Raw genomic sequence first — 71244 nt, forward strand, 5'->3', positions numbered from 1 at the left:
GAGAAATACTGTAAAACTGAACAAAAGGAACTCATCAAGTTACAGAATTGTGAACAGATTAGAACACTAATAAGAAAGAAACAATTACATGCCTATGATTTTCTAGCATTGCTATACTAGGGAAGTTAAATTTCATTTTGATGTAAAACAAACATAAACTGAATGCAAGTAAAAATCCAAGATGATTTTAACCAGTTGATCAGGATGGAGTACAAATGAATTATAATAAAGGTAACACCTCTCCTAGGAAGAAAGGCTGAGAGAATTGGGGTTGTTCAGCCTGGAGAAGAGAAGGCTCCAGGGAGACCTTACAGCAGCCTTCCAGTACTTAAACAGGGCTTGTAAGAAAGATGGGGACAAACTTTTTAGCAGGGCCTGTTGCGATAGGACAAGGGGTAATGGTTTTAAACTAAAAGAGGGTAGATTCAGACTAGATAGAAGGAAGAAATTTTTTACAGTGAGGGTGGTGAAACACTGGAGCAGGTTGCCCAGAGAGGTGGTAGATGCCCCATCCCTGGAAACATTCAAGGTCAGGTTGGATGGGGCTCTGAGCAACCTGCTCTGGTTGATGTCCCTGCTCATTGCAGGGAAGTTGGACTAGATGACCTTTAAAGGTCCCTTACAACCCAAACCATTCTATGATTCTATAATCAGAAGGAAAAAAAAATGAATTAAATGCTTCCATATCTTTTTCCAAAACAAGGAAGGAAAAAGTACCAATTTAAAAAAAAATGTGGTTACAAGCAAGCCCCTTGAGTAATTTGAATTGCCTAAAGACTAGGAAAGTGCTATAGATAGGGAGACTTAGATAGAATAGGGAAGATGTACAGGTAACGTATCTGAGTAGTAAGGCAAGTAGAATTTAAACGAAAGTGATATTTTAGTCATTTAATATGAAATAACCAAAATTAACTTGCTTCTTCTCTAAATATAAAATTCTAGACAAAGAAAAAGTAATGAAGACAAGCTAAACCAGCAATGCCAGGCAATCTTTCTTAATCCTGAGTTGCCTTGCTTTTCCATACTGCAGTGAACAATGCTATTGAAAAATTGAGAAGCAAAGTAGTAATGTAGGAATTAGAGTCACAAATAAGCTTGCACAGAATTTTTTTAAATGGTGCTAATTATTATCAGTCTTCTGTAAAACTATGGCAATAAGAACAACCTAAAGGACTCACAATGTAATAGCCACCTTCCCAAGCTCAGAGAGCAGGGAACACAGGAACCATTTTCAAGGTAGACAGACAGAGAAACAAGAAACAAAGCTAGGATATTAAGGAAAAAAAAAATAATAAAGCTTATGGAGGCCTGAAATGACAGCTGTGGAGAAGGCAATAGATGCAGGGAATCTTCTCCATTGTATTACAAGAAGTCTATCAGGAAGACCAATTAGACTCAGTCAGGCCCAACTGTTTCAATTGCCCTCTAATAGGTTTAAAGAGGGAATTAACTGAGCCCCTATTCACTATCTGCTCTCCCGCTTGCAAGACTACAGTATCTTTTTGCTGCTGGTGGTAAGCAAAAAGATGGTGGTAAACTTTAGAAACTAAAGCTTATAATCATTAATGCAGAAGACATACTGCATTGTTTTATAGAGTAATTACAACATAATTTTTCTTACCAGAACAAAAAATACTGATATTGTTTTCCACACTGAATTGAAATAAGTTTTATATTTCTTCAAGTTCAGAAAAAAACAGCTGTGGAACTAGAATAAATAGATTTGAAAATTCTTTTGACATAATAAATAAAATGGATATACATTTTACTGTAAATGGATTCCTCAGAGAGGGCAAAATTTCAAAGAGTGTGTGTGGAGACTTCATTAGCAAGACATTGTTTAGGTAAATGTCTGTACTGTGTCTGATGCTTGACATCTAACTAATAACTTAATAAATAGCAGCAATTAAAACTGGTTTATGATGTGGCAAAACATTATTTCCTTTCAAAGTCACATTAATCTCTATTCATATCTACAGCATTTTATAATCAGAACAAAATTCTGCTTGCATACTGGTGTAAATTCAGAATAGTTTTTCACAAATTACTGTACATCTACAAAGCAAATTTGGCCAAAAGGCTTCTGTGGGAGATGCAGTGGCACCACTGTATTCACCTTCTGGGAGTAATGCTGCCAGCAAGGTTAGCCCTGATGAGTACAGGGGATGTAACGAGGATCTTGGTCTTCAACAGTTAAGATTAGATTCTATAAAGTATTTCCTTCTGTAAGATTTCAGTGACAGGGTGTATGTTCCTGACTCAAAACCACAAGGTCTTGTTTAGTTTAAAATGGAAAAAAAATCTGCCCATTTTGGAGAAAAACCCTGGCCCTCTCTCCACTTGGTTTTGCTGATCCTTGAAGCTGCCTCAGCATTTAGTAACGTAATACTTTTACATCATTTACATTTTATGTTAATGATATGAGGGCTAGCATTTTGCCATAACTGCTTTCTATTAGCGTTGGTCTGAAAGGACACATTTAAACTTCTAAAATGATAATTATTATTAAAATCATGACACTGATACAACTTTAAGCCAATGAATTGGAAAATGGTATCTCCTCGTTAGTAAAATCAGTATTAGTGTCCATACAGGTTTAGTCAACAGATTAACAGGCAAATTAGTTCTTAAATTTAAATTAAGCTTGTGACAGTAAAGACTTTTGCAGAATAAGTATGTATAGAAACCAATAACAAGTAATACTCATCACTTAGACACAAAAATTTTAGTGGTTTTTTTTCACTTTGCACTATGAAAATTAGAGTAACTAAATATATATTTCATCATATCATTACTAACATTTTTCTGTTTGTTTCAAACCAACTTTTATTTTATTTATTATGTTCTGAAACAAGAACATTGTTTTTCCTTAGGTCTGTGAAGCCAAATAAGAAAGCTTTTTTTCCTTCTACCTCCACTATGTTACTTCTCAGAAAACCACCTGGCAAGTAATTCCATGAAGAACTTTGGAAAAATACTTAAATCTAAGTATTCAAAAACCTGAATGGCAAAAAATGGTTTCTAAGTAGTACGGTTTCTTCTTTAACTTCACTAATACATGCATGGTAAACTGAAAACCGATCCTAATCCTCACTTTGGCCGAGTTACGTACGTTAAGCCTCGTTCCGACAGTTCGATCCAGATAGATAGACAGCCTGCTCTATCAGCATTTACAGCCATCAGGGGCCCTTTGCAGATGTGTATTATCCATTTACAGTAACCCCAGGTTGGGAACTTCATAAAAGTACATGCTAATCGTTGGAAAAAAGAACATTTTGCGTTGTATGGGTGCAGCGCTTAACACGACCTTCATTTGTTTATACTTGAGGAAATATATGAGTACTATAGTGCTGGGATAACATCATGACTTGTATTGGAAATAGAATAAAACACCTGAATTATTATATCAGCTGTGGTATTATTACTTAGTATTTTGAAAGCATCCATGAATAGTGGACAAAGCTGGGAAGCTGTGCCTTCTGCGAGGTACCTCTTTCAAGTATAGGACCTGGCACAGGGCTCTGCAGGGATGGTTATACCCTGCCAACGCCTAAGTTGCCGAGAGGATAAGATGGAAGCCCAGCGTGCTAGTCTGAGATGCAAAACATGAGACTGGGCAGATCAGCTTTCCCCTCCCTCCAGCAGGTCCCCGCTCAAGGCCCTGATGATACACATGTTGTGTGTGTGCCAGTACCATTCAGAGGATGGCACTACTCTAGGGAACACCTCGTATTTAAATACCAGCCAGGGTAGAGATTTCTCAGCACCAGGAAGGCCCCAGAGCCTACTCTCCACAGTAATATGACTAACACAAACAAGATCACTCAGTGCCAAAGCTCCCCTTTTGACTTCCCTAATTTACTGCAGTTAATCTTTAGGCAAAACTAAGCACTACATTTTGTCTCTCTTGCAGACATTCTGACTAGTCAGCTTCTCTTCCAGTGTTACAATAAGTCAAGTACACTCTAATCATCATCATAAACACTTCTAACACTGCTGTTCCTCAATCTAGCTATACCTAAATATAGTTCAGCCTCAACCAGCTAGGCCGTGCTTAGATTTCTGGTTATCCAAACCAAAGCTTTATTCCTGAGCCATGTTTATTAATGAGAAAGCCTTGATTACCCAGATATATTTCTCTATCCCTCATGATGTTTAGAGAATGATGGTGGCTTTATTATCTCTTACAGACTAGTTATTCTACAGCAAGATACGTCCCCAGTAAACAGTTGGCATTACTGCAAACAATGAAATTGAAGTACACATAAAAATATCAACGGTGAGTGAAACCGTGTTATTAATGTTTGGCTTTCCATCAATTTTATCAAGAAAATGCCCTGGAGAACATAAGAAGTTACTGGAAGTCATTCAGCTGCATTACAAGCCGTTTCAGCAGAAGACAGTAGGCACAGCGGCAGGGAAAGCCTGGGTGGAGAAATGGTGACCTCTACAGGGTCCTCACTCCCATGGCCACGTCACCTCCCATGTTTATTTAGCAGGGGCAGCTTGGGTTGCTTTCATCTTTGAGAAATTAAAATAGAGAAAATTAAATGTATATTTGATGATGACATAGCAACATAAAATAAGCTAGAAAACACAGGCACGTGTTAATTTAAGAAATAAATGTTCATCTTGGAGAAGTCAGAAAACAATACTTCAAAGGACAAAAACTTCAAAGCACTCTATAACTTCAAAGCACTGCACCAACGTTAATAAACACTTAGGACATGTCTGTGAGGTAGAAAAAAATTTCCTTTTTTAATGCTTGTGTAAACAGGGCACAGAGATTAAGTGATTTGCCCAAGGACACAAGTTAGTAGCACAACTGAGACTGCATGTCAGAAATAACTGGCTCAAGCCTTCTTTCTCAGACCAGCTACGGCTAGGTTAAAACAGTGCGCAGATGCTCGCTATGTGGACACTTATTCAGCAGAGGCCAAAACAGAGATCTTTCCTACCAATAGAGTCGCCTGCCCTTTTTAAGGTCAGCTCTAAACTCTACCATGTTGTTTTCAGCTGATACCACCCCACAAAGTCAGTGCGGAGTGTACACAGACCTATCTGAATTAAGGTAATCTTACATATACACAGAGTCCTACTTCTGCGTTTCACAATGATATTAGACCTTAAGTGATCTATGTGAACATTTTCAGCATTTCTATGTCATGACAATCTACTCACTACAGGTTTCTTGACAACACACTGAATTACAATCCAATTGGCACACCTACAGCGTGAAGTTTGTCCAATGGCACTACTGAAGCTGAACCTGCACTAGTACCAATCAGAATTTTTTACTACATTCTTCTAGAGTAAAACATAGAATTTCATCAATGCATATAAGCTGATCTGCTATATATCCCTGCTATATACCCATACTGCTGAACACAAAGACCCTTAAGTGCTATCTGACAAAGAAGACAGAAGCAAGCCCCATCATTTTCTTTTCAAAATAACCTAATAAAGAACAGTTCTTGGATATGTGGAGCAAAAGAAGCCAGTAGAAATAAAAGTGGCCTGTGAAGTACTTAGCAAGAAAAAAAAAATCACCTTATGCTCCTCAGATAACAAATAAATGTAAAAGATAACAAAGAAGGCCAAAGATTTGCCTCGTCCTCTCTCCAACTTACTTATTTTCTTAGATCTTTAGTAATATTAAATTTTGCCATTCTTATTTTTAATGAAGAGCTTCCTGGTGATCCCACGCGTTTGTGGCCTCATGCACCTAATTAAAGGAGAAGAGGTGTGGAACCTTTGTATTTTTCCCTTCTCTAAAACATTTATATGTCAAATAAATAGAGTTAATAAGTTAGAAAGATATAAACAAAAAGCATGCTTCAAATAGCCAATTCTGAATCTCTTCTCAGCTATTTGTATTTTTGATCTTTTTGTGAAGTCATTGTTGGAACAAAGGCTTAATTCTAAAAGTAGTTAAAATACTAATTAGAAAATAAAGGCTTTTAAAACATAATTTCTAAAAATTAATCCATACAACAAGCTTCCAAAAGTTTCTTGTTAAATATGATTCTTGTTTATGACAGAATTTCCTCATAAGTCATATACTTATAATGAAGAAATTTTTTTCACAAATGCGTCATTATATTTTGAAGACTGTGATTTGCATCTAGTAGCAAGTAATTTTCTGCATATTATTTTCCCAAAATAAAGTCCCACAGTGGCTCTGAAAGAGATGCTGCCTGCATATATTGTTCAAATGTTCCTCCTCAAGGCCAGTTAGGGGTACTGCACCCTTTCATTTGTAGTGTTTACTAGTAAAATTTCTGTATTCAGCACACTAGGGAATTACTGCCATACTAATAGACTCTTAAAGAATATCACAATTTCTGTTTTTAAATTTTTCAGGAGTGCCAAAAATTCTTGTGCTGTCTATATTAAAGGTACTGCTCAGCACTCACATAACATTTTCCATTGCCAGAACTCCAAACTTCCCTGTGAAGGTAATCAAGTATTGCTATCTCTATTTTGCATGGGAACGATAATAATGATGACACAAAGATCCCATTTCACCAAACTTTAAGTAAGGACTATTAATTTACTCAAGACAGGGATAGATCTTCAATACTTTGTTAAGTCAAATCTGAAGACTAAATAATTTGCAGATCACAGACTGAGTCATTAGCAGATTTGGAAGACAATTCAGACCTCCTGACTCCCTACAATAAACCATAGTTTTCAGTGTTATGTGTTAACAATCATTAACTAGATGACAAAGGTTTTGCTATTCTTGGTGTAGTGCCCTTCTTTGCATTTCAGAGAAATTATTGAGCTCTTAAATTGGCTGTCAAATTTGCTGACTTGGTAATTGGCTGGCTTTCAAAATATATATTAAAAGTCTTGCCTTTCCCAGCTATTTCTTCAATAAATCTTTTTTTTTTAATAGAATAAGTTTTGTGATCTTACTTATAAAACTAAAGTCAACAGAAAAAAATTAAAAATCTTATCAGTCACATTGTACATACTATTAAAGAAAATACATGCAAAGGCAGCAGGACCCAACAGAAAGGGCACCGAACTAAGAAACAGATGGCAAAATTCCCCATTTGCTTAAATAAGATCAAGCTTTCAGCTTTTCAGCTCAATTTACTTCTAGCTATTACAGAACTCTGTAATCTCAATTTCTCTCTCAGTTGGTTTCAAAATGTGTAGATTATTATTATTTTATTTCATTCTCTCCATAAGGAATTTTAACACCAATAAGTTAAATTAATTACAGCTAGATTCAAAGGTCCTACACCCATATTGAAGACTATACATATTCACAGATTTGAAGCTCTATTTAATTATACTTTAAATGTTACATACTGAATCACACGCCTTGATCCACCTCATGTAAAAGAATGAAGTTCCAGACAGACTCCAGGTTACAGCAGGAATGACAAGCTAAATAGCCTCTAAGTTAAATATACCTCATAGACTGAAGTTGTAACTCATATTAGAAAGGCCGGATCACTTTTTATAACTAGCCGCTTATACAGTTTATTTTTATCTAGGTCTTTATGTTTTTATTTCATTACATTATAGGGCTTTCACCTACGTATCTGGCAATGTGTACTCTCTCATTTAAGATCATACAAGGTATGTAATCATGGCAACAGTAACTATGCCATGAATTTTCTTTTGTCATGTTTAATAGACTGGTCATTTAGGCACCTACAAAAAACAGCTTGGCCAGAGGAACAGAGGAACTCCATAAACAAATATATTCTATTCAAATATCAGGTTCACAAAACCTTTTTTTTTGTCCCTAATTATGCATTAAAAATCTGGAAGAAGCCTTCCAAGTGGAATACCTTTACATATCACAGGTTTTTGTTTTGTTACTAAACTTCACTTGTTGCTAAGGAAGAACAGAGAACATCAAAGGACTTCTAACAACTAGAAAACCAAAGGTGAGGGAGTTTTGATTTCTTTCTCATTCTTTAAAGATTTATCACTGAACTACAACGGTTGCTGGTTCATATTTCTATGAAAACAATGTGTGAAATGATGTGAGCCTGCTTTGCTATTTTATATTTAACTTCAAACATCAAACAATAGCTCAATTAACTTTCTGATTAGCAACATGATCATGCATTCAACTAGCCTGTTTACAAATCCATATGCAATTGAAGTCCTAAGGACTAAAAAACAAGAGCTAGTAGAAGGCATAAACGACCCAGACCATCTTCTGAACTGGCTGATAGACAATGGTATTTTTACCCCAGAAAAAAAGATGGTCATGAGTTTCTACAGGACACGAACAGAAAAGAACTCTCGAGTATTAGACATACTAATTTCTCAAGGCGAACGAGCCTGCAGGCTCTTTTTTTATCCATGTTTAAAGCAAGTGGAGCCAAAACTTTATAGCAAGATGAGAAAATATGTCAGTGAAGTAAATGAAAGCATTGGAGATGCTAGAAGACAATTGGTAGGATATTTACTAGAAAAAGACAAGGTTTGGTTTGAAAATAGCAGTGAATGGCACCAGGAAAAAAAAGACAGTCCTAGAAGAAAAAAGCAAGAATGGGCTAGTAAGAAGAAAGGAAAAGAAACTCAACTTTCAAGAGCAGCAAAACCTAGAAAAGATCATTCTGATGTTGGCATCTTTGATGCAGTTGCTAAAGGCTATCTTTCTGAGTTAGAGAAAACATTGGAAGATAATGATATTAATGCACTAAACTCTTCAAGTGAAACACTTCTGCACATTGCAGCCGCTAATGGACATCTAACGATAATGGAATATTTGATCAGCAAAGGTGCTAAGCCAGATGTGAAGGACAAGAAAGGAAGAACACCACTGCACAGGGCTGCTGAGAAAGGCCATGGTGATGCAGTGAAAGCGCTCCTCCGAGGTGGTGCTTATATGTACAGTTTGGATACAGAAGGCAAGACACCACTTCATTTGGCTGCACAGAATAACCACAGTCACATATTGAAGATGCTCCTGAAAGAAGAGGCAAGAAGCTACAGGAACCAGCACAACTATCTGCACATGGCAGCTCTTAAAGATGAGAGCAGTCTGGCAAAAATGCTTTTAAAAGCTGGTGCCTCCACTGATGGAAAGGATGAAAGAGGACAGACTGCTCTCAGTTATGCTGTTTCTCAGGGCTCTGAAAATACTGCAAAAGTACTGCTAGAAGCCGGAGCCAGTGTTGATTCCAACATGGCCGAAAGAGCCTTCAACAGCAACCACCCATCCATCTTCAAAATACTACTAGAATATTCTAAAGATTTGTCGTCTGACATAATGGAGTCCGCTCTTTTTAGAGCTGTACAGAAAAATCTGCATGGTACTGTGGCAGCTTTAATTGACAGAGGTACAGATGTAAACGCCTACAATGAAATGCAGTACACTCCTCTACTCCTGGCATGTGAAACAGGCAAAGCTGAATCAGCAGAAGTTCTAATCGAAAAGGGAGCGAACTTTGGAATAAAGACTCCTGCTTCAGACACAGCTTTGCATTTGGCAGTTCAAGCTGGGGCTGCTTCCATCGCAAATCTGCTTCTGCGCAAAGGGATGGAAGTTAGCCTTATGAACCAAGCCGATGAAACCCCACTCCATGTTGCTGCAGTTCATAATAAAGGAGCATTAGTTGGCCTTTTAGTTAATGCTGGGGCCAAAATTAATGCTGTCACTAAAGAGTTTGTTACTCCCCTGCATATTGCAAGTCAAAGAGGTAACACTGATGTTGCCCAACAGCTCTTGCACCACAAAGCCAATGTTAATGTTAAGGACAAGCAGTTAAAATCACCTTTACATTTTGCTGCTGAAAGGGGAGACAAAACAATGGTAGAGATGCTGCTGAACGCTAATGCTGACCCCAACACACAAGACAAGGAGAAAAAGACTCCCCTGCACACTGCAGCTGTGAGAGGACATCTCAGTATTGTGGAAGCCCTGCTAGCTAAAAAAGGAAGACTTGGAGCTAAGGACATGGATGGATGTACTCCGATGCACTATGCAGCCATCAAAGGAAACACAGAGATCGTAAAAGTTCTTCTGACATCAGGGAAAAACAAAAATATTGATGATAGAAACATTTGGAGAAAGACCGCACTGCATATTGCAGCGGAATATGGACACAGTGACTTGATAAATCTATTACTGAGCCACAGGGCAGCCATTAATGCCTTAGACAGCAGCAAGGATACCCCATTGCATTGTGCGTGCAAGGCTGGTCATTTTAATGCTGCAAATTCCCTCGTAAATTGGTCACAAGGAGAAAAAGCAAATTTACTAGCTGCTAATAGTCTCAGAAAGACCCCATTGCAAGTAGCAGAATTTAATAAAACAGAAAATCAGGCTCAAATTGTAACACTTTTGAAAAAGAAAATGTTAATAACAAAATGAAGATGTAAAGCAAAAACTTCTAAATTTAAATGCAGAATTCTCTTTTAATGTAATTTGGATAGTGCCGTTGCCCAGTATGATTGAGAATTACACTACAGCAGGCAGAATTAAGTTAGCAATCAAAGGTGGCCATAGAAAAAAGGAATCTTAAAGACACTGTTAAACTTCTAAGTATCGATTAGTCTTGCTTCTCTCACAAATCTCATACTTGGAACCTATTTAAAAAGCACAGGTCTTAAACACATTGTGTATGACGTCCTCTAGTATAAATCAAGACTTTAAAAAAAAAAGGTAGAAAATAACTTTTCATATATCTGTAAATATTAGCCTGTATGGATAGCTTAGTTAAGCATTGTTTGGTAAAATCACATTTTTAAAATTCATCTATTATGAATAAGGAGACTTCTGTATCCTCAAGGATATAGGGGATAGAGATGTCAGAGCAGATAACACTAGTTTTGTTTCGCTTAGGCAGACCTAACTGCAGAGTGCTGCCAAAAGAGATTGATCTGCCCCCCCTTTCAGTCCAGTCACGCATGCCTGATCTAGGTTGTATGTGTGAGCTGATCCAACTTATTCCACAGCTATAACTGAACAAAGGGGAGAAGCAGGGTAGCAAACAGCTGAACAGCACTGGCTCTCCTGAGGGTAATGTAGTATTGGCTTGGTTTATGCTGATTACAGTATCGCTCCCTGAGCTAACTGCAGATCAGAAGGCATTTCCCTGCCAATTTACTAGTGTGGGGTTGCTCTACTCTACATTTACTAGACCCACTCCCCATGCTAATAAATCCTATCAAGAGGCTTGGTATAAATCAACCAGAGGAGCAGTGTGTGCCCAAAACTTTGCTAACACAATGATGTTGCTTTCAGGACACTATTATGTGCTACACTGACATTCAATATTGAGCTGGACCCTCTTTAAACATTTCTATATTATACCCTATGACATGGCATTGACAGATGCTGAGACTGTAACAATTATTTTTCCTTCTAACTTCCATCATACCATTTGTCCAGACTTTGCATTTTTAAGTAGAGATAATGAAAACAATCATATTTGCTGTTTATAAATTTCACTTTCAAATCAATTCCAGCACAAAGATGAAATGGTCAGAATAAAAAGGTTGCAACAGAGTTTATTGGTTCAAAATACTTGTGTTGTCATCTCTTAAAACAGAAACACTTTCTTGAGTCGACGGAAGGTTCTCTGCAGTCATTTTCTATATAATGATAATCAACCCTCACGGTTCTTCACACTTGCCTTCAGTATATTAGATGCTCAATTACCATGAAGGGACAAATACTTCTTGTGAAACGAAAGACAGATTTAAGAACGTATGGGAATAAACCTGTGACTTTTATAGCCACGTTACAACACAACGCACACAACACCCTGCTGCTGGCATCTGCTAGACGAACGAAAAGACATGACCGCATGCTTGGAAGCACACAGACGGAGGCTAGCAAAACCGACATCTGCAGCACGATGCATCGAAATAGCGTCCCTCTTCGGTCAGCGCATCAACCTTCCACGGGCCCGGGCTCGCAAACCGCCGCTACCCCAGCGTGCTTCAGCAGCCGCAAGCGAGAACAGGCGAATGGCCAGGCAGGTTCCCGGCCGCCCCGCGGCCCTGAGGCACGGCTTCCCCCTCGGAGCGCTCCCACCCTACAGCGAGCGGGGCAGCCCGCGGGAGCTGCAGGCACCGGGGCGTGCGGCCTGGGCGGGCTCCCGCCTCCCTCTGTCGCGGCCCGCTCTTCCCCCTCATGCTAGCGCTTGCCGCTCAGCCCCCGTGCTCTCCCATCCCTGCCTGACATTCACCCCTTTCCCCTTCGCTCGTACCCTGGAAGTCGCCCCTCAGCGCCCGGCTCGCCCTCAGCTGCCCCCTGCGCGCCCCGCCTACCCCAGCGCCATCTCTCCGCCTCCGCCCCGGCTTCTCCTCAGGGCGCAGCTTCACTGAGGGCCGCTGCGCACGCGCTCCGCGCATGCCCAGTCACCGGGGCGGCGCAGTGTTCCCGCTCTTTCTCGCGAGATCGGCGGGCCGGCGTCATGGCGGCGTCGGAGGAGTTGGAGGTGGACATCGAAGGGGACTCGGCGGCCGTGCCCGGAGAGGCGGCGCCGGGGTGAGTGAGGGCCGTGCTGCGGGCTGGCAGCCCTGCCGCTCCGGGGAGCGCGTCCCTTTCCCCCGGCGAGCAGGGTTCATGCGGCCGCGGAGGCCGGGGTTTGCGTGAGGGGGCGGCGAGGGGGAGAGCGTCCCCGGAGCCCCGCGCCGTGCCGCCCCCGCGCTGCCGCTTGCTGAGAGGGCAGCCCGGGCAAGGCCGCGCTCGCCCTCGGCTCCGGCCTCCGCCGGTGCTTCCCGCCGCTGGGCACCTCAGGGGAGAGACCTTGGAGTCTCATTGAGGGCCGCTGCGGGCTTGGGGAGGGGGAGAGCGCCAATGCTGAGCATCATCGGGCAGGGCACTGAGAGTGGGGCCTGTGGAATCGTTAAAGTGAGGTGAACGCAGAACTGCTGTCATCGGATCCAACAGTATGTGAACTAGGGCCGCTTGGTGAGACTGCTAGGAGATTCCTTTAGAATGCATAGACAGAAGGTGCTGTGTTGCGTAACAGGTATCGACCTTGTGGAGGCAGATAGGTTCAGAAAATGAATATAGGGAGGGTCAGAAAACTGATTCAACGAATTCATGGGTACGGGATCTGTAAACAGATGCTGAAGTGAACGGGCAGCAATTCTAACACTACAAATCTAGCAATTGCAGATGCAGGGAGAGTATGAGAGGATTGTGTCAGAGGCAGTGGCTGGAGTCATGTGCTGTCCTAGAGTAGCATCTGCTGTTGCCGCTGTTGGAGACAGAATACTGGGCAAAGGGGACTATTCATCTGACCCATTTCTTGATATGCTCCAAAAGAAGCAGGAGTTATGTGGGTTTCTGGCTGTACATGAGGATTTATCCATATCTATGAAAAGATGTTTGGACTGCTGGCACAAAGCTGTTTGGAGTAGTAGGTGAATTTAATTTTAGTAGCATTGCAAAGGATATAGGGCTAATTAGGCTTTAGAAAAGTCTGAATGTTCTGGAAGCAAAGAATGAAAAAGAAATTACATTAATTACTAAGGAGATTTTATGCTGCATTAAAATAGAAGAAAGTTGATCAGTGATGTTAATCAGTGACAGATTTCTAAAAGTAATAAGTAGTTATTTACAGAAAAGATCAAGCATAATCTGGATGAAGTCCATAAGAGCACTAACAATTCTATAGGATAGGATTCTATTAAACCTTGTGTAAGTATGAGCTTTCCTCAGGAGGAAAACAGTTTTTTCTTTGTAAGGGGGTCTTTCTGACTTATTTGGGGAAAGATGGAGAAATGCTAAGTGGAGATAATACAACTCAATGATACTTTTAATATTAAAAATATAGTTCTTTATTTGTCCATAAAATTCTGGCTTCTTTCATTTGTGTATATTTTGCATGGTGCCTCCTGCTTTCAGTCTTTCTGGAAGAGAATTTTTACTGTTCAGGGTTTCACTGGTATCGCATGCAGTCTGCAATGAGATAGGTGAGGAGTTGCTACTGAGATTACTGAGAAAGATGACTTACTGAGGAGGATTTATGCTATGTCTAATGGAATATTATAAGTGAGTAACATTATGTAATAGTCTGCAATATAGGATTTTAATTTTAGTATCTAATTCTGTCATCTTCTGTTAATGTTTTTGTTATTTACTACACCATTATTTTAACTCTGACAGCATTCATTTTGTTTGAATGTGTTTGCATTGTTATGAACACTGGAATCTTTTCCAGAGATCATGAAAACACAGCTTCAAGCTTACTGCAGGATCACTATCTTGATTCGTCTTGGCGAACTGATAACGGTCTCGTAAGTATTTTTTAAATGAATGGTACTTCTAGCAAGGTTATCAGAACTTCTGTTTTCTCCATTCTCTTCCCTCTATGTACATGCTCTTTTAGGTTTTTAAGCAGTGCTTTTTGTTTACTTTTAGAAACTATTATATATTCTTGATACTCAAGTAACAGCGTGACAGAATTAAAATATTAAAACATATTTGTATTGTTTGCAGCCATGGACGTTGGACAGCAGCATTAGTGAAGAAAACAGGGCTGTCATTGAGAAAATGTTGCTGGAAGAAGAGTATCCTTTTGCTGATTTCCTTGTATGTTTTCTTGTATAAAAATAGAAAACTTCCTGTTTCCAAAGGAACTTGACAAATCTTTTCTTGTTAAGGTGACTGAAGCACTGTCATTTTGTAGGTAGATTGTAGAAATCAAGGAGGAGCCCTGAATTAATCCTCTAGCTACCTGCAGCTTCCTCTGATGCTTCTGATTCTTCAGAAAATTACTCCAAAGCTTGTCGGATTTAAGCTGGCACTGGCACCAAAAATAGCAATATTCATCCCCACTTCAGCTGCTTGTTCAGTGCCACTTCCAGCACTGTGCTGATGCAGCCATTTGCGTGGCTTCGTAGTGAACGTGATCAAACAGCTGATCTGGCTAAAAATAGCTACTTCTTGTTGCTGAATTGTTCTTCACTTGGAGTGGTTTACTGTCTGATTTTGTCTGGCTACATTCATTCTTCTGCCAGCATTCAAGATGAAAATGGGAAGGAAGAGCTGCTGCTTTTTTTTCTTCTTTTTTTTTTTTTTTTTAAGCAGTGTTGTCCTAAATAGTCTTATCAGTAGTAGCATTTCTGGCATAAGTTGACCTCACAGACTAGGTAGGTCATAGCAATAGTAATCACAGGCTAATTTATTTTCATGTTCTTCTTGTAATTGAGTGTAATAATAATACAGTAATAGAGGAACAAGAAAATAAAGAAATTAAAGTTTTCCTAATAGAATGAATTATTGAGGCTTAAGTTGAACATAGATAAGGTATCAGTACAATGAAAATTACTTTAGTATGTTTTTGAAGTAAAAAAAGAAAAATGCTGTTGTAGAAACAGGATACCTAGTTTGCTGCAAGTAAAGTGAGCATGGGGGTTCAGAAGTCAAATGTCACTTATGCATTAAACTAGTAGGAGCGTGTGAAATTGTATATTCCAATTTTGAAAGCAGTGCAGTATTTGCTTCTACAGCTGAATAATTTTGAACCAGTATAATTTATATGCGTATTAGAATTCGCATGTGTACAAATATCTCTGATGCTTCAAAAACTTACTTAGTAATTATTTCAGATATTATTTATCTAATAAATCACTTTCTGAAAAAATATGGCTCAATCAAAAGGAAGTGGAGAAAAGATCTATGAAAAGGTAAGCTGTGTTCTGGGAAAAATTCTCAGTTAGATGAGAAGAAATGAAAAGTCCTTCCAAAATACGGTTATTTACTGAGATATGCAACAGCATCACAATTATTAATTTTTATTTTCACTTTGTTTTTTATTTGCAGCCCACATAAGAGAACTGGAAAAGTCATGTACGTACATTTTAATGATTGAGTTGCATTTTTAAGTGTGGCGTCTTATTTTTGTTAAGTTACTGGACGCTGTTTAAAGAAAAAAAAAATACAGCTCCTTAGTTCCTTTTGTTTGTCTGTACAAAATGATTTAAGAGACCTTTCAATGCAAAGAAATACTGTTGTGTGTAATAACAGGCCTGTAGTAAACTAGTTTGGTTTTTGTAGCACAGTGGTCCTTATGAAAAAAACCCTTGTTAATTCTGGTTGGCTTTCTTGCCTGAACTTTTCTGTTTGCTGCTTCTATGTATTTCTGTACTGTTAGTTACTGATGAATGTCATGTTGCCTTGAATCTTCCTTTGTGATGGAGAAGCTGACGTGATTCTCGATATTTTATTTATCAGCCACATTCGTGGTTAAAACAATACCTTGATTTTTACAGAAGATGGGGAGTAGTCCTGTCAGAAGTTGCCTTCAGTTATTGGGATTTGAGAATATATATTTTAAAGAAAGCACTAACTTCTATTTCCTATTTTCCTAGGGTGCGATCACCTACAAAATCAGCTAGCTACTCATTAAAGTGGACATCGGAAGAAAAAGAACTGTTTGAACAAGGACTGGTAAGTTTGTTTATATATGTAATATTTTGAATAGAAGTCATTAGTTTGTCTTAAATAACAAAGTAATAATTAATATAAATAAGGATGCTATATTTATCTGCTTCTGCTTTTGTACTTCTAATGTGATAAAAAGAATTGCCATCTACTAAGAGTGTAACGATAAATCAGATTTATATTGATGAATCCCCCAAAATGGCTTTGTTTACCAGATTTTGTTCATGTGAGGCTGATTACAATTTGAGATCACAAAATATCTCAAATATACAGTTTTATGAATTGTACAATCATAATGCTATAGTTAACTACAGGAAGTATAGTGTGTGTTTAAGGCAAATCAGCTAATAAAGCAAAGTCCTTTAACTACCGTTGTAAAGTTTTTAGGGATTATATGGTTGTACAGTGCTGAACGTAATAGGGTTTGCTTCGCCAAGTACAAATTTATTTCAGTAGGATTCCTTGGGTTAGTAGGCAGCATAATTTACAGTGTGCCTGAATTGGGTGAAGAAGATCCTCTAGTTAAGAAGAATAGCAATAACTTACTGTTGGATGCCATTTTCTTCTTAGTACAATATCAGTAGTGAGGTTCTTTACCATAGGTTTGCTGAACTGTTTGTGCATTTGTAATGAATAACTGAGTTTTTAAACTCCTTTTGGGACATGAAGTGCAATGTCTGGAACGTTAGAGTTTGGGTAACTTCACTGTGCTTTGTTGTACTAGGTGAAATTTGGCCGCCGGTGGACGAAAATTGCCAAGTTGATTGGAAGTCGTACTGTTCTGCAAGTAAAGAGCTATGCTCGGCAGTATTTTAAGAACAAGGTAAACAGAGTATCTCTGTAGTTATCAAAAAGGCTGTTTGACGACTATGCTGTTGTACATGTAGCTTGACTTTAATCTGTCTTTTCAGGGTACTGCTGTTAAAGTACGTATGCTACTTATTCCTATATCCAGAAAAATGGAATATGCTTATTTGCAGATTTAAATACGAAGTCAGATCTGATTTCAAATTTCTAGAATGACTTCAGTATTTTTATTGCTGGTATAACTAAACAATAAATATAGTATAATTGTAGTCTCTTATACTGTTGGTTGTTAGTCTGAAAATACCTGTTTTCCACTATACAGCTGTTTCAGCTGTGTGTTGTAGTTTTAGCTTTAGCCTCATTTGAGACTTTGGGGGCATTTAAGAAGAAATTACTACTGTCTGTTTGGTTTTTTTTTTTTGAATGGAAATACTTATTAATTTACACTTAGGCTAGAAGTATACCTATAATGCTGTGTAAAAGTCAATTGCAAAGGATTAAAGTGTATTAAAAGGGTAAGATGAGGAAGAAACACTTCAGAATGTCTGCTGTTCCAGTAAAATAGTTCTGACTATTTGGGAGGCAGAGGCAATTGTTTTGTTTTTCCCTCCTAAAAGTATTTTATATTTTTCCTAAGGCAAAAAATGATGATTCTGAAAAAGAAGAACAAAGTCAGTGTGGTAGCAGTCTTCCCACTGAAGATGGGATAAGGGTAGAAGCGTGGTCGTCTGGAAACTTGAGAGGCCGTGCAGATCCCAATCTGAACGCAGTGAAAATTGAAAAGCTGTCAGATGATGAAGAAGTAGACATAACTGATGACATGGATGAACTACTTTCTCCCACCTTCCAGCAGGAAGCTGGAAAATCTGAATTATCTGTTACTTCAAAAAGTCCAGTTGAAGAAAGGAAAGGAATGGAACATGTTCTTTCATCTGTTGGACACAGTTCTGCAATTTCTGTACCTAAAGAAGATCCTCAACATACCAAGCAAGATACAGTGGATGCATTAGTGTTTCCAGGTGTTGCAGCAACATGTTCTCAGCACCTGAATGGTGATAAATCTGTGAACTTAGATTACCAGCAATACAATAATTTTATTGAGAAAGCTGAACAAGGCAGACTAGTAACATCTCGTGGTACTAGGCAAGTAACTGATCAGGAGCTTAACGAGGAACAGAGAGACCTGGGTGATCATGGATTGCTTTTTCCTTCTGCCTGCCAAGTGGATGAAGATCATCAAGAAGAAGCAGAGGAGCTTAAGCCACCTGATCAAGAAGTGGAGGTTGACAGAAGCATCATCCTGGAAGAAGAAAAGCAAGCTATTCCTGAATTTTTTGAAGGGCGCCAGGCCAAAACACCAGAGCGTTATTTGAAAATTAGGAATTATATTTTGGATCAATGGTAAGATGCATTAATTTCATTTACTGAAATAAATGATTAAGATGACTCATGTCCTGCTTTGTTGTAGTTAAAACACTACTTAGTACTAATAGCTTGCTTCTGAAAAGAGTAAAATTAATTTTATGGTAGCATTATAAAGATTGCCCATGAACGGCGCTGATTATTAATGCTTCTTTTGCATCTTGCCAGCTTTTTTCCTGGCATTCTGGAAGCTAAGCAGTGAAAATACTTTGAAGCATTATGAAAATGAGTGTCCTATATCAGAACAAGCTGCATCCATTTTGGTTACGTTATTTTCTTCCAATTTTTGTCATCCTATATGTAAGAATGCATATATGGTTTTAATAAATGGTTCCTCAAAATAACTGATTAAATTAATTCCATAATGAGGTCTGTAGCGTTGCAGTACTGCCTTTACAGAAGGGCAGATAGAATAAATAGTCTGTGCTAAAGCAAATAATGTTGACCAAAAAAATGCTTCAAATTAAGAATCAATTTGTAGTAGGGCTTTTACACTTGAATATTTCATATTCCATCTCCAAAGAATCAGTTTAAGGAACCGTAGTGATTTGTGGTAGCAGGCTCAATATACAGTTTGTTCTGTTAACAGTTTTGGTTTCTGTACTTGTTGTGTTGGTTAGCTTGCTTTTAAGTAGAAAGAATTGCTGAGTTTAACTCTGTTCTCATTCAGTTGTCTTGTGTATTGACAGCTTATTCTAGTTGCAGAGAAACTAAAATTCCATACCAGAGAAGTGTTGAACTGAAACGATTCAGTATCAGTTTAAAAGCAAGTAATAAGTGCGCAGAGAATGAAAACAGGCTTATTTATTACACCGAGGAAGCCTATGCTTATATGAGCTATTTGGACTAACCTAACGCAGACGTTCTTCTATCAGTTTAACAGTATTGTAGTACTTCTGAGTAGTTCACTGCTTCCTGGCGCCAGTCGTGTTGAAGAGTTTGTTTTAACACACGGAACATAAGTTTCATTCTGCATAAGTATGAATGTGTATGAATAACCCTAAAATAAATTGTATGTGTTTTGTGAAATTTATGTTTTTGCTGTGATTGCCCTGCATAGTGGTGTGTAGTGTGTGCATCACAGAGGCAAAAATCCACTTCAGTGGCTTGTCTTAACCTCTGCTTAAGTCACGCAGTTCCTTCCCCCCCCGCCATGATTTGTTTTCCTATTTGACATCATGCTATACTTTATTTTAGGGAGAGATGTAAACCCAAATACCTGAATAAGACTTCAGTACGTCCAGGCCTTAAGAACTGCGGTGATGTTAACTGCATTGGACGGATCCACACATACTTGGAATTAATAGGAGCAATTAACTTCGGCTGTGGTAAAGATATTTTTATTGGAATCAATCCAGAGCTTAAATTCTAATCAGTTCTTGCTGAACACATCTATTGTTGGCTGTCAGGTTTTTTATTAAAATGAATATTTTCATGTGAAGGGAAAACATTAAGGTTAGTAGATGTGTCTTTAAAAGAAAGGTTGTAAGTTCACTTCATTGAAGCGTGGATGACTGCACTTAATCGGAATCAAGCATCCATGTGGGTAATCTTCCAACTTCTCTGTCCTCTTAATGTCTTAAATAGTAATTGTTGTTACATTTAAGTTCTGTAGAAGAGAATCTTTGTTTGGACTGTATTTAGTATAGTCATGTTCCAACCTATATGGCTGTAGCCTATTTTGGTATTAATGTTGAAGGACTGCTTAATGTTAGGGCATACTGCTCACACAAGGATACACGTTAATCCTTACTAGGAAGGACCTTCTGAGCAGATTGTCTCTCATGACCTTTGAAAATCTAGAGGAGTTCGTGGCCTGCTTACAGGATTATGGATTTTTGGTTTTACACAAGACCTTTTCTTTTTTTTTTTTCTTCTTCTTCTTCTTTTTCTCCTCCCTCCCTCATGTTTACCGCACACTGGCTGGTGGGGTGTTTTTTTTGTTTTGTGATTTTCTGTGTGTCCAGTGTTGGGTTTCTTTCCTGATACCTGCTGTATCTGAAATTCTCCCCTCCCCTCCCCTTGTGTAAGACAGAATTCAAGTTTCTTTTCCCATACTGAATTATAACGATTTCCTAAATAAAAAACAATGTCTTAATCCTCAGGGCTAGTTTTTACAAGATTCAAATGTTAAAAATAGGTGATGTTAAAAGTATATATACACCTATAAGTTACTGTTGGTTTAGTCTCTCTGGATTGATTTTGGTCCAAAGCTGAATGACATTCACCTGGGAGAGGAGGAATGGCCTGCAAACACATTTTGTCTGAAATAAATGAACGATAAGGGAAGGAGGTTTTTCTGTCTTAAAAGTGCTGTGGTAGTGGGAGAGGGCTATATAATCAGTTAGTAATCTGACCATCAAGAGATGTCTTCTCACTGTGGGGTGTTTTGTTGCTGCTTTTTTCTTTATGGCATTTGTTGTTACTGCTTACGTATGTCATTCTTGGCTCTGTACCAGAAATAAGTGGCTTCATGCTTTACTGAAGTACAGGGTATCTCTCTTCTGTATCCTGTAGAACAGGCTGTCTATAACCGACCCCAGCCAGCTGATAAAACACGGTCCAAAGAAGGCAAAGACACAGTGGAAGCATACCAGCTTGCTCAGCGCTTGCAGTCCATGGTATGTTTTAGTGAGGGAGGTGGGGGCAGCAAAAAACATTCAGCATGGAGAAGGTCTTTTCAACCTTCATTTTCAAACTAGGGCATCTCAGGAAATTACTTCGCTTGTTCAGTTTGCAGTTTCATTAGAATGCCCTGTAATTTGAGTGTCAGTCTAAGTACAAGTTCTGCTATCTGACAGGTGTCTGCTCTAATTTCTGCTCTCTTACACATTTGATTTCTGTTCAGGTACTTAACTACGATTGTGTTTCAGTCTTTTCCCTGCAGCCCCAGCCCCTTCCTCCCCACCTCCCCATAATTTAGTAGCTTGTATTAGCCAGAAAATAGTGGAGTGTGTTGATAGTGTGTGATTAAGTTGCTTGCGTTTTAACTGTTAAGTATACTAGGCATATGATATGACTTACTGAGAGCCTTATGCACACAATTACTAGTAACTCATTTATAACTACATGAATTACCAAGGCTTGCCAGATTTAATTTTCATATTCACATTTAGTGTAGCATTTTTAAGTACTTCCTAGCACAATAAATCAGTTGATGACAGGAAAACTAAATCAACCCCACTAAAAAAAATAAATTGAAATATAAAGAACTGTAGCATACACTAGATGTAAACATACTGGTTTTATAGCTTTTTGTATTGTCTGAGCTATAATTCAGAGCTGGATAGTAATGCACTGTTGCTGTCAGAGATGTTGATGATCCATAGAGCATCAACCAGGTGTCGTGCTTTACAGCCTTGGAAACTGAAAACTGCATGACAGACTCTGGACTGCTTAATTCTACAGAACTCCAGGGTGTTCTTTCTTTTCTGGAAATATGTCATAGTGTTAGTAACGTTCATGTGGCAGTAACCTTTTGGACAGTGTTCTTATGGCTGATTAAATGAAGTCAATGCAGTTTTTTCAGGAGCATGATCCTTGACTCATGTTGATTTGCTTGCTGCAGCGTACAAGAAGGCGACGAGTGCGAGACCCTTGGGGAAACTGGTGTGATGCAAAGGATTTGGAAGGACAGACATTTGAGGTAACCCTTCTGTGTTTTAAACCTTCCTTACAGAATTAATTCTTGCTAATTGCTAGCAGGTGGTGCTGCATCAAATATACAAGGGAAACAGTTGTGTAGTAGGTACTTAACCTCTCTTTGTGGAAGCAGTAATTTAAAAATAATGTAGCAGCTGTTACATCTTTATGCTGCTGATAAATACAGCTGTACTTAGTGTTTACAAAGGTGTTCATGTTGTGAGCATGTATGGCCCTACGCTGTTTTATGCCTATAAAGCTCTTTGCCTTGCCTTGCCTTGTAGGAGATTTCATGGCCCTTTGTTAACTGCCGTACTAAAGCTAACAGTAGGGGATAGGAGAATAAGATTTAAATTTTATTTTTTCAGTCCTACATGGTTTCTTTGTGCTTATAATGCAGGTGAGATGAGTTCCTAATATTAATTCTGCTACTAGCAATAGCCCCAGAAATACTGTGGTTTATGAAGTGCTTGGAAAAATTCATACAAGTTTAAATATTTTATAGAAGGCTTGGAAAGAAAATATCCACTTGTCCATTTCTACAGTTTCAAATTATACAAAAAGTGAAGAACTGTCAACATCCTGTTTTTCTCATATAGAAAACCACTTAAATTTGCAACTTTCAGTAATAAGTATCTGTAACAATTACTTCCATAATGTTATAATGCCATACCTGTTTTTGCGTAACTGTGGTTCATAATTCTAACACTTTCTGCAAAATACATACTTGAATGGAAATAAAGTTTGAAAACTCTCATCCCCAAAGAGGTGTCATGATAAATTCTGTCCACGGATTGTAATGGCAGATTTTCTCCATAGTTATCAGACTTGCATTTATGCATGGTTTGCGATAGGGGCTGCGATGTTACTGAATTTCATTGACTTGGGGAACGTAAGAATTGGGCATCAGGCATCCTGTGGACTAGATCTCTGATTGTTGTTACTTTCACACTGCTTGATTCCACTAGGGCTGTTGGCCGCTATCTTGAATAGTCCTGTAACACACAAAAATTGATAGCATATCAAGAGGACACTGATGTCAAGAATTTATTCTGGGCTGGTTTTGGAATCACTACTGAAAGAGCACTTAAGACATTAAGACAGATTTAATTTTTTTTTTTAATTTTATTTTTTTAGCACCTGTCTGCTGAAGAATTAGCAAGAAGAAGGGAGGAAGAAAAACTGAAACCTGCAAAATCTTCTAAAGGTTCAAGACAAGTAAAAAGGTATTATTTGATGTACATCCTGTTCAAACGTAGATCTTGTAGAAATGAAACAAATATCCTGGGTAGTGTCAGGCTGGAAGGCTGCAAATCATTAATATGTATTATGGTCTGAAATAACATGTACGCATTTCACATGTTTCGTATTGAAATTCATGCGTGTGGGTAGTGAAATTTCTGTATTTGGTGGAAGTCATCCTAGTGTGGGATGAGAAAATCCAGTAAAGAAAACAAGGTTATTCCTCCTCTGCCAAGGAGACAGAGGGAAACTTGAAAAGTTTCCTAACTGTCCTACATCTTTAGAGAAATTTTCTTTCATTTTATAGTTCCTTTGATCCCTTTCAGCTGATACCATGCTGTTTATTCACTGAAGAAAAACAGGTATGTACCTATGAGTGAAAAATCAAGAACGCTTTATTACTTAGCTTACTTTTCTTCTACTCATTATTATGTTTATAATTTCAGGAACCTTTTCAGGTGAAAGTGTCTTCCGAAGCACTTTTAATAATGGATTTGGTGAGGATTGAGTTTTATCTTTCAAAAAGCTATGATGCATATGTTGTGGTTTTTTGGTTTGGTGGTGTTTTTTTGTTTTTTTTGTGTTTTTTTTTTTAATGGACAACAGAAGACGATTGAGAAATACAGCACTTACAGTAACTTCTTCCCATTCAGGCCTAGAAGTGAGACTCTAGTATTAAATAAAGCCCCTAAAGATGAATTTTTTTTTATATTGTGCTTAGTTTTTCTAGAAGATAAATGGTTGTACACTAATAAGAGCATTACTACTTACTACTCTCTGTCATATGTTAAATGTAATTTGCTTAAAGCTACTTTCTAAAATAGACTGCCAGTTTGAAATCTTACCGGGTTCATTTTCTACTAGTCTGGGAATTGATTTTGTGTTTATAAAGCAATGTGTGGGTTTTTAATAACAAAAGGTTGTACCCAAATTGGTGCAGTTATTCCGCACTGCACAGCGTTGCACAGGTGTCAGTTTTTGAAGCTAGCTTTGCTTCATGTATGGAAGTCTTATACAAATGCGCTATATATGTGCGTGTATATAATAAGCAAACCTCATCTTTTCTGTTTGCTTTAAATTGAAACACTGGGTGTTTGAGAATCTTCAGCTGTCCCAAGTTTTCCTTCTAAATGTCATTGAGAAGTTACTGACTTGTAGCTGTGAAGCCAACATATTCTGTCGTATGCAGATCAAAACTAGGATAAATGATACAACTTGAACTTTAATAATCATGTAATATCATTTTAGCACTCTCATGTGTCTATGGCAGAAGTAATAGGACTGCTAGGTGGAAGATACTCTGAAGCTAATAAAATTGTAGAAGTAAGTGTTTGTCTTTTTACATTTTCTCTAAAATATTAAAACTGTTATGATAATATATATAACTTGAATAGATGTAAATGTTATTTCTGAAGGGCAACTACTTAAGTATATTGAAGTTATTTACTGTAGTCTTGAAATGTCAGAGTTATGCTTATGTTCAAGCGTTGGCTTGTCAGCTCTCTCATGAGGAAGATCTGGTATATGACTCTTAAAATTATTTAAATTTTATTTAACTGATGGAGGTTTCTTGCATTTATCCATCTGGAGACTTTTTTAACAGGTTTGTGCAGCAGAGCCATGCAATAGCCTCAGTACGGGACTGCAGTGCGAGATGGATCCAGTGTCTCAAACGCAGGCCTCGGAAACGCTGGCTGCCAGAGGATACAGTGTTATTGGGTGGTACCATTCCCACCCAGCCTTTGACCCCAACCCCTCAATACGAGATATTGACACTCAAGCTAAATACCAGGTACTTGCTGGCCTGTACATTAAAAATAAATAAATAAATAGCAAAAAACCTCAACAACCCTAAAGCCTCCCCAGAATTTCCAGTGTTTGTACACGTTATTGCTCTAATGCATTTTAAAATCCGTTCATTTGTAAATTGACATAAATTCTGTTTTTTTAATTTCAGAATGCTGTTCTGAAAAAGGTTGTATTTCTTATATGTGGGTTTTTTGTGTGTTTTTTTGGTTTTTAGAGTTATTTCTCCAGGGGTGGTGCCATGTTCATTGGAATGATTATAAGTCCTTACAACCGAAATAATCCTCTTCCATATTCTCAGATTACTTGTCTAGTAATTAGCGATGAGATCAGTTCTGATGGTTCCTACCGTAAGTACTGATATTTTATCCATTGACTTAATGTTTCTCTTCCTTTTGGATACTAAGGGGAAAAATGTTGTCTGTTCTTGAACTTGAGAAATAGGTATTTATGTATTTCTGTTAGTAACTTGTGCTGTACAAACCCAGGAATTTCACTTAAAGAGTAATCCTGCAAGTAGTCCAGGCTGTCATGACAAGAATATACAGGTATAAATAGATAGAAGATTGTTTTTCTCTATTAGTATTTCCCACAATCCATGAAAGAAACCAAAGGGTTGGGACAAGGGACACTGTTACTTACAGTATCCATATGAATAGCTGAGAAACTGCTTCTCATGTATTACTTACACTTTGCTGTGTTACAAAATTCTGAACGGATCCTCTGATTGAGGAGACAGAAGTATAATAGCAAAGAATTGGCTGCTATAGCGGCCAAAAATCCTTATTTGAGTAACTTAGCATTCAGAAGGTCAAAGGATCAAACTTGCCAGCTGGCCAGGAAAAGACAAGATAGGAAAGATGAAATGCTGTGCTGGCATGAATCCCAACCTAAGAGAACAAATTCTTTATTAAAAATGTCATTGGCATTTCATGAAAACGGGATGTTTTCCTCTCTTGACTAGTTAAGAACATACCATATAAAATTTACGGTATTTCAGGTGACGATCGGGTCTTCTGCTCATTCCCTGACATTAATTTGAGGAAAATTCCCATGGTAACAGTATAAGGTTACGGTAGCTGCCCCTTCTCTCCTCTTCCTCCCTCCCCCTGTTTTTGCATCCAAACTCTGAGGTTTCCAGTTTTCTTGGCAAGGCAATAGCAGTGGCCATGTGACCCAACAGTTTCCCCTCTGTTTTTTTCCTGTGGAAGTAAGCAAGGGAGACCATCTGCCTGCAGACCTTCTTCATAGTCCTAGGGGATGTGAAGTGGTGGCCACATCTGCGCAATAATTCCTGTTTACCATGCTGATCGTACCGTAATGTTATCCTCGTTTCCCATTGTAGTGTGGAGTTAAAATACTTAGAAAATTTATCTGCTCTTAGGGGTAGACATCTTTTTGGTCACATACGTTTCCTGTCTGAGAGGACTTCATCTTTAGGTTTATCTCCTGAAATCAACTTTTTACAAAATGATATCTCCTCTAGCTCTTTGGAAAAGTTATGCTGTGGCAGTAGTGCTATAGGGCTCAGCAAATGAACACAAATTACTATTTCATGTGAGCCATAACTATTTCTATAGATTAATTCTTACTTTTGGAAACGCATTCTGCACTGAACACTTGAGAGGTGTTCAAGTAGCAAATTATATTTATTGCTTGCTTTTCACTTACTCTGTGGTGTAGTTGGAAAGCATGCATTTCATCCCATTAAATTTGAATTATCTTGGAAAGGTTCTTTTTTTTTTTTTTAATGACTTACTGAAATTTACAGTCTCTTCTTTCTCCCTGATTTTTGGTAACTGAATTGTGTTCTGCAGGTAATTTTGTGGTGTTCCTTTAGAATACTTTCTAAACTCCTCTTCCCCCACCTGCAATAAACTAGAATTTCTTCCTTTAGGAACAAAATTCATCTGAAATTGAGAACAATAGTCAGCCACTTCATCAGCCAGTTCATACGTGAATAACAAAACCTTTTTTATTCACTTTATAACCACATAGATCTTAGAGAGACTACAACAGTGTAAGTGGTACTAGGTTATAAAAACTCGATGTATTTCGCCATTTTGCTGTTACGTTGTAGATGTCTTTGTGCTTCCTTATGGCATGAGGAATCAGTGAGGGCAGGGAGGAGAACAGGTTTGTTCCCTACTCCCATCAAAATTAAATTTGGAATCCAAAATACGTCAACCTTTTACTTTAACCTCCTTAATGTTGGCAAGTATCGGGACTGCAAGCTTCTGCAGTCAGTAACAAATTATGAACAGATACGGGGAAGGAAGGGATTGTATCTAATCCTAAAAAAGAAAAAGGAAAAAAAAAAGTGGAGCGTACTAGAAACACTGAATAATCGTGTTCAATTTATTACAGGCCTGCCCTACAAATTTGAAGTACAGCAGATGTTGGAGGAACCTCAGTGGGAATTAATATTTGAAAAAACAAGATGGATAATTGAAAAATACAGATTCTGCCATAGGTATCTGTCTACTTCTGTTATAAAGAATAGCCAGTTTAGAATTTTTGCATGTTTATTATTGATCCTTATTTAAAGACGTGCGTCTGCTTTCTACAGCGCTACTATTTGTTTTTCTTTCAACAGCAGTGTCCCCATGAATAAAATTTTTCATAGAGATTCTGACCTGACTTGTTTGCAGAAAGTAAGTTTTCTTCTTTTAATTTTTAGCTCTTTTAATTTAAAATGTTTTTCTAAATACAAATCTGTTTCATATCATCAGGAGTCACTTGAAGTTACATTTTTACAAATCAGAGATGTAAACTAATCACAATAGATGACTTCTGTAGTGCAGCTTATTAACTTACAAACACAATAACAATGTTCATTTGAGAGAGTTGGGGACAACAGTTACATACAGATACCAAGTTTTAACCTCAGTTTGGGGAAGAAAGAATGTCAAATTAATAATGTCTCCTCTCAGCACGTTGTACGCTTTCGTTGTCGAGAACTGCGTGCTTTTTGAGAGCAGATTTGGACTTCCTAGTCCTTTGTTCAACCAGTAAAGTAGTGCTGTGCCACGTTTGTCGTGCACAAGTGGGAACTTTCATTTTCCAGCCAGCGTAGTCATGGCTGTGAAGTCCTGAATAACTACAGCTGTAACAGTTGTTGCACAAACAAGACAGAAATTCTGCCCCAAGCAAAAGACATAAACAGAATACGCGTACACAATGATTACGCACATCGTATTTTTTTTCCTCTCAGCGTGACTTTGCTTATAGATAGCTCAAATCTAAAATTGAGTTGGTAGAATATTCTTGAATTCAGCTGTTGTGTAATTGGTTTTAAAGAATTGGTTTTAAATTGCCCATGTGTTCCTGTGTGACTGTTCCTTTCTCCTTTCTCTCTCTGGAAATTTTGATTGTACAGTTGAACACTTTCTGTAGTGTTAATAAATAAATAAAAATCCCTTTGGAATACTTATCAGCTAGACAGGGAAGAAAATAAACTCAGGAAGAATGTAAATTTTTTAAAAATCTCCTTTTCTTTTGACTAGCTCTTGGAGTGCATGAGGAAGACTTTGGGCAAGGTAACAAACTGCTTCATTGCTGAAGAGTTCTTGACTCAGATAGAAAACTTATTCCTTTCCACATACAAGAGTGAGAAAAAGAGTAATGCCGAAGAAAATGAGAGTGAATGTTCAAATGAATTGCCAATGTGATGGCTTTAACAAAACAAAACTATGGAATTTTGGTTTTATTTTTTCACTTTCTTCCCCTCCTCCCCGTTATGTCAACTCTTTCAAAATTATTATCCATTTTAATACTAATTGTTCCAGAATCCAGTGTCATCGTATTGTTATGGTTTAAACATACTTTGAAAAACTCCGAATGTGCGTGACCCGACTACAAGGGGAATGCTTAATACTAATATTTTGTAAAAAAACAAGTGCCACAGAATGAATTGATTGACCAACAGTCTGCCATTTGGGAAGAAGGAGAGCCTGGCAAGAATACCGTGCTTCAGTCTTCAAGGAGAGCTTGTCCTCTCGCAAGTCTTTCAGTTTGGGAATTTTCTCTTCTTTTGTATCTACAGGTACACATCTAACTTGGAATGAATTTGTTCCTTAATGCTTTAGAGATTGTAAGTTTGAATGAATTCACAAAAGAGAAACTTGCAACTTCACTGAAATGAAAGTTTTGTAGCCCACTGATTTCAGACGTCCCTAGTACCCACTCTGAAGTTTTATTCAGTTGTGGTGTAATACGTAATCTGATCCCCCCCCCCGCCCCCATTGATCCCTGTGGTCAAGTAGCTTTTTGCATGTTCTTTGCCATCTTGCTTCTATATTTGGGGAGGAAAAGCTGGCAAGTGTTCATGACTTCTCGGTAGTAGTTGTGCTTATTTCCAGTGGAAATGGTAACTCCTGTCTTATTACAGGTTGCAATCTTTCTGATCTTCCGTTCTACGGGGAGGTATTACGTTGTTCTGCCAGATCATTGTGATTTGCCCACTTCTAGTTGCCGCTGTTTCCTGTGGAAACAAGAACTCTTGATTGATGGCAAACTTAGTGCAACAAGCAGAAAAGTGGTTGTCTTTTTAAAGAAAAAAACCCACCAACTTTTATATTCAGAATCTTCTCTATAACGTGCATTCAATAAGAAAACGTACCGGTTTGTATCAGTGCTTCAGTTATTTCATACAAGTATATATTCAGCTCAATTAGTCATAAACAGATGGATCTTGATTGAGAAGTTTCTTGATTGCAACTTGGAAATGTTTCATGAGCTGTATCACTGTGACTCTTTATAGAAAACATGCTTTAAATTTGCTTTCTAAATCATGTGGAAACTTGACTTGTGTATGGCTATTACTATTTATACAGATTTCTCTTGGGCAAAGTTTCTCAGAGAGGTCAAATACATTTGCAAACACGAAGCAAGCAAGAGCTTGAGTTTATATCTAGAGGGGTGACAATGGACTCTATTATTTTTAAAAAATCTCTGTGTATATAAGTTCTACATAACATAAATGGAATTTTGATATTTTATATGTTTACATTTTTAACTTCAGCTTTTCATTTGTATAAAGAGTTTGAAAAGCTTTACAATTGTGCAGTTGCATCCCAAGGAGGGAACTCCTTCACAGGAAGTCAAAATTACTTTTTTATCGTGCCTCATACAATGTTAGTCTCTTTCTGTTACCGAGTGGAAGGTGTAGAACCTGCTCACGTGCAGACGTGAGCCCTTGATACTCAGTGATTCTCCCAATGTAGGTTCAAGAGCTGTGGACTGAAAACTCTCGGGGAACATTCTATGCTCTCTGCTGCGTTCAGATCTGCTGGTGCACAGCTTTAGATCCCAATGCTACGTGTAACTTACAGACTTGGTGTATCCATCTATATAAGGCACGTTGACTCAGTCTGCATATATTCTAAAATGTCATCTTTGGGACTTCTAATTAAAAATATTGCATGGCTTTCTCTATTTCTAGTTTAAACTACACTCTTGGTGAGAAAGCATTCCTTCCCTAAGTAGTTGTTGAGTGGTCTGCAGTGTAAGGTATTCTTTTGCAGCTTTGCATAGGTTACTCTCTAGAAAAATCACACCGCATAAATGTATGTACCAAAAGCTGTAATTAGTTCTGATTTGTAGGGGGAGAATTTGGAGCCTCTTGTGTAACAGCAGTATGAAGCTGATAATGCTCGTTGTCCACACACGGTCAATGTTTCCAACCATTGAAGGATGGATGTCGGTATTACCCAAGCAGTGGTAACTGTGCTGGCTGCTTCTCTGTTTAATGATTCAAATGAGATCAAGTAACACAGTTGTATTAATTGGACTTAATGGTGGTGGTACATAAGAAGAGCTTTGAGCAAAACATACTTTTGAAGTGGTTTGTCTCTTGAGAAGATGTGGTGCAGTATTGAGCCTTTGATACGCACACAAAGACTCCAGATTTTCGAAGAGTTTATTAGCAGAGTGGTGTGGGAGGAGATCGAACTGCTAGTACCATCGCAGTCCAGTATTGTCACACGATATCCTGTGTGAATGGAAAGCTCCACGTTTGTGATGCTGATTAATAATTTTGTTGGCAGGAGCCACGGTAAGAAAATAACTAACCTACTTCTCATCATTTATTTTGACTGTGTGGTTAATAATACGAGTTTGGAAGGTGCATGCTGCTAAGAAGATAAAAATCTGTGTTACTAAAACTGACAGTTCTGCTACCAAAAACATATAAGGCATTAAATATTTTTATTGGGAAGTTGTTTTTTTTTTTTCTTCCCCCACCCCCCGCAATTCTTTTTACGCTAGCCTTGTTTTAGTGTACCTGTTGTGGGCTAAGCCGCTGTTCCTTTATGTCAGACCAGCTGTTAAGCCTTGCCAGGTTGTTGCTCAGGAGATGGGAAATGGTTGAGTAGCGAGTAGAATGATACAGTTTAAACTGGAAGAGTCAACAGGTTAAAAAACAAAGAAAGCCAAACAACCCCCTAAGATGTCACTGCTGGCAGATACCCGTTATGGGCATTTGTTGGCTGAGTCAAGTTTTGCTGTCCCGGTGACCAGCAGTGCTGCTCCACAGGGATATATGCCTTGTGTTCCAGGGGAGGGGAGAGGAATGCCTGTATCTTTTTTTTTTTTTTTAAATAAGTAACTTTCCAAGAACAATTCAGCTGAGGAAAACAAACAAAACCAGCCAAACAAACAACGTTAACACTGTTGCCATTGATATTAAGGACTTTTTTCCTTTTGCTTGCTGCTTTGATGTTCCTGCCTGACGGTATGCAAGAGCCTACTAATAAAGGCTGGCTGTGCAGCACCTGGAGAGGTGGGTTCCATGTTTGTCAGAGCTTCTTGTCTCGCGAGCATGGCGTCTGGTGTTTCGTTATCCCCAGCCGGTAACAATGACCGAGTGACAACAGGGTCGCACACCAGTAGAGGGAGCGTTCTTACAGCTGATACACAAAAGGGTTTGACCGAAGCGCAGAGCTGTTTCACTAGCGCATGTAAACTTCTGGCTAGTGAAGCAGCCGTGTACCTTGGTATAGATTTGTGTTTTTCATTTGTTTTTACAACCCCTCTGCTTTAGTCTCCTTCCAGAAATTATCCAGTGGTACTTTGTGGCAGGGGTGCCAGGAGGGGAGATGGGTATTCGCCATGCTGTTTTTGCAGAGAGCATCCTGGCTGTGGGATCGCTGGAGTAAGTAACGTAATGGGTTTGTTTTCATGGGCAACTCCAATGAATTCTGAAGATGATAATCAGATTACCTTTCAAACAACTGTATTCATTACCCAAATTTGATTCGAGTGTGTTGGTGCTAGCTCTACTTCTGCCAGCAGCAGGAGCCAGATGAACTCTTTCCTGCTGTGCTAGCAGAGAATTTGGTCTGCTGGGCATCACGGAGCTATGAGGGCATCGCCTTGCGTGCAGGGAAGAGATGCCGGGGAGGTGGAAAGCAAGCAGGATGGAGGGGTACAGTGCACCCCGAAAGGCGTGGTGTGGCAGAGCGGTGCAGCCCGGCGTCTGCAAGGGGAAGGCAGGGTGCTGTGCTGTTGCTGCGCACCCCGCTGAGGAGGCGAGGGATGTCGGGGTACGTGCGGGGTGACTTCATCCGGCCCCGCAGAGCTGGCGCATGGGAAGTTGCTGCTGTTAACATCCCAGTGAACGTTGTAATCATATTTGATACTGAACAAAGTATTTAATGGCCTAGATAAAAGCTTTCTGGTGGTTTAATTGGAAATGTCTTGCTGTTTTACATAGACCTACTGCCCTATTTTTATGAGATTTAGAATTGTGCTGAGAAACTGTTTCCATGGAAGCAGAGATCACTAAAGAAATAATGCACTCCACATTTCCTACAGGATTATTCCTTTTCCAGCCTGCTTTTCTAAATTATTAACTCTTGTAGTGCCACTACAGCTTAGTATGGATTAAAGGAAGTAATACTTTTAATTTTTTTTAGTGTCATAGAAACATTTTATATATATATATATATGTATTTTTATGTATATAAATATATATATGTATATAGATATTTGGAAAGACTTTTCTCTTTAAAATCAGTCTGTTCTCCCCTTACTTACAGAGGGGGAAATCCACCAGTACAAAAAAGTCAATGGAAAAGTGCACTTTTATTTTGGCAATTTCTGCAGCTCTGTCAGGGAATTATTCCTTCTTTGCCCTTCTCTTGCCACTGTGCTATGCTTTTTGCTTGGTGATGGGTATATTCTAAAACCATCGTCATGCTTCTGGCCACCTTTGAGGGAAGAGACAATGCAGTTTTTAATTAAGGGAACAGCAATGAGAATCTCCCACCAGTAGGGAACACAGACCATCTCAGCTGTGCAGCAATTACCATCGCTTCACCAGAGCTGGTTGTGAGCTGTAAGTTTACAGCAGTTGAGGCTCTGTCCTCCAGAGAGAAGAAAAACAAAACCTACTCTCTCAAAAGTTCGTAATGTGAAATAACGTAAAGAGAAGATATGAGTATGTAGGTGACAGTTAAATGGCTTTTGACTTTGAAGGAGGGATGTGAAATTTTTTTTAAAAAAAAATGTTATAGGTAAATTAATTATTTAGAAATTAAAAATGGGAAAAGAGTTTACCTGATAATATTCTATTATCAAAGAATTGTCAATATGACAACTTGAAATAGCTAGCAATTTTTGTAATAATTTTAACTGTAGATCTCTTATTTTCTAAGAAAGGTAACTACCGTTATTTTTATCTGAAGGAAGGGGAAAGGGAGAGGTGTGATAATGTGCTGTAAAGGAGCCAGGCAATAAGTTCAAGAAATTGTCTTGTCTTCGCTCCCTCAAGTAGCGTGTGTTTCTGTGGCTTATTTAGAAATAGCTCGAGCTGCAAAGTTCAACTCTCAGTTGTGCCCTTCTCTAGTGGTAGAGGGTACTTCTGTCTGGAGCTCTAATTTTAAACCTCCACTGTGTTACAAACCCTCACTGGCAGTCAGGGTAACTCCCCCCTGTTCTCGCAGGTGCAAGCAGTCACTACAAGTAGCCCAGCTTGCATTGATTTGAAGCAGGGCAGGCCCTAAGGAAAACAGCAGCACAGGTGAAAGGAGCTGACCGCAAGGCTGAGTGCGAGTCGCGTGGCTGGGAGAATGGCCTATACGCTGTTCTGTGGTCGTTACTGGTCCCAAAATAATGATTTATAAAGTGCCTGACAGTGTTTGACAAATCAGATGAATGGGACTTGCTTCATGCAAACTGGAAAATATCTTTCAGCTGCTGCCAAAACACATGGAAGTGGTAACTCATGCTTTGTAGAGCATTAGGACGCTTGGGAGCTACTGGAGCGTACTGCGAAAGGCATTACTCAAAGTACAGATTGAAAAATTTCTTCAGAAAGGGGTAACAACTTTTTAAGGGTAATGCAAGCATGACAATCGTCGTTCCTAGTACTGCCTTGGGATGGGTATGTGCCAAAGGAAAGGGGGGAGAGAAGCTTTCCGTGCTGGAAGATGAGACTGCACCCCTGCGCTCTGTCAGTAGGAGAGCAGCCATCAAATTGATGAGCAGTTGTTCCTCCTGAATTGGCAGCTACTCCAGGCAGCATACGTAAAACTCCAAAAGGCTTTATTTTATAAATACATGAAAGTAGAAAGGAGGAAGTCCATAACTGACAAGAATCTAGACAGTGGAACGATACAGAAGCTGTGTGATGGAAGATGCAGGAAAAACTGTGATGGAAGTGGAGGACTGGTGGTAGGATTTCTTCCAACAGAAATGGGAGAAATTGCTCAAATGTGCATTTACATAGTCCATAAAAAGTCTAGGAGAAAAAGGAGAAGGGCAAGCTGCTTGTGCTTTAATCCTTAAAGGAAGCCCAAGGGAGGAGCTATGCTTCAGGTTGGCTTTTGCCTCTTCCCTGATGTTTTGTCATCAAGTAAGAGGGATGGCAGGCATTGGTGCCATGCCCTGAGAAGTAACAGATGAAAGTGCAGCTTGTTGCCTTCTCTAGGATTTGGGTACGAGATGCCAGTTGTTTTGGAGGGAGAACCTGTCTGGTGGGTCTGATTTGAATCTTGATAAAGGGAGCAGCATGCCAGTGTGTAGAAATGAGTAGACTCCATGAATGGATTAAAGCTTCAGATGTTGCCTGCTGTCACTCAGGACTTTATCCACACTTTTCACCTGCAATATGGAGCCTCTCTTTGGGGTTTTGCTGGGTTTGATTCTGGTGGTAGCTTCATCCGCGCAGAACAACTGTGTCTCTGCGACCAACAAGTGGAAGGTATGTGCCCAGGATGCAGCTGGGAACTGCACCTGCATGCTGGTAGGTTCAAATCACAAGGTCGACTGTTCAACACTGACTTCAGAATGCTTGCTGATGAAGGCAGAAATGATGCCCCTGAAGCAGAAGCGCTTCTGGGGGCTGTTAGATAATGATGGCATTTACAATCTGCAAGGACAGCGGTATCTTCAAAGCCAGGCAGTGCAAGCAAACCGATAGTTGCTGGTGTGTGAACGCGGCCAGAGTAAGAAAAAACGAAAAGGGCAACAAAAGCCTGACTTGCGGTGAACTGGTTAGAACAAGCTGGATTTACATTGAACTGAAGCACAAAAAAAGGTCCAGTGCCTTCAATGTTCCCGACTTAGCAAACACCCTGAAACATCTGTTTGAGAGCCGATACAATCTGCAGCCCAAGTACATGGCAGCCGTTAAGTATGATTCCCCGTTTATCCAAATCCACCGGAACCAGAATGACTCTTGAGAAATCTAGGTGTGATGTAGATATAGCTGATGTAGCCTGTTACTTTGAAAAAGATATGAGAGATGACTCCGTATTTCGTTCTAATAGTACATGAACTGTCTCTGTCAACGGAGATGCTCTGGATATTGAAAAAATAAGGATTTACTATGTTGATGAAAAGCCACCAGAGTTCCGCCTGAGACAACTGGTTGCTGGCATTAGCTCTGTGGTGACAGTGGTGATACTGACTGCTGGCTTTGGCACCGCTGTGCTGGTTATTCTGAGGGGGCTGTGGACAATAAAACATGAGAAAGCTGAGATTAAAGAAAGGGGTAAAATAAGAGCACCAAGCTTACAGCTGCCCTGATCTGAAAAAAGAAAGGCAACAACAGGAAGAAAAGGAAAAAAATAAGCACAAAATACAAATGGCAAATAGACTCAAGTGTATGTGGATGGATTGGGAGAGGTTTTTTCCTTTCTACAGGAATTTGTACAGTGATTGTTCTGAATTATTCTAGTTGAGTAAGAATGACTTTTTTGGGTTTGGGTCTAAACTAATTTGGGAGTCAGTTACCTAAATATTTTAAGTGAGTCCCAATTTAGAGGCCAAGAAAACTGTTACAGCTGTCTATTTAGCATGACGTAGAATGCTCTCCCTAGTACTGCAGGCCTGGTTCAGCTTGCTCAAATACTCTGAGTGGTTCTTGGTATATCTACTTATGGAAATTCAAATGCTTGCCGTGGCATAATTGGGTTATATAGCTGCTTTTCTGTTGGTAAAGACTTTTTTTAAAATGTGGGTTGTTTGGTTCTTTTTTTAAAAGTTGCTGGAACTTTTTTTATCAACAAATAATTTCATAAATATTACTAAAGAACCAAATAAGGTTTTGATAAGATACTTTACAGCACCAGAGGCTTTTATACAGAGTCATTTGTTAGGAAACATTCCTGCAGTCACTTCCAGGTGCAGAGATCCCAGGTTTCCGAGTTTGTATTCAGGCAGCACAGTGAGCTATTCCCAGGTGTGCTCTTTAACAAGGGTCTGACACTCCTCGTCAGCAACGATCCCTTGATCCCAATGCAAGTGTAAGTTAACCTTGGTGTTCGGCCCAAATTCCAACTCTGGTAATAGCTTTCTGTCTACCTAAATTCCCCTTGCAATTTTCATGGGGGGAGAGATTTTTTTTCAGTGTTCTACAGCTTCACTGAAATACTCCACAATCCTTCAGGACAACTGAAAAAGAGCTTTATTCTAGGAGAGCTGCAGGGGGAATTTAAGAGCAGAGTGTAATTACTGAAGTTGGAATTTGGCCAAGACGCTAGAGCTGGACGACTTTGCTACCTACTCATCTGCTGCACTCCTTGTTTGGGAGGTCATATCCCCCATGAAGGACATTTTAAAGAAAATAATGCTAGTTGTTCAGTGATGAAATACTGGCAGTTACATTCTCTGTACTGCGTATGGATGTCTTGAAGTCCCCTCAGTCTAATCTATTGCATTCAAAATGAGACTGCTACACATAGGCATTCCAGCAGGGTCAGCTCTTTTATTCTGTTAATTAGTTTCAACATTACTAGTTTGTAATTCTAATAACAGTCAGGAATGTGCTACTTCTAGGACAAACTATTAAATACGCATCTCTGATTCTAGTGAATGAATAGGATCCTAGGAAGAAAGTGAAGATGCTTTGACTCTGTTTCTACCCTTGTTTATAATAAAGAGACTTGCTCTTTTGGGGGCAGTGGGAGGGTGTTTAGTATTTTTTTGCTCAACATACAACACCATCTCCATTTAACCTCATTCTTGTTCACTTACCTGCTGGAAAAATTTGGGCTTTGGATACATAGGATGGGGCGGATGAATCACGTTTCCCCAAAATTAGATTTTTATGCAATTGCATCAGCAGTATTAAGACACTCAAACTTTTGGAGCAGGGTCTATAATTTATTGTGTGTCTTACGGCAATACGTCCAAGCTGGTGGTTTTTCAGTCAAGTATATACATTAGTACTGATAGAAGATGAAGTGAGAATTTAGTATCTAGGCTGAATTTTCCCAAGCCACAGGAAAATTCAGAACTTAGCCTAACTCCACACAATTTTGCAATTAGGCTTTTATAAAATGGATTAAATTAAAAATCTGGAGCTGAGTAGCCCTCAGTGCTGAAGAAATGTAGGATGAGAATGAAAATTCTCCACGGATATTGCTTAGCCACTTTCTTAACTTACACAGAGCTGCTAAAAGCTATGTGTTTGAGTGGTGGGTGCTGTCCTTCCATCAGAGAAGATCATGAGACATGCCATCTTTTCTGGGGATCTACTGTGGCTTTCAACATTCTTCTAAAATCACTGCATTTTTCTCATTTCTGTCATGAAAAAAAATTATTTTCAAGGTGAATGATGAGATTTTATATTAAAATAGAATACAAACATGTGGGCATAACTTTGATTAGGAGAGGCAAAAGTGACTAATTGTTGAAAAAATCTGAACAGGTAAACATTTCAGCATCTTTCTCTGGCTCCTGCTTTTCTTTTTAGAAGCTGCGATTGAGAAGAGAGGCTGTTGTGGTGCCATTCATATTTTTATTAATCATTAAAGGATGGCTCCATGAAAATCATGTGTTGTGGTCAGTTATTTCCTTGCTAGTCATCAAGCACCAGTAGACTGCATGCTGCTAGGGGACTGGAAATGCATTAGGGTCATTTAATAGGAGTGATAAGGTATGTGCCTGCAATTAATCAAAAGAATGGGAAGATTAAGTGCAGTGCAGAGCTCAGAGAACCTCTCTTTGGACTAGATCATTCTACTTGAATAAAGCTATGTAAAGCTACTGTAGGATCTGGGCTTTAATAAACCAAATATAGCTATTGCTCCTGCTACGTACCCACTTCTCTCCTGCTGCTCCAGCCATACCACCTCTCCGGCTATGTATTAATATCTTTTTTTGCACGTGGTAGGTCAAGTATGTTACTGTAACAGTCCATGATGTTCAGCTTGTTCGACTTTCTGTCCACTGCTGATGTTCTCACTGAAAAGGAGAAAATGAACTCCTTGTCAGCTTTAAATTCTGCAAAATTAAAAGGTTTTTTATTATTAATTCTAATTTAGACATTTCTAACTCTGAAATTTCTAGTTATCCTTTTCCTGATTACATCATCCTGTTTTAATGGCATGTTTGTTCGTTGTATTTAAGTAATTAGGCTTTATACTTGCTGCAGTGGGTTCTGTGGGTACAGCCAGCATGGTGATAGTGACAGTGGTTTTATGTTCTAGGCGGCACTGGCCGGCAGCTTTCAAGCACTGCCCTGAACAGTGTGACTAACACCCATTTTGTATCAGTTTCTGTGGGGTCTGCTCAGGCATAAACGTATTTGGGGATTGTTTTGTTCTGGAATGCTGTTTTTATACTCATGTATGTATAAATACATACAATTTATGCATCTATCTGGGGGTAGATAGGGAAATAAACTCATAGCTGATACAAAAGAGTGCCTTTGTGCTATAACCCCCCTGGATTATGTAACTGAGGGTATGCTTGCTTTAACGAAGGTAGAGCTGTCTTGCCTAAACTATGTGCTGCAATTCCCACTGGTGAAGGGCTGCCTTAGAAAGCTCAAAATAACCATTGGTGGAGAAAAAACCCCTGTCTCTGTGCTACGACTCTGGAGAGGATAGCACTGCCCTTTCCATACAGCGTTACTACCCTTGTGCAACTGCACAAAGCGGGTTTGGGCCTTTGCTTTTAACTTCTACTTAAAACTTTAACCACTCACAATCTGAGGACAGTGCCAGAAGCAATGCCAGCACCACAGCAAGGAAATGAAAGATAAGGACTCATGGAAAGATTAAAACCCTCTTAAACTCTGCTCCCTCTATTCCCCCTGGTAAAATCCATGCCTGCTTATATACGCAAGTATGTATTCTCCAACGCATTGACACAAACTCCCTGCATTAGTTTGCAAATGACTGGTGTGTCTACACATGCGTCCGTTCCCACACCTATACTTAAAGACACACGCATCACTATTTATGTTAGAGCAGGCAAGCCCTAGGGAAAGCTTAGCGGCAGCAGATCCCACATTGCAGTCAGCCAGCCTGCAGCCTGCTCTAGCTCTTATCAGCGGTAAAATAGCCCAAAGCTGCTGCTGTTTTGGAACAACAAAGAATCTTCTTCTTGTCCCATCTTTCCCCGATTAAGAATAATCTCTTTATGGATGTTTAGACTGGGATTATGGCCAGATTAGGTTGACGATGTGAAACAAAACGCTTGCCACATAAAACGCACCCCACCCCGCTCTTCTTGTTTAGATGGTAAAACACCGGCACGTCTGTGATGTTAAGCACTTAATGACAACTAGAGACAAGATTCCCCCCCAATAGTCTGTAAAATGTTTAAACCTTGGGGAATCACCTTAGAAAAAACAAACCAATTTCTATTGCTTGCATATCGAAACCACTTTTTCAGAGAATAGTTAAAGAAGTAACAAATTGGCCCTTCCGCCACCTCTCCTTAATTGGACCAGTTAATGCTATTAAACAGACAGGCTTCCTTGTGCAGGTATAATTATCCTTTCCAAAGCATTTCCACTGATTTGCCTCAGGGTTTTAAGCACTGCAATTACCTCTTTTTTTAATGCTAAAATTAATCTTGAGTCATTAGAATTGCTATCAGAGCAGGAAAAATCAACTTCCAGAACTTTTACAATTATTATTCAGCAGTTCTAACAAAATTCCTTGTACCAGGATTTATCTAGTTAAAATTTCATACGTGCCAGGCAGCCTGACGAGATTCACATCTCATTTTCATGACGACCCCTATTCCCCGAGGGATAACACTCTTACAGTCCTAATTCAGCGCAAATCAAGCGCCACAGAAACAATTAGGGAGATTTTGTATTATCTAAATGAAAGACTGAATGAGAATGCATTTCTAATTTTCCACTGAGATTTTTACATGTGGGCCCAACAGTACTGGTGGCATATGCACCCAACCTTTTTCAGCGAAGTTTTTTTTTAAATAAATGTCTGTCTTTGTAAGGCTTGCAATAAGAAATCTCAGCATTTTTGCTAGTCTGGTTGCACCCAGAAAAGCTAAGTAGAACAACTAGAAAGTAATTGGATGTGGCTATGCTGTAGCCACTGCACTGTGCAGTGCAGACACACTCATTTTTAGCACAGGTCTGTTGAGTTCTCCTTTTTTCTTCCCGTCTTCGTGTGCGCTTTTCTGTTGTTGGAAATGAGATAGCTTTGTAAGCATCTCAATTCTGCTGAAGGACTTAAGCAAAATCTCTTGAGTATAGAAAGTTAATTAATGCTCCCTTGTTTCAGTCTCTCCAAATAAATTTTGCATTTTGGAGCGCTAGCAGAGGAATTCTGTGATATTTACTATTTTCACTGATGGTTTTATGCAGGTCAGCTGCTTTAAAAGCAGTTTAAAAATTATGTGCAAGAATTAGAAGCTAGGAGAATAAAAATTATGAAGTGATAGATTCTCAGAATTTCTGCCAGTTTTGCAACTAGTAAGCATCCAAGTTGCCCTCTAAAGTGCAATGGTTGTCAGATCTGGCAAGCTGAAAGCAATGTGTAATGCTGGAGTTCATTTTCATGATTTCGTCTTGTAAGGCCCTCAAAATCAGAAGTTCCTAAAATGTATTTAATCTGAATGTTTGTACATTTGGTTCCTTAACTCCCCGTATCTTGTCTATATTTATCTTACACCAGAGAAGAAGAATAGCTAACGCACTTACTGCTGGGTTGACTAGCAGCCTGGGCCAACAAGGTACACAACTCTAGTGCAAGCCAACATAAGACTGGCAGCACTAAGTGATCCCCAGGAATGCCAGTGCTGAATAAATAGTGCTAACTGGGATATCAAAATCAATTCCTTAGTAGGACGGGATCCAATAGTCTTTTGTGGCTTTTACCGAGAGTCTTTCATTAAAATACTGTAAAATAGCAAGCAAAGACAAGACCACTCCTTACTCACAACCTCTTCACACATGCTTTGGAAAGAAAGGATCGTACTGAATTTTGTAACAACTTTTACAGGAACAGTTTTGCAGTAAACTTCTGTTTGGTTGAGTAACTTCATCTTCTGGATTTTGAATCTACTTTTTTTTTACATCAACAACATGGATAATAAGCAGAAATAGTTATTACCTATTAAAAAATTCTTAAATAGCATCTACTAACTGGTATGTCAGTGGGGCAACAGAGAGCAAGGGACAGTTAGTACACAATGCAGTACACTCACAGTGGATCAAGACAGGATATTCTGGTGAACATTTGGAAAAATCTTGATATTTATGAAAAGCGTGGCCTAGCCTTTTAAGTGCATGTGAACTCCTGGGATTTCAACTGGCCAAACAGGCTAAGTGGCATTAAATCCAATTTCTGACTTGCAGAAGGCTGATGGAGTGCATTGTTTCTGACAAGATGTTAGCCCAACACTAATGAGCAGAAGTGAATTACACGGAAACTTGAATGACAAAACCAGAAATTAATACTTAGTTTTTGCTTGGATTTATATAAAAGCCAAATATTTTATTATTTTATAATAAGTTTTTCATTTGAAGCTGAAGACTGTACATTTTAACCGACAACTTTTTAATTGTGATGATCAAAATTGGTAGCAGGAAGACTTTTGTACCAAATTCTTTCCACCTGAATATACAGCAAAATATTTTCTTTTATTTTTAAACTGTTTTTCATTACTTTTATTGGATTTGACATTTGCTTGCATGAATAATTTCATACATATACAAAAGCTCATTCAGTTCAGTACAACTACTGATATAGAGATACACAAATACTAATGGACACATCTACACAGGAAAATTCTACTTGTTAAAGTGTTAATTGGTTAACTGTGCTAAGGACTACTGCATAGTGTATTTGTATTTGTGCAGTGTATGTGGAGAGCAAAAGCTTTGGTAAGCTCATATCTAGTCAGTTGAGGGGTTTTGATATTAAGTGGTTTCCTCCACAGCAACTTGAAGCAAAGATTTGGGGACAGGTAATGATAAATGACTCTGTGAGCTCCATCCTAGCCTGTTCAGAGTTCACAGGTGTTTCATATGCATTTCATCTTTGGAAAAAAAAAAAGACAGCTGTGAAAATGCTTCACGATCTGAACTCACTCTAGGGTTTTTCAGCAATGAAATTCAGTGCCATGCTGAGGTTCATCAGAAAACCTATACATCATTTAAGACCTCTAAGTGGGTCTTACGCAGTCTGAAGGCATGAAAGCTTGCCTTTTGCTCTTCTTCAGAAATGTGAATTACAGTCTATTTTTGAAGAAGAGATGAGGCTGGAAAGCAAAATCTCAGCTACAAAACAAGTCTTAACCTATCTCTCTGAAGCATAGAACTTTCTTATTTCCTCAGAAAAAAACAGTTCTGTGTATATACATTCATTAAAATTCAAGAGGAGCCATGTTATAAATGACTAGTTAGAATGTTTTTTTTAAACTATATGCCTATTTAGAGAAAACCATCACTTTATAACTATCCAATTGCTCAACTGTTTACCAGATTTTCATATAGAGAGACATTTAGTGTTGGTATCTGATAGAGAGATCCTATAATTACCTGTGCTGTATTTGCTGCTTGTCTGCTTTGACGTTTTAATTGTAAGTGATGCCACTTGGAGAGACTTTTGAAGTGCAGAATGTAGAATACAATTTTTAGCCCTGTCCTTGCACACCCAAAACATCCACTGAGTTTAACAGGAATTTAGGCGAGTCACAAATGCAGAAATAGCTCCTATACCCTCTATGCAGACAGAGTTAAATAATGCAATTGGAGAAACAAATAATAGCAAAAAGAAATACGCAAAGAAAAAAACTCAACCTTTTCAGCTGACTTGAAATAAAGTGGAGACTCTGTGAGGTAGAAAATGAAATTTGGTCCGCAGAACAAATGGTAGAAAGCCTTCATGCTTGGCTTAGGAACAGAGAATTCCAGGTAAAGAAGACAAGAAAAGCAGGCAAATACAAAGTCTAAGAAATACGGACATTAAACACCAGGAGACATTCATGAGAGCTTCCATCTTAGTTCTTTATTTCTTGACAGCTGGGACACGCACAGGCCTTAGGTTAGACAACGTGCTTTTCTGCTGCTAGAGCTCAGCTGTTTTTGTGACTGGAGCTGAGAGTCACAAAAATTAATGCTGTGCTAATTGACTGACATTTTACCCTTCATGCCCCTTATAATAATGGAGGCTGGGCAAGTCTTAAAGGAATTGTGTCTACTGAAAACAGACTTTCTACCTGTCACTACGTAAGATTTCTTCTCGGCCTGGGCTCCAAGATCTGGTCAGTGTGTATCTTCCTTGGCAGCGGACATCAGTGCTTAAGAACTGTCACAGGAGAGGGCGTTGGTAATAAAAAGGGATGGACTACTGAGATCTCAGCAAGCACTGAACAATACTTGACTGTGCTCATACACAGAGTATGTGACTGCTGAAGGCAAAGATCTGTGTTTCTTTATCTTTTGCAATGAGAGGGCCTTTGTTTACATGCAAATCCCCACGGCTTGTATGAAGCCTGGGCTGCCCTGTCATTACCACGCATGTCCCAGCCTCACCCTTTCGTTCAGCAAATAAACTGTTTTTCACATCACATCATTTAAGATTTACTTCTGTCAGCTAGGTGAGTAGGCCAAAAGTTACATGCTAGGTTAGCAGCTTGCCATTTTCTTGGATTTGGGAAAAGCCAAACATCACATTCCCCACCTACCACTGTCACAGTAGAGCTGCCTGCTCCCTTCCACAGGAGTGTCACCAGCCCTCTCTGGTAGTGGGAAGCACTTAGAGACTTCTTGTCTCCAAGAACAGCAAACAAGCCCAAGGCATAACACCCATGATCTCTGAAAGCTGAAGGGGCCTAAAGCTCTGGCTCAGGACCCCTTAAAAGCGACACAGGAATCAGGGCCATCCCCAGCCGTGAGGTGCGGCAGGGCAGCGCACGGGCCTCACAGCAACACCGTGGGTAAAGCCAGGGGAAAGGCAACGCAGGAGCAAGGACGGGAGCAGCGTGGCTCTGCGCCTCCGGAAGGGACGGCCCCGCTCGCCGCCCTCCACCGCCTCGCCAAGGCCGCCCTGGCCACCACAAAATGGCGGGTCCGGGCGCCTCGGCCGCCCCGCTCGGCTCGCGCGCGGGGCTCGAGGCGGGGGCGGGGCCTCCACAACGGCGGTGGCGGGGGGAGGCGGCCCCCTGAGGGACGGGGCGCGGAGCCCGGGAGCGCCCGTCCCGCCTCCCGCCCTCCGCCGCGGCCCGGCATCGACGGCGTCTCCGCGTCGGTCTGGTCTGACCCCTCCTCCTCCGCCTCCCGGGGTGGTGAGTAGGGGAGCCCGGTGGAGGAGAGCTTTCCCGGAGCAGGGCCCAAGGACGTCCAGCTGTGACGGCGGCCAGAGCTGTCCCCCCCGCCCCGGGCGGGCGCCGCAGAGTGACACGTCTCCCTCTCCCCGCCCCCCCCCCCCGCGTCCCCTCACGTGTGCCCATATCACGATAGTCGCACGAGCACCGAGGTCGGGTGGTTGCTTGCGTGCGGGATGCCGGGCGCTGAGGGCCAGCAGCCGAGGACAGCACCCAAGGGTGGCTCGGGGCCTCAGGCCTCTGCCAGAAAGGGAGAACAGGGAAAAGGCGGGTGGAGCCGGCGGTGCGGTTCCTCTCACTGAGAGGAGCGGGGGGGCGCGGGGGCCGCTGATCGAGCCAGCGGGTGAAAATGACCGCCGCGAGGCCCCTCAGCGGGGGTGGCCGGGGGCCGAGGCCTGCCCGGCGGAAAGGCGTTTCCATGCCCCCGGAGTACGAGGCTACCGGCTGGGAGACACTTGGTTTCGCTGTGTGGAGTCGTTTTGTGTCTAGGCCGGGTGCAGCAGATAGGCACGCTGCCTTCAAGAGCAAAATAGCAGATAGGCATACTGCGTTCAAAAGCAAAATATTAGCAAAATGTTCAATAGATCCCGTTTTTCCTCAGTATGTATGAATGGCACCTGTGGCAAGGAGCCCAGCACGGAAAGGTGGTGATGCACACATGCCTTCCACAAGGGACACCTGCAGTCATTCTGATCTGGTGGTAATAAAAGCAAAAGAAAAAAAATCGCACTTTGTTTTGTTCTCAGTAATACAAGACAGTGGCTTTTTCACACTTGAAAGCAGATTGGTACCTTAAAACTGTAACAGGATGCAGTTGTAACTGTGATATTTTTTGTGCAGTGCAACTGTTGGCATACAAATACACGGTATCTGTTCAGATGAAGTAATGTTTTAGAGTTTTGCATTTGGGTGGTTTTCTTAATACCTCTATGCTATTTTTTTCTTTGTTTCAGGGTAACCAACCAAATAAATTATGAATATCATCTGTGGTCCAAAGTTGCCGGGCAGGAACTGTATTTTCTTTCATTTGGCTTCTTTGACCAAGCAGGGGCAATGCAATAATCGCTGTAGGTCTTATGCAGGATATTGCCGAACTCAAGTCAGTTGTACACGAGATAGATGCCAAAGGCTGGATTTGAGTGGAAATACTAGAAACTGTTTTTTGACTGGAAGCCCTGACTACTACAAAAACTTCATTGGTAAAAGACTGAGGTGTCTTTTGAATGTCTCAAATACAGAAGTATACAAGAATGCACACCACAGTTCGGGAAGGTTTTGCTTGCAGTCTTCTCGGCCGCTGGGGGAGAAGACCACATCCCTCCAGATCAGTTCTGCAGGGCAACTCCCACATCATTTCTCTGCTTGGAACATTCAGATCATCAGGTCTTTTCACACGTCACCATCATTTCAGGCTGCACCAGTTCCTTTTTTCTGGATTATTGTTAAGCCAGCTCAGAAATTATTTGCTATCATTCTTGGCAGGTAAAATACTATCTTACTTCCTCTCTCAGTGTAAGACCCCTTTATGCAAAGATGTGTGCATGAGTTTGTGGAGAATGGTAGGTGTATTTGTAGTGTTTTCATTTTAATATCTGTGTAAAATTTTGTAGGCCTGGGGCCTAGGCTGACAGTTTGCTCAACAAGAAGTTGTTTCTGTTATCAGAGGTGTTAGACGTATCTTTTGCTCTTCTCATTCTCATTTATGTGTGGTAGAGGGAGATGAACCAAGACACTAAGGGGCATTCCTCCTTCTCCTGTGGGAGGGAAGAAATGGAGTGGAGTAGAAGCCAATTAGAGTATAACCTTCCATAAGCTCTTACATGAAGTGAGACTGTAATAGAGAATACAGCAAGGGCAGACACTAACAAATTCATTTTTAACTCTGTCCTAAGTTGACACTGTTTGTATCTTACAGGAGCATAAGAAATTGGTGGAAGGCACTTCCTCCTAATAAACGGGAACTTTTTAAAGAAAGTGCAAGGAAAAATAAATGGAAGATACTCCTGGGTGTTAGTAGCTTAGGAGTTTTATTTGTTGTGTTTTATTTTACCCACTTGGAGGAGACACCCATCACTGGGCGCGCTCGACTGTTGGTGTTTGGAAAAGAGCATTTTAGGGAACTGTCACAGATGGAATATGATATGGTAAGATTGTTTTAAAAAAATCGAAATACTCTAAAATTGTTAATGCTTTATTTTAGTGATGAGATAGTCCAATTAATGAGATGGGCAAACAAACCTAGTGGTGTCCTAATAAGTTTTTAATTTCATGCTCAAAACCCTGCAGAGCACCCCCATCAGTTCCTCCCTCCTCTTGTCCCCATCCTTTTAAAGAATTCTCTTTCCATCAGCAAACCATTCAGGGACACATGATGGTTAAAGAACACATTATACGTATGTAGCAAACATTTCTAACTGTGTTATTGTAATATAACATGAAAAATAAAATCTGGTAGAAGCAATAAAAGCATAGATAATAGGTACATGCTCAGATCTGTCTCATTTTCTGTGCTGATTTGAGCATTCTTTGGCACTTGTTTAAGGTCCTCTCTTGTAAGCTGTTGCTTTCTAAGGTAGTACTCTCCACCTGCATTTGATTCTACTTCATTTTTTTCATTGGATCAGCTTATTTTTCTTTAATTGCTTTCTTTTAAACTGTCCATTGCACTAATTTCTGTAACTTTGAGTTCTGTGATTTTCTGTTCTGAAGTCAATGAAACTTGATAATCCATATACAAATGTCACTGTATTCCTGTCCAACAGAATGTGAGATAAGAACATAACAAAAGAAGTACAAGGATATATTCAAATGACATCTTTTGTATAAATTTGTCCACCTTATAAATTACAGCAGAAATATACAGATAAGGCAAAATTATAAATTCAAATGGAAATTCAGGAAGATATAGAAAGGTTTGCCAAATTGTGATGCCAAGCTTACCTGTGTATTAGGAAAACGCCAGATACAGGAGGCTGTAGGACCAAGTTTATACTATCTTATTTTTGATCTGTGGTCAGTTTACTTCCTTTTAAGTTTATGAATGCTTACCTTGTGGGTCTGAAAGCCTGAATCTAATATATTGGCTTTGGCTATATGAAAGAAAAATGTATTAAAACTTAGATTTAACTCGGGTGTGTGTAGCCACTAAATTAGTTTACCAATTAGTCATTTACTGTGTGTTTGTTCTGCATGGCAATCAACTTTTTTTCAGTGGATGGAGGAATTCAAAAGTAAAATGTTACCCGACACAGATGCACGCTATCAGGTCGTGGAGAGAGTTGTTGGTCATTTATCTGAAAGCAATAAGGACATCCCACAGGTCTCGGCTCTCAAGTGGGTTATCCATGTGGTAGACGAACCAGGTGTAAATGCTTTTGTGCTTCCAGTAAGTTGAACTCAATACAAAAATTATTAGTAATATTGAAACAGTGTTTTATTTGTGTGTCTTCTACTTAATTTTCATTCTCTTTTTGTTTACAGAATGGCCAAGTGTTTGTTTTCACTGGATTGCTAAATGCAGTTTCTGATATTCATCAGCTGTCTTTCATTTTGGGACATGAAATAGCTCATGCTGTGCTGGAACATGCAGTAAGTATTTAAAAAAAAGCTGTCTAAAATTATTAAATGAATTCTAATGGCTTTAATTAAGATTTTTCCTATCACTACCAACCAAAGTTTATGTGACTCTTTCTAATTAATGAAAAATTGAGTTTGAAATGAGAGTATTCTGATACAGTATATCCTTATTACTCATGTAGTACTTAATAGCTATCAGAAGCCCTGTAGTAGTTAGTGTTAGCACAAAGTCTGCCGGTGCTTTTTTCATAACTGTATGGATGGATTATGGCTCACTATTGACAATCATTTAGAACTTGGTCTGGAGTGCCTGTCCTCCTGTAGCGTAGACATAAGGAACTAGAGGCACTCAGCAACTCGGTTTGTTACTCCTAGGCTTGTTAATATCTACAGAAGTGGATATACTTAATAAATTATTCTAAAATATATGATATTTTTCTTACAATAGCACACAGTTTTAGAATGCCAGACTCCAGAATGGCTGGAGCTTGATTCTACGTTTATAGATGATTGCTTTCACAGACTTAATTTTTCTGTGTCTTGACAGGGATGTGTTGAAATTGGTAGTTCTTTGCCATTTGAACAGAATGGATGTAATAATTTTGTTGTGCTTTGTAGGTACAACTATGAAAAAAGAGGATGGTATAGAAATATGGCTCATACTGTTCTAGATTGGCATGATTTGCTAGAAAGTGCTTCTTTGCTTCCAAGTAGATTTCTTTCTGTGCATGTCATTGTAAAAAATTGTATTCATTACCTATCCATCAGTTTGAGAAGACGTAATGAGAAGCCTGTAAACATAAAGATCCTGCTAAAATTGTAAAGTTAACCTGGAAATGGGCAAATACATTTTAAAGGCAGTGGAAATACAGGAGAATTGCTTTACTGCATCTTGTATAATTTTGGATAAGCAACATCTCACATCATAGTTTCTTGGGCTTAGTTGAGCCAACTAACTTGTTAAACTTCTAAAAAAAAAAATTTCTAATAATAAAAAGAACTTACCTTGTTTGTATGGAACCTGTGTCACCCAGCTGGCATAGAGAAAAGTATTGCATGATCTGGCTTGTAAGTGCTCAGATAAATTTGTTGCATGTCAAATAGAGCTCTGAAAACCAGAAGAATTTCAATTTCCTTCTCAGGTTCTCTTAGTTTCTGAAACTAAAGGAATGCAACAGAAAATAAATAATAAATATATTATGCCTAGTGTCCCCTTATCCCATTAGTGTTCCTGTCTAAATGATGTCTGTCTCTTCTCAGATTAATGTAAAGAACAGTCTTCTGGGTCTTTTTATAGATTTTTTTTTCGTTCCAACTGAGGTGTTTCATGGCCTTTTTACTAACGAACTCTGTCTGCATATTGCCATCATCTTATCTCAAGCTTTGAATCTCTCGAATTGGGCCAAAATGTATTTGTTCTGGCTGTATTTATGCAGATGGTGTGGATTCTAGACTGAAAGTACCTTGTATCCAACTGGACTTTTTTGTGCAAGACGGCAAGCTTGTGCTTGCCCTGTTCCTGTGGCTGCATAGAAAAAAAAATCAGTGATTTTTACAGCGTTTCCAAATTCTATTATGTTCTAAAGAAACATGAGACAGTAAGGAATGAAAATGGGACAATTTCTGTTTGCAGGCAGAGAAAGCCAGCCTGGTTCACTTCTTGGATTTTCTATCACTCATCTTTCTCACTATGATTTGGGCTGTCTGTCCCCGTGATAGTTTGGCAGTTGTTGGCCAGTGGATTCAGAGCAAATTGCAGGAGGTAAGACTGACGTTTCGTATTATTCTTCATGAGTTCCATGGGAACACCTTTCTAATCTTGGGGAGGTAGTACCACTAAATAGCATGTTTGGGGGAAAAAGGCAAGAGGAGAACTATTGTAAGCAAAAATTAATATCTGAGTGGTTTTGAATGAAATATGTTTTTATAAATCTGCATCTGCTTTAACTGATACATATTTTCATTTGTCATCTTGAAGAACTTTAGATCTCTGTAAATGATTGGATTTAGCTGAACAGGCTCTGAGTACCTGCTTGCCAATTAAGTTAGATAATTGTCATCTTGAAATGTAGCTCATCCTTTAAAGTTGTATATGTTGAAATGCCATGTTTTTATTTTGAGTAGTTGTCAAATTGTTTCTAAACCAAATAAGACATATGGAATTCTTTAAGTACGTTGTTAGTGGTAAGAATGGTTTCCAAGATAAGAAAATTGAGAATCTAAACACTCTTTAAAAGTATAAACCATGCTATAATAGAACTTACTGAAATAATCTTTTCAGACAGCATACATTCCAATAAAGTAAAATTCAGAGGCTTTATGGTGCCAGTTTTCTTCAGCAGTCTAATTTAGTCTCTGCCTCCGGACAGTTACTGATCCATTTCTTTTTTAAAAAGTGGGGTTTTTTTTAAAATAAATTTTGCTTACATCATAAAACTTGAATGTGAATTTAAGTGAAAGAGCTCTTTGGTTTCTTTGATTTCTCTTGATGCTTTCCCTGAGATTTCCCCCAGCTCCTCAAAAACATAAATTTAAACATAACCAATCTGTTTTGTTAGTTCTTATGCTAATGGGTAGATGTGTGGATTCTGAACATAAATTATCTCTAAAGAGCTTGGATATTTGTACAAGTAGCTAAGAAACCAATACATTGATGAATGCTAGCCAGCATTTTGAAGAGCTGAAGTTGGAAAAAGCAAAGTGTGAATCAATCCTGAGACTGCTCATAATTTAGACAGCAAGGTTTATCTCCCTGTCAGCATCTTTTCTGCTCTTCTAGGCTAACTGCAACTGATATTTTGGCATCATGGATTGGAGTTGTGCTTTAGATTGCAAATGGAATCTGAGTTTAAGCTCGTAGTCCTAGTGTGCTATAGGGAAGATCTCTCATACATGAGATACTGTACAGTAATGTCCTGGTTTAAAACTCTGATCAAACTCGTCTTCAGTAATATTAAACATAGCCATCTGTAATGCAGAATAAATAAGTGATTAATGCTGGTAAAGCTTTCATCCTATATTCAAAAGATGCTGAATAGAAATTTTTGTTTCTGTTAGTCACCCAGGAGTGCAATGTCTGTTTCCTCCATTCAACACTTGCCTATTGTGCTTACGTGAAAATGAATCTTTCTGCACACTTTCTCAGGATGTTTCTTTTCCTCTTCTTCCATAACTGTATTTTACTTTTTAAAGTTTTAGCACCCCACTCTATGAAAGGGTTATTTAAGCCACATTGCAGTACTTGCTTCTGTTTCAGTATTTGTTTTTCTTTTATGTCCTCAGAGGCTTAACTTTTTTACGTACTGACTATTGTTTATTTTTTATTATTGACTATAAGTAGTTTCCAGTGACCCTTTGTAGGCCTTTTGGCATGTTAGCTCCAGTTCTTTTTTCTCCAAATCTAGTGAGTTTGCTTGCCTTAAATTGTTAAGCTCTCTTATGGGATTCAGTCATGGTTGTTCTTTAGGCATGTATTTCTGAACTGAAAGATGTTGGCTTTGTTTTTACACCAGCAGTTATTTTATATGGGAATGAAAGCCTAGGAATTATTCTTGGAATAGCACAAAGCAGGACTCTGAGTTTTACTCATGTCCTGCACACTAGTATGTACAGATACAGTACTTCATATTCCCTTTCTTGTCCACCTCACAGCATCAGATTTGTATTTCATGTGGAAACTGTTATTTTTGGATAGTCAACTTACCTGGAACTTCTTTTTCTTTAACATACACAGACAGCTGTGGTAACTGATTTGAAAAATCAAATCTGTCTTCTTTGTTATGTCCAATTTCTGAGAAGGATTTTAAATCAGAGTTTGAAGATCTAATTTTTCATTCCAGCATATTCACAAGAGATTTTTTTTTAAATTCATTTTTCAGTAGCAGATAAGTAGTATTGTGCGTTAGATGCCTCAAGACCCTTTTACGTGACCACTGCCGAGACTTCATTGGCTAGAAACACACTATGAAAGAGTGCCCACGTTTTCTCAAGAGATTCAGTTTATTTTATAGTTTTAATTTTAGATCTGAAGAAGAAACACACAGAATTCTCAAAAATTGCAGAGTACACATTTAAGTCTCTTATGTGTTAATGAAATTTTGGTAATGATCAGAACATAACAAATCTGGAACCCTGCTTGGTCATAAGCTATATCTAGCATAAGAATTGCTGTATGGAATCACATCAGAGTCTGTTTAGGCTCGTATCTTGTCTGTGACTAGCCAGTAGCAGATACATAGAGGAGAAGTAAAGGGAATAACAGCAATTATAGGGTCATAATTTCTTCAGATGTCATCCCTCCTTCCACAGCCTGCAGCATGGGTAGGTCCTGAACTAGAGATTGCATTAGTGTTGTGTTTATTTTTAAAAATACAGCCACATTTTTGCAGGCAGTATTGGGATAGACTTACAGGTAAATAGTCATACCCTAGTGCTTAACTGTAAATGCGAATAAAACTATTTAAGGGATAAGAGTTTAAATGCTGATCTCTTTATTACCATCTTCTTGCTGCCCCAGATCTCTCTCTCTAGATGGTCGATTAGACACCTGCATTCTGACCATCAATTTCCTAGTTCTTAAACTTCTGCAAATCTTTTTTGAGATGGATGCTACCCCTTCTTGTTTAAAATTGTTGTAAACCTCCTAGACAAGAAAACTGCAAGTGGTTGTAACTGAAGAAATAGAAAGCTGCCTGCTTGTGTAAGCCTCTGCTCCAGTTAGTGCTTTAGGTAGTCCTGTTGCCTGTTACCAGTTTCATTTCCCTGTCTGAGAAATGTTTACTAATTAAACAAATAGTTTATCTGGCTAACTGGGAAATGGTGCTTCAGGAATATATGACTGACTAGCCAGGGATATCTTTGCTGTTTAGTGAATATATGCACCCCAGTAGACCCAGAGCACTTTTCAAGGCAATAGAAATGTGTATTCCACTTCAAATAATGACTTTATCATGAGAGGATTTTAAAAACATATTTACAATTGCAGTGTTTAAGGTCTGTAAGGAAACTAAGAATTTAGAAAGTGACCTCATCTATGCTTACTTACAAACCAGCGTATTTGGCTTTAAAAAAACCTGTAGAGGATCAGCTTTGGTTGGCTTTTATTTTTGACCTAGTAAAGAAGAACTGTCAGTACTACTTTAGAAAGAAGCAAAAAGTTACAGATACCTTATGTACTCAAGGGATTGGACCACTTCTTTTGGTGCTCTTCATTTCTGTCTGTTTTGTCTTTTTTTTTTTTTCCCCCTGGAACTTATGAGGAGGACATATTTTTATAACCAGATAAAGGGCTGATAAAACCTTTTTCGCTTCACTAACCTTGCACATCCCCATTCTTCAGCTGATATTTCCTAATTGATGCCTAAGCCAGAATGTTGTGAAATGTTCCTTATCTCCGCAGGAGCAGGCTGTTCTAACAAGTCCTGATTTGCATTTACCATAGCTTGATATATTAGGGCAAGGCTGCCCAAATCTATATGAATTACATACTCCAGAAGATACTGGTATATATGACTAAATAACCATTTGAGAAAACTACCACTGTCTCTTAGTGTGTGTTAATTACAATGTCATACCCTAGAAAAATGGGAGAGGAGTTGGTCAGATTTATGTCTTCTAGTTTGATTTCTCAAGGGCAATTTGCAACGTGTGCTGGGGGACAATTATGACAAAGGAGTGATTTCTGCATTAAAATGTTTATGGCTACATTCCATACTGTGGGCTGTTTACCATACAAAAAAGATCATACCAGATTTAAAGACAGTTGTCATAAAAGTTTAAGGGAACCACTTCAATTCTTTACATACAGTTGATACAACAAAAATCTTAATGCCAATAAAAGTGTGAAGTGAAAAAATTCTTGTTTAAAGTTGGCATTGACCCTTTAGTTGCTGCAAAATGCTGTGAGACTGACTGATGAGAGGGGCCATGAAAATATGTATAATTTGAATTAATTTCCACTGAATACAGGGTCAATGAATTACATAAAATGGAATTAAAGATTACATTAAGAAAATTAATACTGATCACATGCAATGTGAACATGATCGATAAACACCATTTCTTATGAGAAGGTTAGAAAAATAGCTACAATGCTCTAGCTTTGTACACATTCAAAACCAAGAATGAGAGCTTTGATGTGCTTCTTTGCAGTTTATGTTTGATAGACCATACAGCAGAACATTGGAGGCTGAAGCTGATAAAGTGGGACTTCAGTTTGCAGCAAAGGTAACTACAACTTGTTTGCTTTATTAGCAATTTACCAGACATTTTTCAGTTTCTATTATAATCAGAGGGAGTTTCACACTTCATACAGAGGTAAACTGTGTGTGGGAGGGTTCCCAAATTTTTAAAGATATGTAGATTAAAGAAGTAATGGGAAATAAAACAGTTTGTAGGGAAAGACAAAGTCATTCTGGCTAAATTGTATGTAATAAAATTTGAGTTTGTAAAGTTCCGCATTATTAACTGCACAGTATACTTTCTATGTAGTTTATTACTATTAGAAGCAAAAGCTACATATTTATACAGAGGAGAATGCCAAATAGTGAACTTCTGTAAGTAGGATCTATTTAATTGTATGTAAAGATATAAATTGCCCTTTAGATTTTTGTTTCACTTAGTTTCCATCTATTGTGAGAAGTTCTGAGGAATGCTTTACTATATTGTAGTGCACCTAAAATATTCTGATCTATAATATCTATTCTCATAACAATACAGTAAAATGTAAGCACTTTCTGATATTGTGATTGTTTTCTGTGATTGCTGATATTTATGAAGTATATCAATATTGTTCTGGTATTTAAAGATTTAGTCTAAATACAGCCGTAAAAATAATATGGCTTTGCTAAAGTAAGGCAAAAATTTGGTCGGAAACTACTCAGCATTTTTTTCATAATTTCTTTTTTTCAGTCACTTTTTTTTGTCCCTGTGGATTTTAATTCTAAATTAAAGAAAGTGAAACAACTCTCACTTCTAGCTAAGTGCAATAGAGCTAGACAAGTGTTAGATAACTGTGAGAGCAGCACCATCTAGTGTTAATATTTCATAAGGAAAATTTCCTTTTCTTAATAATTATTAATATTTCTTCAAGGAAGAGTTTTTAAAAGTAACTTTAATTCTGGGATTGAAACTGCATTTGTAGTTTAAAGTCATCTAAGGGAATAATACAATCCCTGAAAAAAATGTAATTGCTGTGTGGGTGCTCGCTGCTTTGTAATACCTAAGATGTAGGGCCATACCAGAAAGAAGCAAGCAAAGTGGTATCTCAGCATTTCTCTGCTTGTGCAGATAATCTTTTTATAATAATAATTTAAAGAAATAAATTAAAAGGATAAAGTGCCACTTCTGTATTTCTGGGGGGAAAAAAAAAGCCATTTTCCTACCTTCTGAGTACTCATCTCTTTTTCTCTTAAACAAATGAAAATTAATGTAAGAAATCTTGTTCTTTTTTTCCCCTCCACTTAAATGCATATATTAAGGAGTCTGGTGATATACAAATGCCGTTCTTAAAGTTAGTGTTCCATGACTTTCTGTGGTTAAATATATACTTCTATGGAGAGCAATAGGAATTCCACAGAATTACTATTTTAATCTGTTGTGGATTACACAGATCACCCTTGAAAAAGGCAGTGTAATCACTTACAGAAAAGCCTGTGCAGTTCATTTTTAGAGATATTTAAGTATGAATTATTATCACTTTATATTTTTTACTCTAAACTTCTTCCTGTAAATTTGCCTAAATCTGTGGAGATGATTAATTTGTCCTGCTGCTGTACTGTGTCTAGCAAATATAACTTAGAATGAGCAGCTGAGGTTTTTTTTTTTTTAAAGAACAAGTACATGCCAGAAATTGTGAATCTGTTTTTCTGCGGAATTGTCTAATTCAGGTGTAAGTTTTTTAAGATCGGTGGAATTACATAGATGTTAAAAGGAACAAATCCACTGTCTATCTGGATGAGTTTTACTGCATTTAGATATTTTAGAACAGCCTTTTCCTGTCAGGGATGACGGCGACCATCTAAACAGGCTTTAGAGGTTTAAAATTTAAGATGTCTTTTGTAATTCAATATCTATTAGAATGTGTATTGTATTACTTCAAAAATATAGTGGTGTATACGTTTCCTTTCTGTTGTCAGGCTTGTGTGGATGTACGAGCAAGCAGTGTATTTTGGCAACAAATGGAATTAGCAGAAACCATTCAAGGGCAGCCCAAGTTACCAGAGTGGCTCTCCACACACCCTTCTCATGAAAATAGAGCGGAGCACTTAGACCGGCTTATCCCAGAGGTGAGCAGAGTTGAAGGAAGTGTGTCTTTTTCTCTTGGGAAGGTTGCCAGGATTAGTTTGGTATTGATTCACGAGCTACTTTGGTATTGATTCACAATCTATTCTTTTAGTGTCGTGCTTATCTTTCTCTTTATCCTTACAGAAATTTTCTGTTACAAAGCTCTCAACCTTAAAGGTTTTATTAAAAGAGGAAAAATTAAGATAGCACAGGTAATGTAATTATATGTAATTATATTCTAGGGGGTTTTTTGTTTTCTGATTTCTGATCGAAGTGTGGTATTTTTGCTTTTGAATGGCCTTCCTGGTACAGATGTGACAGTGTCACAGTTCTCCTCCATTCTTTTCTCTTTTTTGCCATTTTGGAAGCCAGTTTTTAAGTTGGATCCCTAAACCGTCTTGACTTCTCTTGCTTTGGTAGCTACCCCTAGGCTGTCAAATAGAGAATGCTCCATCCTATCGGATCTCTCTCACTGATGTGGGATTGAATACACCTCGAATAACTGTGCCTCAGAAGAATGTCAGATCCCCAGTAGAAGATTTCTTAATAGCCCTAGTTATGATAGGTCTCTGTAGATTTTGCAGCCTGCTTTTTTCTTCACATCTCTGTTCCATCACATTAGGGAACAGATTTTACCCCACTCCAAGGAACTTCAGCTAATTCACACAATTGTCCATCAATCTGCAGTCTTTTCTCTGTTTTTTCTTTCTGATTTCCTCCCAGAGGAATGCCAAGTGGATAGCTACTTGGGGATTCTCTTCATTTGATGTGCTGCTCGCTGGTAGCTTAAGAACACAGAGAACTGTTCCAAGTTTAGTAATCTTAGTTCGTTTACGATTTCTTTAAATAGTGGGGGTTTTAACTACAGAAAAATAGCATGGATTGTTTTTTGCCTGTTTTTTTCTTTTTAAAAGATAGTGTTAAAGCACTTTGCAACAGCACTGTTTTTCAGCAATCCTAAACTGTGTTTGGAAATTCCCTTTCTTATAACCAACTGGTAATTTCTTCTTCTTCCTCCTTTTTTTTTAAACTCTCAGTCGCTTCAAGTCTTTCTCAGTTCCAGACTGTAAAGGCAGTTGAAGATTTATTGGCAGAGGAAGCACTAAAATGCTGAGGTGTTTGCTGATTTCAAAGGAGAATAAAAGATTTTCATGAATCCTTTGATGAGAATGAATGCAGTAAATATTCTAAATAATGGCATAAATCAAAATCAACATTAGGGGTAGGAGGTTGGAGACTGGCGAGACTGAATATTTTAAATTAACATACACGAATTCTGTACTTTGCAAAAACAGGTTGTGAGACTATTTTGATGGATTTTCTAACACATTAGAGCAGCAGAATGGAAAATGATACTTGTGGAGCCTCAATTTTAGTTAAATTGAACACAAAGGGTTCAGGATCCTTTATTTTCATACAGTTATTATAAAGGCTTATAAAGTGGTAATGAAATAAATTACTTATGTTCTATCTACCCCAGGACTGAGCAAATAAGTTAAATAACTGAGCAACTGTGTAGAACTGGCAGTTGTGTTATTTCTGTCTTATCTCTTGTAGTTTAGCAGGTGGAGCAACCTTCATCTTTTTATAGCCACGCTCACTTCCAAGAGTGGTGGAAGCTAGGAAATTTTCTTCCAAAAGATCATTGAGGAAGAGATGTTTTCATTTGCCTTTTACCTTAAACATTATTTGGAGTAGGACGAGAAAGCAGGGGCTGAAGGCTTCCTGTTTTTAACAGAAGTTCAGTAGATAAGTGAGGTTAATACTACAAAAGCGGAATAAAAATGAAAGAAGGTATGTAGAGGTGTTGTTGGAGGCTTCTTGTCGGAAGCATTGACTCCCCTTCATCTGAGAGCTGCCTTCTTGAAGCTGGATCTCAGGCATTTAAAGGGAATCCCAGGGCTTGGTTGTTGTTCAATATCAGCACCTTTTTGTTTCATTGTTCACATGCTTAAAGCCTTTTAGAACAGTATGTTTACCATATATTAATGGCCATTAGATATTCAGAGCCCAGGGGGAGAAGCCAGATTTTGAAAAGGGCCTTTTTATCTCTCTAGTATCTCTCTGTGAAGAAACTGTACTTCTTAGAGTCGGTATCAGATCCATCGTGAGCAAGAAACAAGGGTTTAAATCCTAAAAAAAACCTCTCTGCTGGGTTTTACCTTTGTACTTGACTTTGAATATTACTTCAGTTGAAATTGCCCTTCCTCTGAAGATATGAATGAAATAGGTGGGTTTGTGTTAAAGATACTGATACAAATATTGTGTTTCATATGCTGATGGTTTTGAAGCTGAAATGGTTTTCAGGACAATATAGTATCTATTATTAGATCAGCTACTGTAGCTGGGGGTAATAGGGACAAGTTTTTGGACTTCTCGGGCCACACAGATTTTTCTCTACAGACTTCTAAGCAAGTTCACAATAAGATGCGATCATATAAAGTGAGGATTTTTCTTCAGGTAATGAAATGGCATGTCTCAATGAGGTGACTTAACAGTCTCAGGAAATGTAAATTAAAGCAGGAATATCACAGGGATTCTCTTTTCACATAATTAAAACTCATTTGATTTGCTCTTTGTCTTTTAAAGATCTTGCATCTGGTTTTCTGAACGAGTTGGAAGCTACAGCCAAGCTGAGGAATTAGTAAATTAGAGAGCTATAAGCAGTTACAAAGTGGTGTGTCCTGGGAAGGAAATAAAGGAAATGAAAAAGATTTACCATGTTTTTAAAGGATTTCCCCCTCAGACTGGGAGAGATTTGGATTGTAAACTAGGAAAACAGAATATTCTGTTCAATAGGAAACTGAAATCTCCTAGACTTCCTACGTGGAAGGTGGCAAGACGCTCAGTAAAGGCCTATGCATTTTATTTTCAGAAAAAGAAATCTTAAAATAATTTGTACTAGCGGGAAGGATGCTTACCATTGTTCTGGAGAGAAAAATTGTGGAAGTGTAGTGCCAGAGAGGAGCAATAGGATCTTCTAGTTCATCTCTGAACCTTGTATTTTAATGTTCTCTGACTTGCTACAGTTTGTCTACCTTTTTCCTAGTATGCTGTCCAGATAGAACACTGTACATCAGTTGAAGCCTCAGCTATGCTGAATAAAGCAGAAGGTTATCTACTGAGCCTTGCCTGCAACACAAAAATTTATCTTGACGTGACATTTGCGTTTTTGGCAGCATGTTGTTGGCTCAGATTCCATTTTTGATTCACTGTAACTCCAGTTACCCACTCTTTCTTGTGGAAATGCCGTGTTGAGATCATTTTGAGAGTAATACTAAGTTGGGATATGTCACCTCTACCACTTCTCTTTTGTTTGCTAGGTCAATCAGCTTGTCAAAAAAAAAGTTAATTAATTTACTTTGGCAAGATCTGTTCTTGTCAAATCTGCATTGGCTGTTCATTATTTTTGTTTGGGTAGTTATTGCTTATTCCTCAGTCTGCTGCCCTTTGGGATATTGAGGATACATTTATTTTGTTCCCTTTTCAAAAATGGGTTGGTATATTTGCCATTTCCTTATGATGTGAAGATTACTTCAGATAGTTCTAGTACTAGAATATATTAATTAAGCCCTATCAATGTGAAAACTTAAAGGAAAATATGAATAAAAAATACTGACCTGTATTTCTATCCTCTCCATAAGGTTGTTAAATATTTTGTCACCATTTTCCTTTTCTGTGCCAACAGAAGCAGTAGAAGATTTGAAGTATTAGCATTACATAAAGGTTACTTTTCTTCTCTATCAAGTAACAAATCTACACATTCTTTTAATCATCTTTTTACTACTACTTCATTTGTAGAACCTGTTGTCTTCCCTATGCCTGCTAGTTGTAATTAATTTTGCAACTCGGCATTTCTTCTTTTTTTTTGAAATTTTTTTTCTTTTTTTCCCTACATGCTTGTGCTATTTCTTAGTTTTTTTGAGAATTGCAAGGTCAGAGCATAAGTCAGCCCTGCCGAGGTAATCGCAGTTAATAGACAAGAGACTGTAACCCTTGGCCTGGTTTGCGGACAACAGAATGATGTGGCTTTTATAGTGAGAGAGCTGACAGCCTGAGAGGTAGCATGCACTCCAAAAGACTGTAAGGGGTCGAGATGCAGCAGTTAGCCTGGTATCAGTGACAGTGGTGAAGGATTAATACTGAGAGCTAAAAATCCCTTTTTTCTATATTTGTCTCTGCTGGTAGGCTTTATATGAAAGCAATAGGATGAGGCAGACCTCCCTAATTCTTATACCTTCCCCCCTCCCAGCACATTGCAGGAGGTGACTGCAATTGTATTGATAAGAAAAACAGCTTCAGCTTTGTTACTTACAAGCAATAGTTTTGATGTTTTATTTGAGATCTCCTGAACCAGTAAGCATGCAGGTGGTCTTTATTCTAAACAGCAGTACTTCTCTCTTAAGGTTAACCTGAAAAGAACAGCATTAAAGTACTCTCAGTTCCTAGGTGAATCTACGTACTCACCCTAGCTAGTTAACCTTGGCTCAGTTCTGTCCATCTTCTTTATTGAGAACGCTCTTCAGTATAAACAGTCAATGAAACATGTTCTTATTATAATATCAATATGCATGTGCTTCGTTAAGAATGCTTTTACTTGTCCTCTTACCCAAACTGTCAAAAACAAATTTACTTGAGCAATATTAAATTACTGGATTTGAAGCTGCTAGTGATTTTGAAAGTACAGTACGGCTGACCATGTTGGGCTGTTTGATCTTTCAGGAAAAATTATGTTGTAAGCTCCTCAGCCTGTTACTGGCATCTTAATAATGTTACAGAGCTACTGGCACAAAACAGAACAGCAGCGGTCAACTAAGCCAGGGAAAGAACACCTTCTAATTAGGGTTGAATGTTGCATGGCAGTCACATATGTACATACAAAGACTACTTTCACTAGAGTGTGTAGTCATAGCTGTCTTTAACAGTGAGATGACATGTCAGCATAGCTTTCCATTCTCATGATTGTAGTCTTTTTAATGGCATGCGAGTTGATGGTGTTGAATAGGTGCCTTCTACCTCCTTGGACAGCTTTATATCTAGCAAGAACGCAAAGACATCCAGAGGGTAAAAATGTTAACTCTCAAGTATTGTTTTTTACCTTTGCTGTTGTGACTTTAGTATTTTAGATAAGTGAAACCATGAAAATAGGCCAGGCACTATATAGCCAAGGAAACCAAAGATTTCAAATTGCTAAATTAGTTTAAAAGAGGATTACGTTGCCCTTTCCAGGATACAGCCTAAATCTTTGTATTTCCATTTGCCTTGAATAATGCTGCTTGACATTAATGCAGTCTTGCAGCAGCTTATGTTCTGGAAGGGAACAAGAGAAAACTCTTGGTTTGTCATAAATGTCAGTTTAGAAATTAATTGGTCACTGAAGCAGAAGAGTGTTCAGCGGTACAGCTACATTTGGTGACTACACGGATGATCATGCTGTAGAAAAACAAATCCCGAAAGCTTTATTCATATTTTTTTAGAAGTTAGGGATATTTGCATGTCTAATCCAGACTTGTGTATCCAGTAATTTGAATGTTACATTTCAGCAAGAAACAGCTGGAGAAACTCTTGCTACATTCCTGGAATGCATCTTTTTCCAAAACCAGTTGTTAAATTTAAATCCTATTTGTTTCTAGCCATTTACAGCAAACTCTTTATCAGTTCACTGTAGTAAAGTTAGGGAGAAATATGTTTTGGTACCTCCTTATATAAAGAAGCTCTGCTCTTCTATTTTAAAATCTGCTGTAGTAAGATGTTCCCAGTGTCTCCTGTGGAGGAATACTAAATTGTTTCAAAATTATGGGCAAATACTTATGCATAAGTGTGCTGGAATATTTGATTTGATATTTCAGCCAAATCTGGTGTATATAAAGCAGATTAAAATTTCTGCTCTGTCTTTTAAGGACTGCTGTGAAGACTGTGTTACTTTCTTCTTCCTCTTTAGTCCATCTAGAACAAATGAATCCACCCACGCTTTCTGCTAACAATCCCTAGTACTGGTCAGGAGGCACCTGGCTACAAATCAGGTCAGGTCTGGCCATTACTTTTCAAGAATCCACAGTTATGAAGAGAAGTGGAATAAAATATACATTTGAACTTATTTTCCCATGAAAGGATTAAAAATAAAGCTGAGTGTTAATCTGCCCATAGTTTTATACTGTCAATTGTGGCTAAGATACAGATAATACTGCATAAAAGTGACTATACCACGGTGACCGCTGATTAGTGCTAAATAGCAGGATAGTTTTTGACTTGGTGCTTTCTTGGTGTTTCATTTTGCAAGTCTTGAAAAAATAGTTCTCAGTGGAGATGTAGAACCCTCTAGAATTCTACATGTAATATTTTGGTATATGATACAGAGGAACTTGCTTTTCTTGATTAATTTAAATGGATCTTGTAGGAGAATCCATGAATAGTAGTAGATCTGAGTACTAGTAGATCTGTGTACAACTGCTTGCAAAGTACCGCATCGGACTTAGTTGTGTGGTATCCATTGTTAGCTCTAAAATGAAGTGCCTGGTTTTTTTTGACTAATTAAAGTATGTCCAGCTTCGTTGCAATGAACACCAACTTAAGCATCCTTTAAAACAGCTGACTTCAAACTGTTTTGTATCAATTTCTCCACGGTGCCTTTGAGACATGAGATTCATCTGTTGTCATACCTTTCTCAGATTGCCCACAAGGCAGAAGGATCGGGAGGAGTGTGCCTGTGCTAATGGATTTTGATTCTCTGGGAAATTCTTTGGCTCCCTTGTGCCTCTACTTTCTAATCTGTAGAATGGAAACAGTGGCACTTACTCAGTGATGAGGACTAATTTAAAGTTTGGTCTCTTAGTGCTAATCTTTTCATCCAGATAAATGTTTACCTTCTAGAGACATTGTTTTCTCAGAACACTTGGAAGCTGTGTATTCAGATGCTTCTTGGAGATGAGATCACTTGTGTAACTGGCCCTTAACTATACTGATCAACCAGGTGGATTTCATGTACTGAACAGTTAAATGTCCATTATGTTACTGAAGATTTTTCCCTCCTTTTTTTGAGTCAGACATCTATATATAGCTACTTCAATAATAGAACATATCTGATGAAGTAAATTATTCACAGCCCTTTTTTTCTTGGTGCAGTCATTTTAATTTACATGTGAATGTAAATTAAAATGTAAAAGGTACTGATGTGAACAAGTATGACAGAATAGTTGGAGAACTTCCTATTTATTTATGCTGTACCTTTTAGAGTATCTGTTCTTTGAGAGACTGACTGTTAGAAAATGGTTTTCATTCTTCATTTTTTTCCCATTGTTTTACCATACTGCTACATTTCTTCTCAGGAATTCTTGGTTTCTGTTAAAAAGTTGTTCAGTAACAACTCAGACTCAGTATTATACTCCCTAAGCTTTGTGTACAAATGCAGACCTTACTGGAAAGCCAAATCACTGACTGAAACCTTTTTTGTTTTTCTTATTTAAATGAGCTTGATTTGTTTTCCTATGTATTCACAGGCTCTTAAAATCAGAGAGCGCTGCAATTGCCCATCTCTTTCTGGACCAGATCCTCGCCTCATTTTCAAACTTAACATGCAACATCTCCTGAAATCGTCTAAAGATCAAGAAACCCCACATTCTACAAAGCAAGATCTCTCAAAACCAAAACTGGATTTTCCTCACACTCAAAAAGTGGAAGATATGCCAGTAACTTTTGCAGTTAAACCTACAAACTAATTATAATAATTTTCACTTTTTATGAAACTTGTGGTTGCTGAACGTCTGTCTTATAACGCAAATTTGTCTTTGAACCATAAAGAAGATGTAGCCACTCATATTCTATGTTTCTTTTATGTGATCTCTCACTCAAAGCAATAAGGAACCATGCCCACACAAGAAGAGCAGCGTGTTGGAGCAGAAAGTTTCTTATTCATCAAGAGTTACTAAAATAAATCACTTCTCAGGGGAAAGATAATCTCGTACAATCCAGTCACACAGTGTAATTTTCAGCTTTATCAGGCTCACCTTGATCAGAGGACAGATGAGCCAGAAGCGTCCCTAAAGCAGAGGAAAAAGTACAATTTTCATCACTTAAGTTGTCTGGTTTATCTTGCTATAATAGGGGTTAGATCTATTCAGCTTCATTTGAGAAATAATGAGGAGAGCTTACTGCCTGTTCTACATATAGTATGTTTAAACATATTAAGCTGAGGTGCGGTAATAGCCTATGGGCTAGATACACCCCCACTTAATTAGGTGGATTTACTGCTGGGATTTTTCTTCTTTCTAAGGTATTTTAGAATATGGATTGATTCAACATTTTTCTTCAAAGCAACCTGAAAGGGTTGCACAAAGTTCATTTTAAAAAAGGGGTTAAATAATTTTCAAGGAAGTCTTTCTTCTGAAAGAAACACTGGATAAGAACCATAGTTTGTAGCACTAGAATGCTTTGCAAGGATGGCTGTTGTCTTTTTTATATGATCAGGGTGCCTCATCAGAGGGCAGTTTTACTGCAGTGACATTTGATTTGGATCTATCTGTTTGGATAGAAGTGATTGCCAATGTGGAAATATATTACGTAGTAGACAAATACAATAAGGTTTCTTGACTGCACAGCTTTCGCAGCAGTACCTCATCCTAAAAGGTGACTTCTCTTCAGGAAACAGGCATCTAATGCTGAGCATCCCCCCCCTTCCCCCCAATTCCTCTGAAGCCACACATTTTATACCGTGGAGACCAATATGTGCAATATAGGTAAAGCTATGCCTTTCGTGATGGGCTAGCCGTTATAGCCAGCATGTTAGTCTTTATTTGCACATTTGAGTTATCAACTGCAAAGCAAGGATGAAAATACTGAAATGTCCATCTTCCAGGAAGATGTAAAAAGAGGTGGCAGTGAATGAAAATAAAAGGCAAATCCTGTTCCTTTATCTGTTAAGATGTATTTGCTGTTAGGTGTTTTGTTACTCACTTTTATTAAAACAAAAATCTGCTTTGTGTATGGTAGGGTTTTACATGAAGGGGACATTCACAGTATTTTACAGTGGATTGTATTTTGAAACATTCTTTTTTATATATGGAGGGGGGGAGACTTTATCATATTTCTTCAATTAAATCAGAATGCAAGCTTTTAAAAGGAAAAAAAAAATAACCTATTCAGTGCTGTCAGTGAATATAGTTGGAAAAAAAGATGGTGAAACAAGTAATTCTTTTACTGACTTCAGTTGGTGAACCAGGGTCCTTTGAGAAACACCAGCAACTACCTACCTTATCTCTATTCAGAGGTAAGTTGATGTGTCTGTAATGTGTGTGATTCTAGGTCTGATTATATAGGTCTAGATTGGCTGTATATTGCTTACAAGCTGTTTTTAAATCTCTGCTCAATACTACTGGCAAGAGGCAGAAGGTCCAGCCTGACCATTATTCATCCATCCATTTTTATTCTTAGTGACAGGAGTTTTTGTAACAGACGTTCAGTGATGTGTTGAAGCATTTGGACATTGTCACCTGAAGGTAAGCAGAAAAATACACCATTTAGATTTCCCTGTGGACCTTATAGTTTATACTGCAACACCAAGACCCCAATGCTGCTGCCTCTCTCTCGCTCCAGTGTCAAAGCTTGTTTTGTTATCCAGGGCTGCTGGTTGACATGCAACTTGATGCTTATGTCTGTTAGGACTAAGGAGAACACAGAAGAGTTTTTACAGCATTCAAGATGAAGTCTGAAACTACACAAGTTTCATATTTCTACTGTCTGTTTTAAGTGGCTAAAGTATTGCAGTGGAATGCTGGAGATGCAATTTTTAAGTTCACCAAGGGAGATTTTTTTTATTTGTATGTAAGTGGTCTTGTAACCATGATCACGGTGATGTGAGAGAAAAGGTTTCAAGGGAGAGGTAATACCTTATATTAGGCTGATAAAGGGCTTATGTACTTTTTCAAACTATACTGGTCTAATAAAATATATCTCTTGCCTTACAAACCTTACATATGCATGCACACGCATACGTGTGTGTGTATATATATATATATAAAGTGCACACACAAACACAAGAGTTAGGCCTCTATGCTAAACTGCTATAAAGTCCAAAATGGGATGTTGAAAATTTAAGTTTTTACTTTATATCTTGGATTATCCCTCATATTTTTCTCAGGTACCTTGGGAAGTGTTTTTGCTTTCTGCTTCTCTTGTGTCCAACACAGAAAACGCCTTGTGCTCATCTGCCTCTTGGAGGGCACTTTTTCCTTAAATTCTTACTGAATACTATACATTACATCTGTCTATATTGTTAAAGTATTTCCTTTTTTCTTTCTTGAACAGAAAAATTACAAAAAAGTTGCTTTCAAAAGGTTTGGAAAGTCATAATAAAAATGGCACTTTTAAAATTAAAGAACATATAATCATTTTAAGTTTTGTGTGTATATATAATATATTGTATATAATATATTAATATAATATATAATATGTTAATATATAAAACCTCTAATATGTTAATAGACTATCAATAATAATAATTATAATTTCAAAATATATTCCTTAGGAAGATACTGTGATTGCAAGCTCCTGATGATCTGTAGAAACTTTTCATTGCAGTTGTGTAACTTAGCATGTCACAGGAAAAACAGATTTAGAAGTGTTGTTGAAGGAATTCAGTACTTGAAAGATGCATGTCATACAAGAGGGAGAATAGTGGCTAAAGTGAAAAAAGGTAAGGTAGATCAGTAAAAATGCATCTGCAGTTCCACCACCAGTAGTGCATGCTATACTTCACAGCTTCTTGTTGAAAGATTAAATATATAGTACAAATTTCACAATCTCTTAATGCTTTTACTGTAGTGGGAGTGTTGAGAGATTTGATAAGCAGGGGATGTGCATACAAGGCAGTCCTGTAATAAAAATGGCTCCTTATAACTTTTGGGTTGTCATGTTTACTCTTTTTTTTTTTTTTTTTTTTTAAACTTGAAATACATAAGTGCCAGGAAAGCAAAGCAAACAGCTGTTAGAATGCTCTTTGTTCTTGAATTCTGTTTGTAGTCATTAAAAGAAAACAATCCTGCAAGCTTGGTGCTTTTTTTCATATATTATACAGGCTGCCACAGCTTTTTTTTTTTTTTTTTCAGTGTGGTGTTGGTTATCTCAAAACCTCTGGTGGAAAAACTATTTCCAATATAGTAGTCTGTTGTAAGCTATTTTACTGCCATCAAAATTCTCTCTGCTGAAAATCCTTGTTGTTTTTCCAGATCTTTGGAGCTTTTGAAGGGGGAGCAGGATGATCACAATGTGTGGTTGGTAATACAGGTAGCAGGATAAGACTCTTCTGTCAGCAATATGTTGGGGCTTCTTTAGGTTTCCAATCCATATTGCAGAGTGTGGTTTAGTCACCCACAGTAAGGACTGATATAAATAAGTTGCATTTCTAGATCACTTGAAGCACCTCATAAATACTAGTTAAGTTTTTCTGTAATACCTGCATAGGTGGACTTTCTAACAGTTTTGGAGATACTGAAGCTCAGTGAGATAGTGATTTTAGCAAACCTTCACAGAAGATCAGTGAAAAAATCTGGGGCTAGAACTCTGGCATTCTGAATCATTCCTTGGCTTACTACGGCACGCTGCACACTGTCTGCGTGTCTAAAACCAGAGTCCGCATAGCAAACTGAAGTGATAGGCTTTGAGTGATTGTTACATTTATACAGCTTGTCACCTTTCAGTGTGTATCTGCAGAGGTTGGATGTACCTCTTTATGTATACTTGACTAAGATACAGTTATTTGTTCTTGATGTTGTTACTTCTTAACTACTTTCTCTTATGCGTGAACTGGTTATTGTTTGGTTACTGCCCATCATCACTAAGGAACTGATGCCTGTATCTGTTGACATGGTGGTTATTTAATCTCAAAAAAAGTTTAACCTCAATTTTGTGGTTCCACCACAAAATCAGGGTTTGTTGTGTATTTACTGTCACATTAGCTGTAAGATAACTCTGCATAAAAGTTGGCTACAATTTTTCCTTTCCTGTGCCTCCACTGTGCTGCAGGTGTGTCTGCTAGAAGCAGCAAGGGCTGCTGAGGGAGGAATCAGGATAAGCAGAATGGACTCTTAACTAAGTCAAATAAAAGATGGAGTTGAATGTTCTGCTTGTGATAACTTTATTGCTGGCCTTGGCAATTGTTGGCAGATCTGTAAAGAGAACTGACTGAGTGTCTCTGGTGTCCCTCATTGCTGCCTACACATATTGCAGCCATCCAGTAAATGTGCTGTTTGATCTCATGGAGCCTAAGGCTACATGCCAAATATAGGCCTAGCATAATATTCCTGGCTACCTTGTTCTGGCTGTGCTGCTTAAAGGCTGCTGTTCTTGGTACGAACCAGGGGCTTTTACCCTGATTTATGAATGGATACGGAGAATTGTTATCTCCAGCACATAAATTCATTATAACTATTAAACTAAGCTGAAATTGAACCTGTTGACCTGGAAGTGAATGGCCCCATAACATTTCATTAATCCTTTGAGATGTTTAATTCCTGCTAATTTGATATTTCAGATACGATCTTCTCTACAGATATAATGGCTTAATTAGTATACATTACATGATGTCTCTTCACACTACAGCGTGTACAGTATTTATCCACTAGAAAAGTAATTCAGTAGAGCTCAATTATAATACATTGACTAGAGCATAAAAGTTGAAAAGGATATGTGCAGTAGTCATTATATTTTAGGCATAAACATTTTTCAAGCCGCCTTCTATTTGTTGATATCTACCACCTTCTAAAAATGATGTTCCTAAACCTTTTGTTACAGCTTAGTAAAATATTTCAATTTAAAATGGATTTCTGACAATACTGGATTAATTAGCAAATCATAATCAACGTTTGGTGGGACAACAGTTGATAGAAACCTGATGTGTAACCTAGTCACCTGTATAATATCCTTAATACAGTCTTACATATTGTTGGAGACCAGCAAAACAGATGTGAAAACACTAGTTTGAAGAATAACTTTCTATTTGATATGGTTGTCTTATGTATGTTAATTTGATTAAAAACACTGCTGGCTAACAGCACTTTTTGGTGATAGGTACCAAAATACGTGCTAAACAAATTTATTTTGTAGCATTCCGCTTGCAAATCTGTTAGCTGAAGACACCTGTTTCAGAGCACACAGCTCCATGTAACAGTACAGGACAGTGGTTCCAGTTGGAACTGCAGGGAACAGGCAAAGAGAAAGGTAGTAAGTCTTTGGAATCTGGTCATTTTGCTGCTGCCTTCCTGTGAAAAGTCAGTGGAGGCACAGATGTGAAGAAGCTCTGATAGCTCATCTAGAGCTATCAGAACTGGAAACAGTTCATTTAACAAGTGAAAGTAAAAATTTTGCTTGTGGCATATGCTGTATGGTCTGACCTGCCTACTTTTTCGTTCAGCTTTCACTGGCATGTAGATTTTCAAGGGAAAGATGTGTTTGTTATAACTGTATTGGGACATACTTGTGGTCATTCTGTCTTTTGTTTGTAATGGCAAGTACAAAGACTGTTTTCCAAAGTGAGTTCCATCAAAATGATACAAGTTGGTTTTTTTCCTGTTCATGAGTGACATCGTGGTCAAAGCTCTCCGATTTCTCTCAGGTTCTTATCATGCCTTTTCTACACAATCCAATGTAGAAAATTCATCAAGTGCCACAGAAGTAGGGTGAGCAAACCAACATTTCAACATCAAGTCAATGTGAAAAAAGGGTGTAAGGTGATCCATGCATGAGCAATAGAAGCTAGTGAAAGTGCTAAATGGGCTGAAAACTTGATAAACCTTATAGGAAGCTCTAGAGTTCTTGTGCAAGTTTCATTGCAGGTTCTTCATAGTCTCAAATACCACTTTTGACCTTTTCAAATGGCTGTTGCGATCAACCCAAGAGGCCACAAAAGATGCAAGAATCTGCTGGAAAAGTCGTATTTCTGAACTCCCTCACTGTCTAATTTCTAGAATTGCATAGAGGATTGGGTATTTGACCCAATTGTCAAATGAAATGTTTTCCCCGAACTTTTAAAGGATGTTTTTTCATGCAGATAT

At 38.5% G+C, this 71244-nt stretch overlaps 4 protein-coding genes across 8 annotated transcripts; all 4 read left to right on the forward strand.

The window, feature by feature from the left end:
• Window positions 1–8083: 8083 nt before the first annotated feature.
• On the forward strand, window positions 8084–10351 carry LOC140655014 (CARD- and ANK-domain containing inflammasome adapter protein-like). Its single transcript, XM_072869061.1, has one exon. It carries the CDS (start codon window positions 8084–8086, stop codon window positions 10349–10351), a length of 2268 nt encoding a protein of 755 aa, XP_072725162.1.
• Window positions 10352–12350: 1999 nt separating this feature from the next.
• Window positions 12351–33158, forward strand: MYSM1 (Myb like, SWIRM and MPN domains 1). 4 transcript variants are annotated; one of them, XM_072868148.1, is made up of 22 exons: window positions 12351–12475; window positions 14160–14235; window positions 14438–14508; window positions 15550–15627; window positions 15764–15790; window positions 16312–16390; window positions 17109–17207; window positions 17829–18592; window positions 19811–19941; window positions 21131–21234; window positions 22182–22259; window positions 23393–23481; window positions 23805–23859; window positions 23944–23994; window positions 24746–24820; window positions 25101–25289; window positions 25521–25653; window positions 27671–27776; window positions 27900–27957; window positions 28810–28842; window positions 29349–29396; window positions 29694–33158. In XM_072868148.1, exons 1-21 carry the CDS (start codon window positions 12402–12404, stop codon window positions 29358–29360), a joined length of 2382 nt encoding a protein of 793 aa, XP_072724249.1. In that variant the 5' UTR covers window positions 12351–12401; the 3' UTR covers window positions 29361–29396; window positions 29694–33158. The 4 variants fall into 4 exon arrangements, 3 of the variants coding, with proteins under 3 accessions (XP_072724249.1, XP_072724248.1, XP_072724247.1); XR_012043473.1 differs by lacking the exon at window positions 29349–29396 and having other exon boundaries at window positions 28810–29348; window positions 29694–33157; XM_072868147.1 differs by having other exon boundaries at window positions 29349–33158.
• Window positions 33159–33373: 215 nt separating this feature from the next.
• Window positions 33374–38306, forward strand: TACSTD2 (tumor associated calcium signal transducer 2). The gene is given in 3 exon segments (XM_072867963.1): window positions 33374–35674; window positions 35676–35979; window positions 35981–38306. Coding segments are annotated over 3 exon segments (918 nt in total). The 5' UTR covers window positions 33374–35414; the 3' UTR covers window positions 36335–38306.
• Window positions 38307–45119: 6813 nt separating this feature from the next.
• OMA1 (OMA1 zinc metallopeptidase) lies at window positions 45120–67384 on the forward strand. Of its 2 annotated transcripts, XM_072867961.1 has the most exons (9): window positions 45126–45304; window positions 46297–46825; window positions 47259–47487; window positions 48555–48728; window positions 48824–48931; window positions 50553–50681; window positions 55070–55144; window positions 57055–57204; window positions 64699–67382. In XM_072867961.1, exons 2-9 carry the CDS (start codon window positions 46317–46319, stop codon window positions 64915–64917), a joined length of 1593 nt encoding a protein of 530 aa, XP_072724062.1. In that variant the 5' UTR covers window positions 45126–45304; window positions 46297–46316; the 3' UTR covers window positions 64918–67382. The 2 variants fall into 2 exon arrangements, with proteins under 2 accessions (XP_072724063.1, XP_072724062.1); XM_072867962.1 differs by lacking the exon at window positions 48555–48728 and having other exon boundaries at window positions 45120–45304; window positions 64699–67384.
• Window positions 67385–71244: the final 3860 nt, after the last annotated feature.

This window comes from Ciconia boyciana, chromosome 7, assembly GCF_034638445.1.
Source record: "Ciconia boyciana chromosome 7, ASM3463844v1, whole genome shotgun sequence".
In the NCBI taxonomy this organism is placed as follows: domain Eukaryota; kingdom Metazoa; phylum Chordata; class Aves; order Ciconiiformes; family Ciconiidae; genus Ciconia; species Ciconia boyciana.

Bases quoted from the DNA above. Each gene is read 5' to 3' on its own strand.
- LOC140655014 (XM_072869061.1), top strand. From the start codon at position 8,084: ATGATCATGCATTCAACTAGCCTGTTTACAAATCCATATGCAATTGAA.
- MYSM1 (XM_072868146.1), top strand. From the start codon at position 12,402: ATGGCGGCGTCGGAGGAGTTGGAGGTGGACATCGAAGGGGACTCGGCG. The intron at 14,509-15,549 runs GTATCCTTTTGC...TAATTATTTCAG, and splicing joins AAAATGTTGCTGGAAGAAGA to ATATTATTTATCTAATAAAT. The intron at 15,628-15,763 runs GTAAGCTGTGTT...TTTTATTTGCAG, and splicing joins GAGAAAAGATCTATGAAAAG to CCCACATAAGAGAACTGGAA.
- OMA1 (XM_072867961.1), top strand. From the start codon at position 46,317: ATGAATATCATCTGTGGTCCAAAGTTGCCGGGCAGGAACTGTATTTTC. The intron at 48,932-50,552 runs GTAAGTATTTAA...TTCTGTTTGCAG, and splicing joins ATGCTGTGCTGGAACATGCA to GCAGAGAAAGCCAGCCTGGT. The intron at 55,145-57,054 runs GTAACTACAACT...TTCTGTTGTCAG, and splicing joins GACTTCAGTTTGCAGCAAAG to GCTTGTGTGGATGTACGAGC.